The sequence below is a fragment of the Haemorhous mexicanus genome, chromosome Z, assembly GCF_027477595.1.
Source record: "Haemorhous mexicanus isolate bHaeMex1 chromosome Z, bHaeMex1.pri, whole genome shotgun sequence".
Classification (NCBI taxonomy): domain Eukaryota; kingdom Metazoa; phylum Chordata; class Aves; order Passeriformes; family Fringillidae; genus Haemorhous; species Haemorhous mexicanus.
In genome coordinates, this window is record NC_082381.1 from 15,452,811 (window position 1) to 15,523,159 (window position 70,349).

The 70,349-nt window shown below is 50.9% G+C and overlaps 1 protein-coding gene across 1 annotated transcript; it reads right to left on the reverse strand.

Annotated features, from left to right (window-relative positions):
* Positions 1-2,177: 2,177 nt before the first annotated feature.
* On the reverse strand, positions 2,178-30,763 carry LOC132322436 (serine/threonine-protein kinase PAK 3-like). Its single transcript, XM_059836929.1, has 14 exons — positions 30,686-30,763; positions 29,969-30,110; positions 28,148-28,211; positions 27,298-27,346; positions 25,870-25,979; positions 24,986-25,103; positions 24,083-24,141; positions 23,455-23,623; positions 22,989-23,123; positions 20,901-21,041; positions 6,645-6,682; positions 4,087-4,225; positions 3,741-3,934; positions 2,178-2,397 (listed from the first exon to the last, which is right to left on the reverse strand). The coding sequence occupies exons 1-14, from the start codon at positions 30,761-30,763 to the stop codon at positions 2,178-2,180; spliced, it is 1,656 nt and encodes a 551-aa protein (XP_059692912.1).
* Between the last annotated feature and the right edge of the window lie 39,586 nt (positions 30,764-70,349).

Here is a 70,349-nt window from a genome sequence, read left to right on the forward strand (position 1 = left end):
GCCCCCAAGAACAACCCTGGCTTCTGTAGGGAGTCCAAAATGTCTGTCTGACACCAGAGTGAGGAGGAACATGTGCTACAGCTCATGCTGAGGCACACACACTATAATACACTGCTCGATTGCACAAGAAATCCCCAGGACGTACTCAGCAGCTTCAGGAACTGCTTCTCTCTCTCCTGGCTCGAGCGGGGCAAACTGCTCATGCTCTGGTTTTCAGGCTGCGGAGAGGAGGCTGCTTCCGAGGATGCAGCTGCAGCGGCAGCTTTGATGGCAGATCCTGCTTCCATCTGGGACAAGAAATTTGCTTGTGTCAGAGAGGTGCCTGGCAGAGATGCCCCAGACACAGCATTTCAAAGGCAAGCCCTTAGGAACAACACCGGTGTTAGGCTGCAAGCTGAGCTGTCAAGTCTTCCTCCTCAAGGACAACCCAAACAGCAGTCCGAGACTAGAGCTTGTCACAGCCAGCCATAGTAGAGACTGGGAAAGGGAAAGAACAACTGCACATTTCACCCCTTTCTGAGGACTGCACTCACCATGGACAGGGACAAGTGCTTCAGAATCTGTGTGGGTCTCCATGCTCACCTGAACAAACCCCTCAAAACACAAAGCGAGCTCTAAGAGGCCAGCAGAAATACATGCACAGGATTGCTGGCCCAGCGGCCAAAGCACAAGCCCTGCTGCCTAGGGCAGCAGCTGAGATTCAGTGGCCCAGTAAGTGTCCTACTGACCAGCTGCCATGGAGACCTCAGAGCGTGGCAGTCAGACACGTTGCCCCCATCCACCTGCTGCTCTGCAGGGCAAAGGCAACAAGGGCAGAGACCACTCATGGAGTGACTGCAGTGCCTCCTGTTCTTTCACTCACCTGCTTTAGTTCAGCCAGCTTGTACTGCAGCAGGACCTTGCGCATCCTCTCCATGTTTTCTTGGTGGCTCTTCTCCATTGCCTTCATCTTCCTCTGAGCTTCCTGCAGTTCTGCCTGCAGCTTGTCCTTGATATTTGGTCAAAAGAAATTTTACAGGCACATGCCATCACGCTCAGATTCCCTCTTTTCCAGGCTCAAAAGCACTTCTATTCCTCTACTCCCTTCTGCTTCTCTACCCAGATCTAACCTTTCCATGCTAGCTGTTCTTCCTGGTGCTCAATGCTGGAGCCTGCCAGGCTCTGTGCTTCCAGTGCCTGCAAGTAGTCCTTACCCCCCGTTGCCCTCTAGCAATGCTGTTCCTACCCAAAAGTTAGCAGGAGTGTCAGCAGGTGGCAGGAAGGAAATGCCACCTCCCTCCCCTGCTCTGATGGCTCCCTGTTCTCTGGCCCCTCTCTCCTCAGGATTTCTGCCTCTTCTCAGAGGCTCTGTTCTCCAAGTGCCCCTGCCATTTGATCATGAAAGAGCTACAGATGGACTGCGGGACGAGGACAAGGCCAGCACACCTCGATGACCCAGTCACAAGGCAGGCCACCAGCTGAAATACCAGAACCATGGGGCCTGTTGCATCGGCTTCAAGCTCAAAGGGAAGGCCTCTGTCCCCCATGGAAGGACAGAAAGCAAGGAGCCCACTTGCTGGGACTGCAGTTGGAAGCAAGGTCAGCAGCGGTCTGCTGCATGGCACGAGGCTGTGGGGAAGATCCTGCCCCTTCGCTGCCATGCTTTGGGTGGTGACCACCCAGCCTCCTGGGGAACTTGGCTTATGCTCATCCTGAACCTGTGGCTGCATCTACTGTCCCAGCATTGGCCTCTGGATCTTCCCAGGCTGTTGAGTATGTGCCCTTGAAGCCCCCTGCTGCCTGGCTCAGGAAGGTGTAGCCCACACCTGATGCTTGAGGCCATGTCACATACTCAGGCCGCTCTTCTGCTAAGCCAGCCTTACAAACTTGCCTGAAATCTTTAGTTGTGTATTGCTTCTTACCAGGTTTTGCACAAGCTGCCTATTTTCTGCTTCCAGGGCAGATTGCCAGAGTCTCAGAGCCTTCCTGAACTGCTCCTCTGCCCAGCGGAGCTGTTGACCCATGTCTTCACATTGCTGCTGGCTGAGAGATCTTACAGCTAGCAGCTCACGACGAAGGGCCCTCACATCCTCTGCAAACATGACACACAGCCAGAATCAGAGACTACACAAGCAGAGGAATCTACTGACCTTAAGCCCTTTCAGTTTCAGGCAAGGAGGGCCCTGCCCTCAGCTGCTTCACTCCACAGAAGCCCTGCGGACAGAGCTGGCTTGGGAGCAACTGCACAGGGCAGGGCCACCAGCAGAAACAAAGCGCACGAGGCTCTCACCGAGTATCGCCTCCTTGGCCTGCGTGGCTGCGCGCACTTGGGCTTGCACACGGCTCCTGGCGATCTCCAGCTCCGATATGTGCTGCTGAGCCTCCAGCAGGCTGCTTTGCAGGCTCTCCTTCTCTGACCTACAAGTTGTGAACATGAAGAGCAATTGTTCCTGGCACACAGGGGCAGTTTCTCCAGAAAGATGTGCCTTAAGATCCCTACGCTTTAGTATGGAAAATAACATGCATGGAAACTCAGATAGAGCAGGACTATTTTACCACTTTACATAGCAAAGCAAGGTCCTCCAGGTGACTGGGCAGCCTTTCCTCATGACCTAGCCCAGCTGAGTTTGATCTCAGCAGCCAGAGCTCAAATTGCTGTTGCCCGACCTATCACACACGCATACGCCCACCAAGTATCTGCAAAGGAGCAAAAGCCCAGCCTCTGCTCACTGCCCTGAGCTCATCAGCACTCCCAAGTCACTCTGCAGGGGACAGAACAGGGCACTCCTGGCTGACTCGTCCAAGTTTCATGCCATTCTTAGTGTACGTATCGTTTCTTTGTTTGCCAGGCACTCTCTGAGTAAAAGGGACTAAGGGAATTCACCAAACGATACAGTGAATCCTCCAGATTCCAACAGCAGGAGTAGGAAAGCAGAAGTAGGTTTTTATCTGAAGAAGAACTGTCTCAGGGTGATGGACCATTTCCTGCCATTTAAATGACTGGAATTTGATGAACAAGACCACTCACTTCCTTTATTTTTGACTAACTAAACAAGCAGTGCCCAAATATCTTGGCACTCTTTAAAAAGGAAGAAGCAACAGCCAAAGGGACCTTGACTGGTTACAGAGGTGGGTGGACAGTGGGCAGGATTCGGTGCTTAGCAAGAGTCCCCAGACACTGTCAAGAAGTCACAAGACCTTTCCCTTCTGCTGCTGCTGCTGTTTCTAAGCAGATCTAGCTCCTGCACCATACTTCACAAGAGTGAGCTCTGAAGGGTCTCAAGATTTTCAGCATGACTCTCCAGCTTCCCCTGAAGCATCAGCACCATACCTACAACATTCACATGGAAGAGCCTTGAATTTTGAAAATCCCATGTCCAACTACTTGGCAAGGAAAGATTGATGGTCAGATGCACCCAAGGAGAAAGCAAAACAGAGGGAAACTTCTGGTTTCAGCAAACATCTGTACGCTTTCCCTGGTACTCAATTCAATGCCAAGTTGGCTTGCTTTGCACTTGTCACAGGAATGTGCAAGGGGTCCCGAGCATGTGACTACAAAAGAGCTTGGAGAGCTTGAGCTGGCAGAAAAAAAATATTCAGGCCAGAGGTTCCTTTTCTTTTGACCGGTGTCTCTTTGCTTCTCAGTCCGAGAAACATCTTGGGAGCACAGAGCAGGAAGTAAATCCGGACAAGATACCCAGCACCTTTGTAATTCCAGACCTTCAATAATGTCACGCCCAGGATCTCCTCCCTGCCTTTACCTGGCCTCTGCCAGCTGCTCTGAAAGGCCTCGTAGGTCCCGCTCCGTGGCTGCCAGTCGGGCTTCCAGGGCAGCGTTCTCTTGCGCCAGCACCGCCTTCTCTCTGCACACCTGGGACAGTGTGTGCCCTTGGCGAGAGAATTCCTGGAGCAGCTTCTCCAGACCCCTGCGGGCTGGCCGCTGTCGGCGACAAACCTGGAAGGGGGGAGGCACCATTTTCCAAAAGGAATCACAACAACAGCAGCAGAGTCTCGGTCTTAGCTTGCTGCCAGAAGCAGCATTTGGGCGGGTCTTGCTAGGACAAATCCCTCTCCCACAAGTGCTGCCTAGGAACAAGGTGAGCATACCTTTGGCACTGCCAGAGGAAGCTCTTCCTTCAGCAGATCCCTCTGAGGCTGCCATACCTCCTCTGTCTGTGCCGCCACTGCAGACGCCCTCTCTAGGGAGGAGTGGTGCTTTCTCTCAAATGCAGCCAACTCCTTCCAGCTACGACAAGCAGACACACAAACAAGCCTTTAATGGCAACACGGTCTCCTTGCAAAACCAGGACTATATATACCATGTCCCACATAAGGCAGTCTCAGGGGCTTCCCACAGCCCTCTACTTCCACCTCAAGAGAATTCTGCAATTCCCTCCCTAGGCCAGTATCTCTCATTGTTGTTCATGCAGGTGAAAGAGTCACCACTGAGAAATTCAAACAAGCCTCCAGAACCCACAGAACGTTTTCAGAAAGCTCAGGTACTCTCAGCATCAGAGCTTCCTACCTGCTGATTACAGAGCTTCCTGCCTGCTCCTTTCTGATTACAGTGGATACCTGACTTGCAAAAGTTTTCCTTGGTTAAGATGAGCTTGGGAAGTCCAGATGAGTACTCCCATCCTTCTTTCATTCAGTGGTGAAAGAGCCTGCAAGCTATAGCTTGGGGAGGAGGTGGGTAAGATTTTCAAATTCCATTCTCAAAGAATGCTTTAGGTTGGCAGAGACTCCAGGAAGCCTCTAGCCCAGTCTTCAGTTCCAAGCACTTGGGGTCAGCATCTGGACAGGCTGCTCAAGGCTCTATCCACCTGGGGCTTCTGAATTTCCAGAGGTGGAAACTGCAGGATATCTCTGAGGCGCTTCTTTCTGCCTGATTGCCTTTGCAGTTCAATGCTTTGCTGTCCTTAAGCCCAGCCTGAACCTCCCTTGCTTTTACTCTGGTCTAGTTTGGAATGCTTTTTGTCAAGGTTTAAGAAGAGAGTCCCAGGAGGCAGCTATGCTCTAGGTGGCTGGGCAGCCAGACCTGCCCTGGGCTGCCTTCCCCTGTCAGTGCTGAGCAAGTCAAAGGATGAGAAAGCCAAATCTGTTCTTTGACACGGGGCCTCCTAAAGCCCAGCAAGGCCCACCCCTGCTCAGAGAAAGTGAGAAAGCATAACACACACCTGAACTCCTGGATGCCGCGCACTCTATCCATGCTCTCCTGCTGCTGAGCCTTTCCATCCTGGGCCGAGGAGTCCTGAGTGGCAAGAACCTCTCCTAGCGGGACCTGCAAGGAATGGGCAGGGAAAAAGCACAAACAAGCAATAAGGACCTGGGAAGTGTCCTCCTGAGAACTGGCAGAAGCAGCAAGCAGAGATACAGCTGACCTGAAGGCAAAAGCTGTTGTGCGGGGCTGTTCATGTGGTATGTATGTGGTGTTTATGTTCTAACTAAGCCTGCAATTGTTCTTGAAGTGTCTGAGTAGAAGCAGGGAACATTTCTCTGCTCAGCTCTGGTCAAGTGGATTCCCCTCAGGATTTCAGGCCTTAGAGAGCAGCCAACAGGAACTGCATTCCAGCCCTTCACAGACAGACCTTGTCTCTGCCATGCAGAGCTGCTCAGGAGTCTTCTCAACAAACTTGGCTCAGGTCAAAGTGAAGGGTGCAGTCCAAGCAGTGACTGTAGCTACCTAGGTAGGGTGTGAAGGGGGGGCAGGTCCCTGCAGGCAACAGTGGCTCCTCCACACCCCACAAGGCTGTGAACTGCGCCATGGGACTTCTCTCTCTGCTGACAGCAGGGAGCCTGCACAGACTCAGTGCACAGAGGGGCTGACTTTCATACCAGTACCACTAAAGGACATCATGCTACCGCTTATCTGACACCAAGGGAAGTTCACAGTCCTGTGAGAATGCCAGGACAATGATGCCTGCATGTGAAAGTTCAGATGCCAGTCCCCACGGGTGTTCAGTGCCTGGGCTGAAGAGCTAGGTCATGGCAGGACTCCAGCCCACGGCATTTTCAGCCACAAAGGGCAAGTGCTGCCTGCTCTGAAACTTGCAGCCCTGCACTGCACCAGAGCTTTGAACTGAACCAACCAAAGCTGCCACTGATTGGTGCAGGATACCCAGGCCCTGGACTGACAACACCTGGAGGTTTGTTGTCCTTTGCCTCCCCTTTAGCCTCTGGAGAAAGAGAGGGAGCCAGAGCAGGTTCTGCTGCTGCTGTTATGCCCTGCAGGCAGGTAGCAGTGTGAGGGACAGGGAGTAACCTGTCATTTGGTACCTGATTTCTCCTGAGCTCTATCCCCAACTGTCCTGAGCAGAAGTCATGAATTTAGATAAAATTTGGATACTCAGTGATTAAAACTCAATTCAAGTGGGCTAATAAGACTAATGTTTAGACAGGACTGCACATGCTTTTGAAGGAGATATTTCAGCCTGGCTACAATCAGCATGCAGCCTCTTGTCTGCAAAGCTTGACCTTCATTAGTTAAAAGCTCTTCAGTGGAAAAGGAGGAAACTGATGGAATCCTTTTGAGGCTGTTTATGCAGATGTTGGCGTGGACTTTGTTTCGGCCTGCCAGGCTGGCACTCTAGTGCAACAGGCCAAGCCCACAGCTTGCTGCACAAACCTCAGACACCAACAATGTCAAGGGTGCCCGTCCCACTCACCGAACCGTGCACTTGATTCCTTCCACGTCTAAGGCGATCTGCCGGGGGCAAGGGAAAATGAACAGGTACTATTAGAAAACTGTTGGTGCTGAGGAATCTCACAGAACAAGCCCAACCAAGCAGAGAGCATTTTCCTTTCACAACATCCCTCCAGGAGCAACACTTCTTTAGCACAACAAGCAGGACTGCAGGCCAATAACCGAGGCTGTGTCTGCCTTTTGCTTGGCTTTGCCACTAAGGAACTAGAAACTAGGTTGTGCCTATGTAAATTGTTTCTCAGAGGTCAGTGCATACATGGGAGCTCATTGTCCAGCTAAAGCAGCTTTTTTCTCCTCTCTTTCCTGGTCTTGCTTTTGCTTTTTGTAAGTTGCACCCATCATGTCCTATGGGGTTGCTGTACACAATTCCCCACAAAAGCTTCCAGCAAACCCCTCTTAGCACCTGCAGATTTTTTGGGACACAGCACAGGCCCAGCTCCGGGCTTCAGGAGCACACACAAACTGCTCGGCAGTTTGCCCCTCAGCGCAAAGCCAATGGCTCTTGTAGCACACAGAAGGGGTCCTCTTAGACAGGCACATCCTTTAAGGACGGAATGCAGGAAAAGATGCTTTTCCTCAGTTCTGCAGAGGAGCGCACAGTTTTTTGAAGGACGCCTGCAAAGCTCCCCCAGTCTGCATTTTGGAAGTTCCTACACCATGCTGGGCAAGAGACACCCCCTTTTCAGCTGAAGCTGTTGACAGGATCTTTACCAAACATATGGCACCTTTATGCCATTTTTGTTCCCACACGTTGCCCCAAGGAAAAACCTTCTATTTACCAGTCAAACGACGAAAAGCTTTCCGAGAAGCCGCCAATGAAAAGGCGCTGCTGAATGCTCTACGGACTCGCTCCATCGTTTGAGCAGTGCTGCTCGAGTCCGTAGGCCGGGAAACAAAAATGGAAAAAACCCCCTCTTGCACAAGTCTAGAGACGGTGCAAGGAAAAAGGGAAAAAACAGGACACTTGCACGAGGACACGGACTGTGCAAGAAAAGACAGAAACAGAAGGACACCCGCTGTAAACTGAGAACAGCTCAGTCGAGGGGATCCTCCTGCATCGAGCACGCCAAGAGCTGCTCTGGATGCTGAGGCCTTGCGGGCACCAGGAAAACCTCCTGCTGACAAGGCTGTGACGTGGCAGCCCTCTGCTGACATCACAATAGCAGCTGCTCTGGGTTGGTCTGTGAATTCATGCATAGCAACCAAACCTTCTCCACAGCCAACACAAAAGAAAAGCCCAGAAAGTTCTCCTCTGTCACAAAGCAGAACAAAAGCCCCTTGCAGTCCGTAACCCACAGCTGAAAGGATCCAAGAGTAACACAAAACAGGCACCAAGCCCATGCACCCTGTATGCCAAGCTGAACACTGAGAAAGCGCCAGGACGTGAGGAAAGCAAAGGCAACGTGCCCTTTTGGCCAGCAGCGCCTCTGACTAAAACCAAGAACACTTGCTTAAATTCTGTGGATGAAATCGTGCTTTGCTAATATCCCAGAAAGTTCCCTCCATTGGAATGTCTGCCATTCCCAGCGATGTGCTGCATGGCTAACATCATCCGGCAAATTGTAGGGCTCTCTGAAAGAAGAATGACACCTAAGTGGGGAGAAAAAGCCAAGTAACCAACCTGCTGCACACACAGCACACTGCTACTGCTCAATTACCGCACCTCCAAGAAGCCTTTTGGGGGCTGTGCCTCACTTCTGGCAGCTTCCCTGGAGTGTGCATCTGGAAGTCACAGGGATCTGACTCTAATGGACCCACAGAAAGAAGGAAAAGAACGTTAAACCCCAATGTGGGACAACGTCGAAGCTGGTGGGGAGAGGAAACCAGTGCACCAAAATGGGCAAGTCCCACCTAAAAGAGAGTTATGAGGCAGAGACAAAAGAGCTCAGCTGGTGGGCAGAGCTTAGGAAGGCAGGCTCAGGAAAACAGAGTAACCACAAGCCTTTCAAAGTTCAAAAGCTTCCTTCCCCCTACTCTCCTCTGCCCTTAAAACCAGGTTTTTTTCTCTCGTCTAAAAATACTTTCTTGAGCATTCACAGCAAGTGCCTGGAAAACCACCGGTGATCTTCTTTCTCAGTTAAGAACCAAAAAGAATGGAGAAGGATCTGGGCTTTTGCTGTTTGCCTGCTCTTGCAGCCACATTAGTGTTTTGGAAGGGCTCTACACAAGTCCAGGTGTTTCCCAGCCCCAGGACCACCACTTGCATGAGCCCAGCAAGTGTAGTGGAGAGAGCAGCTGGTCAGACTCCACGTGTGACATGTGGGAGGCTGGGTATTCTCCTGATGCAAATTCCCTCTGTGTGTCAAACTGAAAGTCAGGACAATTCTCAAGAAATGTCTGATGGGATGAGGACCTTGGATCTACAGACAGCACATTTGTGCCTTCCTGGTGTCATAATCCCGAAGCTTTATTGTGTCTGGGTGACCCCAATTTCTTCTAGACTAGAAATCACAGAGGAGTTTCAAACTGCTTACAAATCAGTCCAGTGAAGCATGCATATCTTTTTTTGCCCACGACTCACAAAACACTGCTGTTTTCTCAAAGGAAAGCAACGGAAAGTTCTAGCAGACTGTCCCTACCCTAAGAATTTACAATCATTTCTTTTTTCTCTACCTTCTTCATCCTATATCTTAGTAAAAGTCGTTTCTGCCACCACAGTGGAGACAGACTGTGGTGTTACATTTTAGTTCAATGGTATACTCTGTCTCACCCCTCGAAAATGTCCAGCTTTTTGCAAGCCTGTGATCTTCCCCTGAAGTATGATGTATCTGTAATACCCTTGGCCCAAGTCTTATTCCCGTCCCACTTTGAATCTCCCCGTTCAACTCTGTGAGGGAAAGGAGACATGCTCTTGGTCCTTTTTCTCCCTCGGCTCTCTGTGTCTCGCCCCCACTTCTCCCTTTGAAACCATGGTGCCCTCGGAGGTGGGACCCCCAATAAACCCTTCTCTAATTAGCACCCTCAGAAGCCGTGTGAGTCTCCTTGCCTGCCTGCTGCTGCTACCAGCGAACATACAGCTTAGGGTGCCCCAGGGACTGTGCAGGGATCCTCAAAGGAACTGCAACAGCCGGCCAAGCTGCCTGCTCTTGTCTTGCTGCTGAAACCCTGAACTGCACTGCTCTTGGGAGCAACACTTGGGCCTAAATCCCACTGGAATCAGCATTTCTTAGAGGGATTGGCATTTGCTGAGGAAGGGCTTACACTGCTCAACCTCTTGGCAGCTAACCCGGGCCATGTGTTAGAAAGGAGGAAGCTAAGTGAGTCTCTGGAGTTTCCTGGCAGGAAGAAAGCTCTGTGACAGCAAGCAGCATTCTCAGGCTGTTCTCAAGGGAAAATCCCAACAAGCTGAAGACACCTGGGTAAAGGGGTGAATACGATGGTGAGCTACGCTGGCCTGCAACAGCAAGGTCCTGGACATGAAGGTAAAGGGCACAGAGTGTCCTCGTGTCCTGTTTCTGCACCTTTCTGGGAACCAGAGGAATCCTCCTCCGCCTGTGAGGAATTCAGCCTGAGAACTAATAGTTCCTTTCTCCTTTGGCTTTTGTCTTTTTTTTCTTTTAGGACAGCAGCGCTTTGTAACATCGGCTGAGCCTGCCCTCTGCCTGCCTGACTGGACCCCGTCAGCAAAGGGAGTGCAGGAAGCCTGGAGAGGAGGCACCTGTGCTTGAGGAGGCTTTGTGCCCTGCCAGCTCAGCGCAGGACTGGCAATCAAAACACGGAAATGCTGCACTCCATGGGAAGGTTCCCTTGCCGGTCAGCCCGCGCCTAAGCTGTGCTTTGCCCTGGCGCTGTCCATGGCCCTGGCGCTGTGCCTTGCGGCCGCACAGTCCCGTCTGTGGCTTCGCGCGGCTCCGCAGCTGCCCGAGGCTCTCCCCCCTCACAGAGGGGCCCCGCCCCGCCCCGGGCGCCCCCTGGCGGCTGCCCCGCCCCGCCCTTCCCGCGCAGGGGCGCTCCCTTCCCATGGCGCCGCCCAGCGGCAGCCGCCCCTCACTGCAGGCACGGAGGAGGGCTCGGGCCTTGCTGCTCGGCCTGGCCCTTGGCTCCCTTCTTTTCCAAGAGACAAGAAGGCTTGAAAGGAAGCCTTTTCCAGCTGTATCCCTCTGCTTTACTTTGTGGGCGCCGACATTCTACCCTGAAGGTGGCCGTAGTGCGCCTCCACAGTGCTGGCTCCAGAAAAGGCCCCTTCCTTCTCCCACCAGCTGTCATTACTGCCTCAAAAGCACTGTCCAGCTCTGGAAGGAGAAACAGCCCGCAGCACAGTGGTGCCATCCCTGCCCAGCCGGGGCTCTCTGGCAGAGCAGCAGCAGCAGCAGCAGCAGCAGCAGCAGTAGGGCTTGCCTTGGCATCACCTGGGAAGCCGGAAGCCTCTGTAAATCAGCAGGTTCCCAGGCTGCACCAGCTCCTGATGCTGGGTGAATCCTGCTAGCTCGGACCATTTCCAAAAGGTTATAAAGGCAGCAGTGTAGACATACATGCAGATCAACATGCATCCAATAAATGGGTATTACTATGAGGGTTTGTGTGGCATTATTAGGGCTGTCATGCTGATAGTGCCTCCTTGAGAGCTTGTGTGCAATGCCATTGCTGGGCCCGCTTCCTCCCCAAGCTGTCATCCCCAGCGTCATTCTCTGGCTGTGGTTGCATCTGAAAGCACAGTTGCCCAAGTTCCTGAGTTCCAGCTCTCAGGCTGGAGCAGCAACCTGTGCTGTGTCACACGAATGAATGGTCTGTCTCCACTTCGCTCTGCTGGCAGAAAGCACTTTTGCCAAGACATAGGACGTAGAAAGTAGAGGAAAAACTTGGTTGGAAACTCTTGGGGTGGGGGCAGTCGGCTAGAGCTTTCTGTTGCTTTTCTTTGAGGAAACAGCAGTGTTTTGTGAATGGTGGGCAGAAAACGGTATGTGTGGTTCTGGGGACTGATTTGTAAGCCGTGCATGTTTGAAACTCCTCCCTGATCTCTAGCCTAGAGGAAATTGGGGTCACCCAGTGTCAGCGTTAGTCTGGTCGTGACATACACACGTGACCAAGGTCCAAGAAGAAAAAAAGTTTTTATTCTGCGTGTTCTCCAGTTGATATACTCTTAACAAAGTGTGATCTTAAGTCATTAACTGCATCACAATAACTTATTATATCCATTGGTGCAAAGCAATTAGCGTCAATATGATTGGCAAAAGTTTTACAGAAATTTAATAAAGAACGTATGCACATCTACTTAGGCATGTATTCTAGCTTACAAAAATTCACATGGATCTTTTCTAATCGGTTTTCATGCTGACGGCCTTGTCTTCTTCCTTGCTATGGATGCACTCAAAAATCATCAATTGTTATTTCTTCTATTAACTCAGCTTTGCTTGCAGGCCAGCTGTCAAGCCCCTCCATACTTCCTCCTTTTTATATTTGAGCGACAAACACAGCTGACAAGGATTTTTGCAGGGCCCGATGGAAAAATCCAAGCAGAGAAGGGAGTCACAGAGCAATAATTACAATCACCAACAAAATTAACAAACCTATCATCAACAAGGCCTTAAGCCACCCAGTGATGCCCCAGCTCTTGAAAAACTGTTCAGCCATCCCCATCCGTCATCCACCTGTAAGTGATTGACTCTCTCCTTCAAGTTTGCAATGCTTTTGTAGATTGATTCACTGTGATCTGATAAATTCATGCAACACATACCTTCAAAATCCTGGCATCCATGACCATGAGATAACAATAAGAAATCTATAGCTGCTCTGTTGATACATGACGTGAGGTGTAGTTACACCACAAACTTGCATTCCTGTAAATGTCTGGTGTTGCATTTACATCCTGAGACTGCCCCCCTGTTGTCCTGTCTTTCCCTTTGTAACCAAACATTACACAAGCATCCATTTGCTATGATCCCAGCAATTCTAGCTCCTGTGGCTCAATGGAAACCTGAGGCAAGTATACATAGATATTATCCTAGAAATCTACATTGTGTACAGGATTCAGTGCTTTACAGTTAAAAGCTTGTGAGGGACAAGGCCAGCTATCAAGAGGTACAACAACAAGACACGTAGAGAATGGATTCTCAGGACTGGAAGCTGACAGGCACAGCATGTCCTGATGTGTAGCCAGGTTCTGGCTCTACTTGAATGGAACAATCGACGATCAGCCCAAAGGTTTTCTGCACCTCTGCGAAGATGGCAAAAGCTGAGGAAGAAGTCCTGCAAAATCCCATGACTGGTCACCCTTGATTCCAGCCTGTTAAGCCCCTGACATTGACTTTGGACTTTACAGTTTAAACAAGTTTAAGAAGATGTTTTGTGTTGTTCTTTACAAACCAGTTGGAGATAGTTATCATTTTGCTTGTTCAAATTTGCTATGGTCATGGTGTATTGATCAGTTTCGGTACATTTTAACCAGTTCTATATGTTGGCTATGTTTGTTAGTTGTCGGTTTTAACCTTTACATTTTTCATGTTTTTAACTAATCATAAAGGAGGAGGGGAAATGTGGGAGATTGGTGTGTACAAAATATCACGATGTCACGGGCAGGCAGGGACCCTCCGCCTGAACAGTTACTTTGTACGCTGACCCCTGCTATAAAAGCCCCTACCCAATGGTTAATGAAGGCCTTTTACCGTCGACCGTATTGGTGAACGCGAGTAACTGGACCGAGTAGCAAAGGGGTCGCTGCAGTGCCGTTCCTGACCCACGACACCACGCCTCAAGCGGGAGGCAACACTCTGTGCCCTTTACCTTCATGTCCAGGACCTTGCTGTTGCAGGCCAGCGTAGCTAACCATCATATTCACCCCTTTACCCAGGTGTCTTCAGCTTGTTGGGATTTTCCCCTGAGAACAGCCGGAGAATGCTGCTTGCTGTCACAGGGCTTTCTTCCTGCCAGGAAACTCCAGAGATCACTTTGCTTCCTCCTTTCTAACACATGGCCCAGGTGAGCTGCCAAAAGGTTGAGCAGTGTAAGCCCTTCCTCAGGGCCAATCTCTCTAAGAAATGCTGATTCCAGTGGGATTTAGGCCCAAGTGTTGTTCCCAAGAGCAGTGCAGTTCAGGATTTCAGCAGCAAGACAAGAGCAGGCAGCTTGGCAAGCCTCCACCATCTGCCGCACTCAGCTGCCTTGCAAATTCCTCTGCTTCCTATAGCCCCTAGGTGAACTCCTGTTCTTGACCTGCGGCCTTCTCCTGTTACCCGTCAGGCTGGCACCTGAGGCATGTTCTGAGGAGGTCTAGAACGAAATAACAGAGGAAATTCCCGGGAACCTGCACTTTGGATCGTTTCCCCCATTTGGTGCCTGCAACTGTCTGCAGTGGCTGTGGGATTGTGTTTCAGTGAGCTGTGCCGCCCAGAAAAGAAAAGCCTGAGTTAGCTGAGGAAAACCAGGATCAATTTTCTCCATTTCTGCAGGCCAGAAGTGAGAGTGCAGCAAATGACTGAAAAATGCAGTACTGTGCAGCACATATCTAAAATGGGCATGACAGAGATTTAGAACCCACATCCAAGGAGGAATCTGAACTTGCAGGTTTCCCAAAAGCTGAAGGGAGTGAGTTTTCGCAAAGGCACCAGGAGCTCAGTGCTGGACTGAGAACTTTTTCAGGAGAAGGGCTGACTTGGGAGCTGGTGGAAGTGGAGAGAACGGGTAAACGCACCCATGGCTGAGGGCTGCTCCAAGGGCACCCCCTGCCATGCACAGGACATGGGCACTGCCCCGTGCACAGGACGTGTTCCTGCCATATTGACAACACAAACGCTGCTCCAGTGTCATGCAAACACATATGGGTGGTTTGTTAGTTGTCATTTTTCCCTCACTGAAGAATCGTTCTTCTTTCGGTGAATCCTACGATGTGCTGGTTGATGTTAGCCATGTAGGGAATGGGCAGGAATGACAGGCATTGCAATTTAGGGAACTAGTTTTAGTCAGAAGCCTTGGTGGCCAAAGTACAGGGTGTGTGGGCTTGGTGCCTGTTCTGTGTTACTCTTGGATCTTCTGAGCTATTGGTTATGCACTGTAAGAGGGCTTAGCACTGCTTTGAGGAAGTGTGTGCCCTGCCAAAGGAGTCCTTTTTGTCACCTGATGTTGTAAAGTCGTTGGCCAAATGCAGGCATCCATTTTTTTTGCCTCTGCAATTGTAAGGTTTGCAGACATGTGCGGGTGTTTTTTATTTTTGCCTTCTTCCTATACAGTTGGCCAATTACTGCGGGTGTGCCCTTTTCCCCCTTTCCTTGCACAGTCAGGGGACTTGTGCAAGTGGGTTCTTGTTCTATTTTTGTTTCCTGGCCTGCAGACTCAAGCACCACTGGTAAAATGATAAAGTGAAAGCATCGAGCAGTTGGCAGCGCTTATTTGTTGGTGTCATCCTGCAGAGTTGTTAATGGTTCGATGGGTATATAGAAGTTTTTTTGTTGGGGCAGCATATTGAAACAAAAATGGCATGGAGATGCCAAATGTTTGGTAAAGCTCCTGCCAACAGCTTCAGCTAAAAAGTGGATGTCTGCTGCCCAGCATGGTGTGTGTAGGCATCCTTTCTTTGTTCTCTGCAATTGTAGAGTCTGCAAATACATGCAGGTGTGCCTTTTACTCTTGTAGAGTCTGTAGATTTGTGCAGGTATCCCTTTATCCCCCCTATTTTGCTGTACAATCTAAGAACTCATGAAAGTGTTTTTTCATTATCATTTTTTTGCATAGTCTGCAAACTCATGCAAGTGTCCTTATTTTTTCATTTGAGTTTCATCTAAGTCTGGAATTTGTGCAAGGGTCCATTTTTTTCCTCTTTTCACTGCACGCTCTGGGCGTTCTTGCAAGTGGGTGATTTCTCCCTTTTTGTTTCATGATCTGCGGGCTGCTGCAGTATTGCTCAAATGGTGAAGTGAGTCCATAGAGGAGTCGGCAGCGCTTTCCCCGGCCCGAGCTCCGCCGCTCCACAGAGCAGCCGCCCGCCCGAGCCGCAGGTGCCCCCTTCCAATGGGGATGCCCTGCCCGGGGCGCTTGGGGGGCTGGAGTGGGGAGGTCGGGGACCGTTCCCGGCCCTGGCCCGAATGTTGACAGCCGCATCTTGCCCGCAGGGAAAGCGCAGGAGGCCCTGCAAGAGCGATTCCTCTGGGTTCACTGCTGCTGCGCCGCGCCTTCGAATGGCAGCGTCTACTCGGGGACGTGGCGGCGGACGGGGCCCCGGTGGGAGGAGAGGTGTTGCGGTTGGTTCGAGGCTCCCTGCGGAGTCCCCGGGGCGCCCCCTAAGCTGTATGTTCGCTGGTAGCAGCAGGCAGGCAAGGAGATTCCACACGGCTTCTGAGCCTGCTTATGAGATTGGGGGTGCCACCCTCGGGAGCAGCATGGTTTCTGAGAGAGAAGGGGGGAAGGGGAAGGGAGGGGAGAGAGGGAGAGCCTAGGGAGAAAAAGGGCCAAGGCCGTGTCTCGCCTGCCTTGCAGATCTTAACAGGGAGATTCAAAGGGGGAACGGAATAAGACTTGGGCCAATGGGATTACAGATGCATGATACTTCAAGGGAGGATCACAGACTTAGAATAAACCGTACATTTTTGAGGGGTGAGACAGAGTGTAACACTGAACTAAAATGTAACAGCACGGAGGGGCTGGCAGGGGGGCAGAGGAGGTGGAGGGCGGCAGAGCGGGAGGACGGGGCTTGGCAGGGTGAGATCTGCGTTCAGCCCTTCTCTCCCCTCGGCTCGCGGCTGGCCATCAAAAGTGTTCCACGGGATTGCATCCGCTATTAGGGGGAGCTGGTGAGTGACCAGGGCCAGTGGCAGAAACCGGCACGTGACGGGCAGGGTAAACTGAGGTCTGAAAGAGTGGAAGCCGCCAGGATGCCTGGAGGGAGAGCAGGCGTGAGCTGAGTGGAGGGCTCGGAGCATCCTGGGCTGGGTGAGGGGTTCCAGACCCCAGGCACGGCATTAGCGCCACGGACGGCATTGTGGTCTTCTTGCGGCCCGACGGAACCCATGAACCCAGGGAGATGGAGGTGCTGGACAAGGTGTCCACTGGGTTCCAAGGTGTTGTTCAGCTCTCGGATTGGTGTGAGCTCCTTAACAACTTCTTGTTAGTGATGGAGTGCCCTGAGTGGTCGCAGGACCTCTTTGATTTCATTCTGCCTTGGGGGCTCCGTGTCAGAGAAGGTGGTGCAGGGGCTGTTCCTCCAGGTGCTGAGGCCGTGCATCACTGCATCAGCTGTGAGGTCCTGCACTAGGAGACCAAACCGGAGAACATCCTCCGTGATCTGGCCACCGGAGAGGGAAAACTGATGCATTTGCCTGTGGCACCTACCTCCAAGACACCGCCTGCCCACACTTTGCAGGTGAGCCCATCCAGGGCCAGGCTCCTGCTCGGTCCCTGCATCTCATGGCCCCCACCAGGCTATGGTGCCAAGGATTTCCCCGTTTGCTTCCAGTCAGGAGCACACCTGTGACCCACAGAGATCTGCCTGTATGAGACAGAAGGAAAGATCAGAGGAATAATTCCATGTCTCTCACTGCTAAACCAGTGCTTCTCTTCCTCATAAAGACAACATGCAGTTTTTGTGTGGATCAATGGCAGCCTATAGCACCTGCAGAGTGCAGAGGCTTTTTGCCCTGCTACTGTGCTACAGGCAGATTTACCAAAGAAGCAGCATTACCAAACATGGGGATTCACAGAGGGACCACAAGCAATTGACTTTGTGCCACTTAATCTCCAAGGTCACCGCTCTTAGCAGACACAGATAGAAGAGACTCACTCAGTCCCTGTTTGCTCTGTTGACTCAAACCTGGCAAGCACAGCTTTCCCTGATGGAGAATAACAACAAGGGACAGTTCCCTCACAGCCATGCAGCTCAGAGATCTTCAGGGTACCATCAGCACCCGGCTTCATAAGTGACCAGTTCTGCTGGGATGGAAACCAACCACCAAATCCTCGCTGACTTCAGCTGCAGCAGCAGTGCCAGCATCGGATCCCCAGGTCTGGGGCTGGGATGGACAAAGGACACACACGGCGCATTGCCTCTGAATAATGTGGCTTTGGAAACAAGCACCTGACACTGTCCCCTCTTGTTTGTGCTGGGGTCACACCAGCCTGAGGCACCGGGCAGCCCTCAGTGCCACCTGGGACAGCACACGACAGGCCCTGGCCTCCGGGACCAAACACGGAGGGAATTTACTCTCCAGACGGAGCTTGCAGATTGAAAAGGCTGCTGTGAGCAGCCACCTCAAAGGGCAGACAAATGAAGCTCTCCTGCACTTTAGCTGTGCCACACAGCTACACAACCCTGGGCAAATACGGCGGAGCACAGGGGCAACACAAGGCACAGGAAGAGGGACAAAGCCACTCAAGCAGAGAGACTTTTCATGACTTATGGGCCCCAGACAACCCCAAGTGTGGTGTCACCCACCAGTCCTTATCTGATGAAAAAGAGCAGGTGCAGCAGGTGCTTTGCCTTGCTGGCCAGGGTCCTGCCAGGCGCTTTCCTCTCTGCTCTCCTGTACTGCCAGCAGACATGCCCACCTTCTTCGTTGCACTTGCAGAGCCTTGAACCTGTTAGCCATGGCCCCCTTGGGGGGCGGGCAGTCACAGGGGAGATGTGCCAGCTACATGGAGCAGGAACCAAAAGCATCGATGTGCTCTGCTGAAAGCCTGCATCTGCACGGGATGTTTTGGCTGTGGCAAGATCCACTCATACAAGAGAGCAGTCATGATGGTTCTTTTTACTGATCTCAGAGTGCAAAACACAACACACTGGGGATTTCAGTATTAATCAAAACAAATGCACCTTTATTGAATGAACACAGCAAATGCGATAGACAGATTTAGGGAGAGGAAAAAGATAAAGGGGGAGAGAGATACAGAGAGGGGGTATAGCTAGCAAACATAGAAAGACAAAGTCCTCGTAGTCCAGCCAAAGGAGTTCGCCTAGTCACTCTGGGGAGTGTCTCTGTCGAGGCAGTCCCCACACAAAGCAGAGACCACAAGCAGTCTCAGATGACAACTCTTCATTAACCAACATGGCTGACCTTTCATACACGTCCTACCTCTTTAGACTTCTTTTACCCTAACTATTGGCCACAATAAATCAACATAATACTATTCTTGAAAAGTTACAATGACTTCAACTTTCTAAAAATACTTTGTCCAGCTGCAAAGTTCTCTCCTTGTCTTTCTTCCATTCCTCACTTCTCCTGGTCTCCTTGCTTACAGCCTTGGAGAGAGATCCTTGCCAGTTTTTTCTTGCTTCTCAGCTTTCTTCTCCCTCCCTTAGCTAACAGGCCCACTTATAGCCCTTTCCCAAGGGGAGATCTCAAAGGTTCTGATTATCTCAAGGTTCTAATAAAGTCCATTGCTGAAGGGGGGAAGAGATCTTGAAGTAAGTCTATTGAAATCGTTGAGGGGGAAAAAGAGACAATAAAGAAGAGATGTAACAGGTAGTCCATGTTCTGAGCAATAGGCAAGGACCATTGTCTTCTTGCTCCAATGGCCACACTTGCAGGCAAATATGTCCCTTTTTTTTGGTCGGCTCCCCCACACACCTCCCCCATGTTAGGGGTTTCAGTCTCAGTCCTTGGGAGGGGGGAGCTTCTCCGTATAGGGCTCTCATGTCTCAGTCCTTGAGAGAGAGGCTTCTTCCATCTCAGTCGGTCTGCCACGCTGGCTGAAAAGTAGATGCGGGTCTTCTTTGGACCACCAAAGGTGACCCCAGAAAAGTCCAACCAGGCCAAGAGGTGGCAAAATTCCTGGGCTATTGTCACCAAGCAGGTTCAAGCATATGGGGCGCCTCGCCCCCTGGCAGGCCCTGCTAGGAGCAGTCACAGTAGACACAGCTGCGAACAATCTCTTGGCAGGCCAGAGCTCTGCTCAGGGGCCTCAGGATGTTTGGCGTTCATCCACCACCGGCAGGCCAGAATTCCCATCAGGCTCCTCAGGGTCCCGATGCCTGTCCTTGAGACGGTTGAGAGGCAAATGAGAGGAACTTCAGACCGTCTCTCACAGGCTGCCCTGCTCTTCACTGGGTTTTCAATGGAAATGCAATTGCACTTTTTTCCTCATCCCCAAGTCCACGGCTGGGCAAAAACTGGCCAATGGGCAGCATTCCAAAGGCAGTGTATGTCGGAGCTGATAATGGATGGAGATGGTTCCCAATTCCAAACCAAACAAGGATGCCCTTTGGGTGGTGGACTTTCCATCTTTAAGAAAGAATGGCCAGTTCTCAAGGGAGTGTAGAGCCTTATGCCCTGGCTGACAAGGAAGGGAACCTTCCAACAGGCTTGAGCTTGTATAGGATTACTATTGCGAGTCCAGCTCCAAGCTGCCATTGCAAAAAGCAATCCTGAAGTGGTCCTGGTCATTTGTTTCCATTCCTTTGTTTTCATTTGAAAAGTCCTTAGAGTGGGGATTTAGACGGCAAGGGGCCAACGTGGTCTGGAGAAGGAATAAGAAAGAGAAGTACAGTCTTAGTAAACAACACCAGGATTAAACCAGCACAACAGCCAAGCAATTTCTCTGAAGTATTTTGTCTCCAATGACTGGTGACAAGTCAGGAGTCTGAAGGGAATCTAGGAAGCCAACTGTTCTCATCAGTTTGGCCAGACAAGCACACACACCATCACATTGGCTAGGTCACAGCCTTCTGCTACTCACAAAACAATCCCTGCTTTTGACTTTACTGCACAGGAAAGCTCAGGCAAAGCCCAGCCACACCCAGCCTTTGCCTCAAAGGCAAAAGGAACGCCCAAGTGCTCCCTGCCTGCATCCAAGCACCACAATGCTTCTGAAGGGAGTCCAAAATGTCTCTCCCAACACCAAAGAGAGGAGATACATGTGCTACAGCTCATGCTGAGGCACACACACCATACACTACTCAATCAGACAAAGAACAATACACAGGACGTACTCAGCAGCTTCAGGCACCTCCTCAGCCAGCCCACTCCCACAGCTCTAGCCTGGCTCTGCAGGGGGGTTCCTGTGGGACCTCCCTCCTTCTGAGACAAAGCTCTGGCTTCCCCATTCCATTTGGGCCTGAAACACCATCCCTGCCTTCCTCAAACCTGCACTCTGGTAGCCTCTCACCTGACCGGTGCTTTCCCGCCTCCTGGCACCAAGGTCTCTCCAGCACTGTTTCCCAAGGGCCAGCTAAGAGACAATGCCACCCTGACAGACAGTGTCCAGAGAAACAGTGCCCATAAGGAGGGCAGAGGAGTCCAAAACAACACACAAGCTCTCTTTTTACACCTTTTGCCTTTTGACTGGCTCTGCTTCATACCTCTTCCTGTACAGCTTGCATGCTGGCAACTTCCTGCTTCATCTCTAGCAGCCTCTTCTCCTGCTCCTTCTGTACCTCTGCAAGGAAGTTTGCCCCTTGTGCCAGCCGCTGCTGTGCCTCCAAACGCTGCCCTTCCGGCTCCTGGTGAGGGGAGGAAGGCACTTCCACATGAAGTCCCAGCCAAGCTGCCCCAAAAAATCAGTGGAAGCTTCATGCCTCACACCACCCACCTGAAAAGTGCACATCAGTAGTGACTTTGTGCTCTCCAGAAATGCTATCCTAAGCAGAAATTCAGATGGAGGATCAGCAGGTGGGAGAAAAGAAGATGCCTGCTTTCCTGCTCTGATGGCTGCCTGTTTCCTGGCCCCTCTCTCCTCAGGATTTCTACCTGCTCTCAGAGGCTCTGGTCTCCAAGTGCTGAAGTGGCCTTGTCATCACCTTTGCTTCCTGCATTACTTTGCTGCAGGGATGACAGCAATCAGCCGGTCAGAAGAGGCTTAAGAGAGGCTCCGCTGATTGGAGAAATGGATGCTGCCCAAAGGGAAAAAGAAACAAAACAACCCAAATTAAAAGAGACAAAGGAAAAAGGAACCATTCTTTTAAAATCTGAGTTCCTAACAGGGTCAAGCTGAATTCATCTAGCCCCCAGAAATACACAGACATCGGACTGAGAGCACCATCAGCCAATCTGCCTTCATGTCCAGGATGCTGCTATTGCAGGAAACATGGCCCAGAAGTGCACTAGTCCATTCCTCAAGGTGTCATCACTTCCTGGGATTTTGGTCCTGATATCACTGAGGGATTGCTGCTTGCTGTCCAAAGGTTTTGTTCCTTTCAGGAAAGTCTACAGACTTATTCTTTTACTCCTCTTTGATATTTGAGACATGGGCTATGTGGGTGTCCAAGGGAGATGTGGAGCATAAGGCATTCCTCAAGAGACTCCCAAGAGCTCTGAAAAGTATTGATCCCACATGTTGTTCTCAGGATGCTGGACGTGCAGGTTTACAGCAGCAAGCCAGGAGCAAGGACACAAGCAGCAGGGCGCAGATGTGCTCAGCTCTGGCTTGCAGGAAGAGCGGCGTCTGCCTCGGCATGCCCCCCCTCCTGTGCTGGCTGGCATCTTCCTTCACAGCAGGCACAGGCAAGGAAGCGGCCCGGTCACCAGCTCCTTCTTTGCCACAAAACCTGGCAGCAAAGCCACAGCCCTTCTCATCGTCTTGACCTGGCCAGGCAGCACATGGGGCTGGCACAAATCCTGCACAGCCGTCCCCGTTTGGCTGGCAGAAACCTCTAAGAGTGGGCTGGGAGGGAAGAGCTGGGTGCCCTCGGATGCCCCCAGTGAGCCCCCGCAAAGCCCCTGCCTTTTACAGATCAATCTAAAACCACTTGGCAGGGATTGCTTTCATTGTGTTCTTCACAATGAAACTTGAAGAACTTGTGTTCTTCAAGTTCCCTTTCCCTGGCATTGCAATACTTCAGTTCCTTTACTACCATGTAAACCTGAATGCTCCAGCCGAGAGCAAAAGAGGGCCACAGAAATGACCAGAAGGTGGGAGTTCTCCTCTGAGGAACAGCTGTGAGAGTTGGGCTTGTTTAGCCTGGAGAAGAGCAAACCCCAAAGAGACCTCTCAAGAATTGTAGGGGCTTCTAAGAACAATGGGGACATATCTTGTAGCAGGGCCAATTGCAAGAGGACAAGAGGGAACCCTTTTAAGCTAAAAGACGCTCGATTCAGATTGGCTCTAAGGAAGAAACTGTTCATGAGGAGAGTGCTGGAACACTGACACAAACAGCCCAGAGAGCTGGGAGGAGCCCCAAGCCCAGCAACATTCAAGGTCCGCTTGGATGGGACTCTGAGCAACCTGATCTACTTGGAGATGTCCTTGCTGGTTGCTTGGGTGTTGGACTTGATGACCTTCACTGATCCCTTCTAACCTCAAGCACTCTTGGATCCTACTTGGTTCCCATTTGAAAACCAACTGGAGTGGAGGTTACTTCGTGGGGGGCCCATCTCATTCCCTGGAGTTTTGCTGAGGAGCAAACCCTGACAGCAACAGCTGTTTGTCCGGCAGCCCCTTTGCCTTGTACCTGCAGAAGTTCCTTGGCAGAGCCTCGCCTGTCCGCATCCATCTGCAGGCAGCAGCCCAGAAATTCACACAAGCCAGGGGGTAGCCTGAGCTTGTGCAGATTTGGCACCCCTCGCTTGGCTATCAGGTAATTAGCCTGAAGCAAAAGGAAACATGAGACTCTAGGTGATTCTTCCATATCCTTCAGGGCTCACCTAGACCCCATCTTTTCAGCTCTAGTCTGCAGTGGCAAGTTCTTGCCTTTGCAGACGGTTAGAGATGAGCCTTCTCTCCCAAAGGAAGAAAGTCCCAGTGCAGCCCCAGCTATTCCAAGCTGCACCAGGTCTTGCCTTGACAGCTGATGTGAGCCCCAGGAAAATTTTTAGAATTGGGCCCTGGTGGAAGCCACTTCAAGCTGTGGGAATGGGATTTTGTCTAATGGACAGGGACCAGACGGGCACAGCTATCTGAGCCTATTTGCACCTTACCCTGTCACTGGTTTCCCGAATATAAGGAGCCTCTCCTTTGGCCATTTCTATTCCCACGATGCCAAGGGACCAGGTGTCCACTTTGGGGCCGTATGGCTCTCCTCTCACCACCTCGGGTGCCATCCAGCAGGGGGTCCCGACCATCGACTTCCGTTTACTCTGCTCAGGGCTGAGCAGAGCACAGAGGCCAAAATCAGCTGAGGAGAAAAACAAACACTGCTTCAAGTAGGAAACCAAGGAAAAGGGTTCCTCACTCTCAGTCCCAGAATGCAGTGCTGAATGGAACTGGAAACGCAGCTGGGCTCTCTTTCCTCAGGGCTGCGGCCAAGGACATGGGCAATTGTCCATGTAAAAACCCCACCCACCATTTCCACAGTGGCTTATCCTCATTGCACTGAATTTTTACACTGTAACTCCCTCCCTTTGGAAGGAACACACACAAACCCAAAGTTACTCTTGACACCTTGTTGCTCTCTAGACCACTCAGCACCATACAGCTGCACCCTGGCATTGCAGAGTGCTCCCTGCCCTCTCACCAGCACCAACTGCTGGCACCCGGCAGCCACTCCCAAGCAGCCCCACACCACCTCCCTGGAGAGCTGCGCCTGACTGGGAATACCCACCCAACTTGACGGAGCCATCCCGGCCCAGAAGGATGTTGTCACTTTTGATGTCTCTGTGGATCACCTGGTTGGCATGAAGGAAAGCCAGGCCTTGCAGGCACTGCAAGAGAAAAAAGAAACGGGAGGCCAAAAGTTACCCTGATCTGATCACATCACTCGCAAAAGGAGGCTGCTCCTGAAGATTCCCAGATCTCAAAGGAGCAGTGAGTGCTGGCAAGAGGAAGAGCTTGCTGCTGCAACACTAGGAGAGCAGGATCTTTCCAAAGGAGGCACATAAGATTTTGAGGGGGAAACATCAGTCTCTCCTCGAGACTGTCCCCTGCAAAGCCAGTCAGAATGACCACTGCTGTAGTGGATGCGCTCTCCCCTCTAGAGGACGAAGAACGGTTTTCCAAAGGAGAAAAAGTCCCTGCACTGGGTACAAAGGGGATCACTCTTGGGTGGGAGACTGCAGGACAGGGCTTCTATGGCTGCCTTAACAGAAGACTTAGACGTAGCTCATTTGTCAGTGTTCAGCAACAAGCACCATGCCGTCTCTGGAGACCTGTGACAGATGAGTCTCTCTTTGGCTTTGCCACTGGTTTTATACTCACACACCAGCACCTTTGTGCTTACAGGCAAAGCAGGCAATGCAGAAAGGTTCTGGATAAAGGCTTGGAGAGCAACAGGGCAGAACAGAAAATTAAAATGAAAAAGAGACAGGGAGTTCAACAATGGTAGATAAGAGTAAAGAACAGACTACCGTAAGGGCAAGGACACCTAAAGGCAGTTCAGTGCAGATGCTCCTTCTTCTCTGAAGCATAAGAGCAACCCAGAAAGAAAACTCTGAACGTGGAATCTCTGCCTTAGCCACGCTTTCCAAGGACGAGCCCGTGCAAGCCATCCCAAGCACAAGCGGGATGCCTTACCTCCCGACACACTGTTGCTATGTGTCCTACAGCCATCCTTCTCATGCAGACCACATCAGCTAAGGAGCCTCCATCCATATATTCCAACACCAGCAGGACAGCCTCATTGACAAGGTAGCTGCAAGATGAAAGCAACAGCATGGAGATGAATGTGCACAGCTAAATTGCCGTATGGAAGAAAGACTACAGCTGAGCTTTGTTTCCAGGTCACTGCTAAATGAAGACAGAATCAAATGAATTCACACTCCAGCCAGGCTACCCAGTGCCTGCCAACTGTGCCGCCTCAATGAGCAAGGCAAATCCACGGAAAAGGAGACGGCTTAGGTGGCAAGCAGGGGGAAAAGGCAGTTTTGTGAGGGCAAAGATAAATCTGGAAGTGGACACATCCCAGCAGCTGCTTCCTCATCTTCATACACAAATTGCACCATGTACTCCAGCAGCAAGGAGACACAGATTTCACACCTTTTACTCAGGGCAGGTGGGTGTGCAGCACTGCCATCACCCTTGGGAAAACCTTGCAGGAAGAACAGTCAGAAACAGGAAAAACTATTGGCAACCTTGCAAGTGACTCCCATGCTAGTCTTTTGGCATGCAAGGCAATGGAAAATAGTGGGAACAGCGCAAGGGAAATAATTTCGCGGATGCTTTCTCAGCACTTCTCCTCTGACACTTGGAAAAAATCACGTCCCAAAAGAGCAAAACAACATGCAGCCAGTGAACATACAGGCTGCTGCCTTAGTAAGAGAGCCAGGTTTCTGAGATCAATCTTCAAGCTGTTTATGCCAGGAACCATTCCTGGCAACAAAATGCAATCTCCTCCCATGTCTAATACAGGAGTGGATTGATGTTCATTGAAAGATCCATTTTCTGCCAGAACTACTTACCTTTCAAAGTAGGTGACAATATTGGGGTTCTTATTTTTTCGCATGACCAGGATTTCCTTTAACACTTCCTCACAGCCCTGGTGCTGGAGATTAAGTTGCTTTACGGCCACCTACGATGACATTAAAGGCTCTTAGGGACAGACATCACCAGAGCCTCTTTCTCTGTGCACTCACAGGCCTGGATGCCTTGTCACCTTGGTCAAAAAGGGACTCTAGACCACCAACCACAAAGCGCTAACAGCACTCTCTGCACCCCCAGACTTCTCAAATAGACTTTGTTTAGCACTACTACTATCATTTGCACACGTCTTGCAAGCCAAAAGTAATTTTGGTCCTGTGAAGACAAATTGAAACCACTGAAAATGCGGTAGCATTTCTAGGGGCTTTGAGCAGCGTTTCAGCGACAGCTGCCATTCCTATTGTGTGCCAAATAAACACGCACAAACATGATGGGGAAAATGCTGTCCAAAACAGAACTCCAAAGCAACTCAAAGTAAAGATACAATCTTAGCACATCCTAACTTCTGCAGTTTGGGTTTTATAACTCTGAAGGTCAATCTTGACCATGGCTTAGACTTGAAATTATTTCATGTGTTTAGCAATGAATAACCCTCTTTATGGTACACGATGGATGCATCCCAGCTTTTAAGTACAGGGCTTTGGGCTTTCGGACACCTCGTGGACCTCCCTCCAAGGGAAGTACCTGGTCTCAGCACCACTGGTGGAGAAGGAACTACCTTATCTAATTCCTTACTAGTCAGGAAGATGGAATGTATTTCCTGAGAGCCAAAAACCAGAATTCTGAACTCTGAACTTTTAGCCTCAAAGAGCAGCGTGATTCTTTAAAACACCTCCATGTCCTTTCAGTACAAACAGCATTTCCATAGTGAAATGTCACCAACACAGGATCAACACAAAGTTGTATTACTTAAGGCTCTTCATCAACTTCTCATTTATCTGTTCGTGTTTGTGTTTGTGTGGCTGTCTGTGTATGTGAACTAGGTTCCCTAGGAGTAAAAGGCAAAACTGTGCTCGACACAAGATCTCTCCTTCTTTAGGTCTTGCATTATATTTTCAAATGGAACCACGTGATGGAAAACAATGGGAAATACTATCTGTCTCTGAACCTGGCCTTAAGAGGAATTGGGCCAGAATGACAGCTCTTGCCATCAGCTAATCTATGCATATTTATCCAGTAAGTCCAAGCTAGGGTGTCCTTTTACGGAAATACACCACTGCCATCTTCACATCCATTCAGGTAAGTAGAAAGGACAAAGTCTCTCCAAAATGCATTCTGCAGCCAGCCTCTATACAGGATGCTCCTGCGGGACAGCCTTTGCAGCAAAGACAGGCGGCCCAAAACTCTGGCCACAAATCACATGCCAAGGGAAAGCACTCAAGAGCTGCAAAATCTGCACGGGCACTTACCGCTTGTCCTGTGGCAGCGTTGAAGGCCTTATAAACAGTGCCAAAACCCCTAGAAACAGAGCAGTGGCAAGAACAGAGAAGTTGTTCAGTGCTGAGAAGCAAAAGGCAGCCCAGGCAGGAGCTCTCTGCTGCCTGCAGTGCCTCTAAAACACCGGGGTTTGTCTGCTCTTCAGCCAATGGCCCAGCAGCCCAGTAGCCCTCTGCCCTGCAGAGTGTCCAAGAGAAAAGCTGGGTCCAACAGGAAGAAAAAGGGCTGCTACAAATCTCAAATGTACACACTAGATGATGCATGCGGGGCTCTTCTTTGCCTTTTCCTTCCTGTGTCTGTGCCTGTGGTGTGCCTTTCCAGGCAATGAGACACACAGTCCTGCTGGGCCTTCTCACCGCTCTCTTTTGATCCTACCTGCCAAACTCAGGCAATGCCACACAGCCTTTCTTATTTTCCTGGCCACCGAATATGGTTTCCAGCACAATACAGCTAAGAAATTCTACTGAGAGCTGTTATCTGACAGCTCTCAGGTGGGAAGCTGCTCTCTCAGGGTTTTTTCATTCATGAGTCTGGCCATATGGCTTTGAATCATACAAAACCATGTATCCTTGGAAAACAGGCAAACTGGTGTTACATCTTGGAGGGACAGGAGGGCTTCCAGGTCCTGCTCCTTCAGGCAGCCAAGACATTGTCAGCATTCAGTTATCTTTGATGATGCCTTGTACTGCCACAGCACAGAGACAGGGACAATCTGGAGCCAAGGTCTGAAGATGCTTGCAGCTTGCCTAACTTTACATGTGATGTTGCACCACCAAAATTCCTGGCCTGTGGTTCTGCAGAAGTCAGCGTGGCTGCACTCACCCACTGCCAATACGTTTCCACCTGGCGTACTTCTTCTCCGGATCTCCCACACTCACCACATGCCCTGAAAGAAACAAAATGCAAGAAGCAAACTTCAAAACATAGATCCTGACTTCCAGGAGATCTGAAACCCAGCTCCACTCTCTGGGGCTTTGAGCAATTTATGGTTGCTTGGCTAACAATACCATCAACGAGAACAGCAGCAACAGCAGCCTCAGCAAGACAGGCAGCTCTGGCCTGTACAGAGTCTGATTCTCCCATACTCCTTTGAAGGGCTGCCTTGAGGGGAATGTCCCAACTTTCCCAGCTTTCTCCTTTCCCTGTTTCCTCATTGGTTGTGTGGCCCCTGGTGGATGGCCCTTTCCTCCCTGAGAGCCAATGCCCTTTGCCCTGCCCTTTGGTACTGCCACTGCACCAGGCCTTACTTAAACATTGTGCAGAGGACATGGCTCATCTTTTGTCTCTAGTTCCCCTTTGGCGTGCTCAAATAAACCTTGCTGGAGCTGACCTTCTAAAAGGCCTCTTGGCCTTGGTGCACTGAGCTTGCAGTGGTGAGTGTGGTGTGTGTGGACTTGACTGCCTTCCTGAATGCTTACCCAAGTGGCTTTTCCACAGGAAATGCCTTTTGGGAAATAGGTAGCAGCAACCACCATCTAAACCCCCTCGCTGCTACAGTTGACCCCACTCAAGACAGAACATGATTGTCTTTGAATTCAGACCCACAGAGGAGTCGATCCATCCACCTTTTGTCCCAACAGCTGATGGCAGACACTGAGTCAACTGGGCCCTGGTTCTGAATAACCTGACCCCATATTCTCTGACAGCACTGCACTGGCAGCTCTTCCTAGTTGTAAGAAGCAATTCAGTTCTACTGAAGAGTCATTAAGGCCTTGGTGTGATTTCCTGGAGTGCAGGAATCTGTGCAGGGATTGAGGCCAATGCTCAGTATTCCAAGAATATTTACCAGGTGGGCACAAGCAGTGACAAAGTGCCTGGTACTGGAGGAACATGCAGCAGAGAGGCTGCAGGCTTCCTTCTGAGAATTGCCTCAGAGCACTTTTATCTGACCATGCCACACAGATGTGTGTCTCTGATGTATCTTCCTAAGCACAGAACTAAAATATTAAACAGGGATTGTAACAAATGTGTCCTGGTTTTCCTTTTTTGGGGCTTTTTGAAAACAACTCTTCCTCTCTGATAAATTGGGATTGTTCTAAGAATGTAACTTTTTAACTTGTAGGGTGTACTGAAAAAGATCTCTTCCTCTCTTCTTTGTGCTATTGCCTGATGTTCTCTTCAAAGAGTTCAGGCTAACCAAAATGTCAAATTCTTATCAAACCACAGTGTAGAAAGAATAGTAGAAGTATTGACAGTCATGAAAACAACACCATTATTAAACCAGCCACACAGCCAATCAATTTCTTCAAAGTATTTTGTCTCCAGTGACTGGTGACAAGTCAGGAGTCTAAAGGGAATCTAGGAAGCCAAATGTTCTGATCCGTTTGGCCAGACTAGCACACACACCTTCCCTGAGTCATTGGCTAGGTCACAGCCTACTGCTGTTCTGGACACAATCCCTGCTTTTGTCTTTACTGCACAGGGAAGCTCAGGCAAAGTCCTCCCACCCTCAGCTTTTTCCTCAAAGGCAAGAGAAACGCCCCAAGTGCTCCCTGGCTGCCCCCAAGAACAACACTGGCTTCTGTAAGGAGTCCAAAATGTCTGTCTGACACCAGAGTGAGGAGGAACATGTGCTACAGCTCATGCTGAGGCACACACACTATAATACACTGCTCGATTGCACAAGAAATCCCCAGGACGTACTCAGCAGCTTCAGGAACTGCTTCTCTCTCTCCTGGCTCCAGCGGGGCGAACTGCTCATGCTCCGGTTTTCAGGCTGCGGAGAGGAGGCTGCTTCCGAGGATGCAGCTGCAGCGGCAGCTTTGATGGCAGATCCTGCTTCCATCTGGGACAAGAAATTTGCTTGTGTCAGAGAGGTGCCTGGCAGAGATGCCCCAGACACAGCATTTCAAAGGCAAGCCCTTAGGAACAACACCGGTGTTAGGCTGCAAGCTGAGCTGTCAAGTCTTCCTCCTCAAGGACAACCCAAACAGCAGTCCGAGACTAGAGCTTGTCCCAGCCAGCCATAGTAGAGACTGGGAAAGGGAAAGAACAACTGCACATTTCACCCCTTTCTGAGGACTGCATTCACCATGGACAGGGACAAGTGCTTCAGAATCTGTGTGGGTCTCCATGCTCACCTGAACAAACCCCTCAAAACACAAAGCGAGCTCTAAGAGGCCAGCAGAAATACATGCACAGGATTGCTGGCCCAGCGGCCAAAGCACAAGCCCTGCTGCCTAGGGCAGCAGCTGAGATTCAGTGGCCCAGTAAGTGTCCTACTGACCAGCTGCCATGGAGACCTCAGAGCGTGGCAGTCAGACACGTTGCCCCCATCCACCTGCTGCTCTGCAGGGCAAAGGCAACAAGGGCAGAGACCACTCATGGAGTGACTGCAGTGCCTGCTGTTCTTTCACTCACCTGCTTTAGTTCAGCCAGCTTGTACTGCAGCAGGACCTTGCGCATCCTCTCCATGTTTTCTTGGTGGCTCTTCTCCATTGCCTTCATCTTCCTCTGAGCTTCCTGCAGTTCTGCCTGCAGCTTGTCCTTGATATTTGGTCAAAAGAAATTTTACAGGCACATGCCATCACGCTCAGATTCCCTCTTTTCCAGGCACAAAAGCACTTCTATTCCTCTACTCCCTTCTGCTTCTCTACCCAGATCTAACCTTTCCATGCTAGCTGTTCTTCCTGGTGCTCAATGCTGGACCCTGCCAGGCTCTGTGCTTCCAGTGCCTGCAAGTAGTCCTTACCCCCCGTTGCCCTCTAGCAATGCTGTTCCTACCCAAAAGTTAGCAGGAGTGTCAGCAGGTGGCAGGAAGGAAATGCCACCTCCCTCCCCTGCTCTGATGGCTCCCTGTTCTCTGGCCCCTCTCTCCTCAGGATTTCTGCCTCTTCTCAGAGGCTCTGTTCTCCAAGTGCCCCTGCCATTTGATCATGGAAGAGCTACAGATGGACTGCGGGACGAGGACAAGGCCAGCACACCTCGATGACCCAGTCACAAGGCAGGCCACCAGCTGAAATACCAGAACCATGGGGCCTGTTGCATCGGCTTCAAGCTCAAAGGGAAGGCCTCTGTCCCCCATGGAAGGACAGAAAGCAAGGAGCCCACTTGCTGGGACTGCTGTTAGAAGCAAGGTCAGCAGCAGTCTGCTGCATGGCACGAGGCTGTGGGGAAGATCCTGCCCCTTCGCTGCCATGCTTTGGGTGGTGAGCACCCAGCCTCCTGGGGAACTTGGCTTATGCCCATCCTGAACCTGTGGCTGCATATACTGTCCCAGCATTGGCCTCTGGATCTTCCCAGGCTGTTGAGTATGTGCCCTTGAAGCCCCCTGCTGCCTGGCTCAGGAAGGTGTAGCCCACACCTGATGCTTGAGGCCATGTCACATACTCAGGCCGCTCTTCTGCTAAGCCAGCCTTACAAACTTGCCTGAAATCTTTAGTTGTGTATTGCTTCTTACCAGGTTTTGCACAAGCTGCCTTTTTTCTGCTTCCTGAGCAGATTGCCAGAGTCTCAGAGCCTTCCTGCACTGCTCCTCTGCCCAGCGGAGCTGTTGAGCCATGTCTTCACATTGCTGCTGGCTGAGAGATCTTACAGCTAGCAGCTCACAACGAAGGCCCCTCACATCCTCTGCAAACATGACACACAGCCAGAATCAGAGACTACACAAGCAGAGGAATCTACTGACCTTAAGCCCTTTCAGTTTCAGGCAAGGAGGGCCCTGCCCTCAGCTGCTTCACTCCACAGAAGCCCTGCGGACAGAGCTGGCTTGGGAGCAACTGCACAGGGCAGGGCCACCAGCAGAAACAAAGCGCACGAGGCTCTCACCGAGTATCGCCTCCTTGGCCTGCGTGGCTGCGCGCACTTGGGCTTGCACACGGCTCCTGGCGATCTCCAGCTCCGATATGTGCTGCTGAGCCTCCAGCAGGCTGCTCTGCAGGCTCTCCTTCTCTGACCTACAAGTTGTGAACATGAAGAGCAATTGTTCCTGGCACACAGGGGCAGTTTCTCCAGAAAGATGTGCCTTAAGATCCCTACGCTTTAGTATGGAAAATGGCATGCATGGGAACTCAGATAGAGCAGGACTATTTTACCACTTTACATAGCAAAGCAAGGTCCTCCAGGTGACTGGGCAGCCTTTCCTCATGACCTAGCCCAGCTGAGTTTGATCTCAGCAGCCAGAGCTCAAATTGCTGTTGCCCGGCCTATCACACACGCGTACGCCCACCAGGTATCTGCAAAGGAGCAAAAGCCCAGCCTCTGCTCACTGCCCTGAGCTCATCAGCACTCCCAAGTCACTCTGCAGGGGACAGAACAGGGCACTCCTGGCTGACTCGTCCATGTTTCATGCCATTCTTAGTGTACGTATCGTTTCTTTGTTTGCCAGGCACTCTCTGAGTAAAAGGGACTAAGGGAATTCACCAAACGATACAGTGAATCCTCCAGATTCCAACAGCAGGAGTAGGAAAGCAGAAGTAGGTTTTTATCTGAAGAAGAACTGTCTCAGGGTGATGGACCATTTCCTGCCATTTAAATGACTGGAATTTGATGAACAAGACCACTCACTTCCTTTATTTTTGACTAACTAAACAAGCAGTGCCCAAATATCTTGGCACTCTTTAAAAAGGAAGAAGCAACAGCCAAAGGGACCTTGACTGGTTACAGAGGTGGGTGGACAGTGGGCAGGATTCAGTGCTTAGCAAGAGTCCCCAGACACTGTCAAGAAGTCACAAGACCTTTCCCTTCTGCTGCTGCTGCTGTTTCTAAGCAGATCTAGGTCCTGCACCATACTTCACAAGAGTGAGCTCTGAAGGGTCTCAAGATTTTCAGCATGACTCTCCAGCTTCCCCTGAAGCATCAGCACCATACCTACAACATTCACATGGAAGAGCCTTGAATTTTGAAAATCCCATGTCCAACTACTTGGCAAGGAAAGATTGATGGTCAGATGCACCCAAGGAGAAAGCAAAACAGAGGGAAACTTCTGGTTTCAGCAAACATCTGTACGCTTTCCCTGGTACTCAATTCAATGCCAAGTTGGCTTGCTTTGCACTTGTCACAGGAATGTGCAAGGGGTCCCGAGCATGTGACTACAAAAGAGATTTGAGAGCTTGAGCTGGCAGAAAAAAAATATTCAGGCCAGAGGATCCTTTTCTTTTGACCGGTGTCTCTTTGCTTCTCAGTCCGAGAAACATCTTGGGAGCACAGAGCAGGAAGTAAATCCGGACAAGATACCCAGCACCTTTGTAATTCCAGACCTTCAATAATGTCACGCCCAGGATCTCCTCCCTGCCTTTACCTGGCCTCTGCCAGCTGCTCTGAAAGGCCTCGTAGGTCCCGCTCCGTGGCTGCCAGTCGGGCTTCCAGGGCAGCGTTCTCTTGCGCCAGCACCGCCTTCTCTCTGCACACCTGGGACAGCGTGTGCCCTTGGCGAGAGAATTCCTGGAGCAGCTTCTCCAGACCCCTGCGGGCTGGCCGCTGTCGGCGGCAAACCTGGAAGGGGGGAGGCACCATTTTCCAAAAGGAATCACAACAACAGCAGCAGAGTCTTGGTCTTAGCTTGCTGCCAGAAGCAGCATTTGGGGGGGGTCTTGCTAGGACAAATCCCTCTCCCACAAGTGCTGCCTAGGAACAAGGTGAGCATACCTTTGGCACTGCCAGAGGAAGCTCTTCCTTCAGCAGATCCCTCTGAGGCTGCCATACCTCCTCTGTCTGTGCCGCCACTGCAGACGCCCTCTCTAGGGAGGAGTGGTGCTTTCTCTCAAATGCAGCCAACTCCTTCCATCTACGACAAGCAGACACACAAACAAGCCTTTAATGGCAACACGGTCTCCTTGCAAAACCAGGACTATATATACCATGTCCCACATAAGGCAGTCTCAGGGGCTTCCCACAGCCCTCTACTTCCACCTCAAGAGAATTCTGCAATTCCCTCCCTAGGCCAGTATCTCTCTTTGTTGTTCATGCAGGTGAAAGAGTCACCACTGAGAAATTCAAACAAGCCTCCAGAACCCACAGAACGTTTTCAGAAAGCTCAGGTACTCTCAGCATCAGAGCTTCCTACCTGCCGATTACAGAGCTTCCTGCCTGCTCCTTTCTGATTACAGTGGATACCTGACTTGCAAAAGTTTTCCTTGGTTAAGATGAGCTTGGGAAGTCCAGATGAGTACTCCCATCCTTCTTTCATTCAGTGGTGAAAGAGCCTGCAAGCTATAGCTTGGGGAGGAGGTGGGTAAGATTTTCAAATTCCATTATCAAAGAATGGTTTAGGTTGGCAGAGACTCCAGGAAGCCTCTAGCCCAGTCTTCAGTTCCAAGCACTTGGGGTCAGCATCTGAACAGGCTGCTCAAGGCTCTATCCACCTGGGGCTTCTGAATTTCTAGAGGTGGAAACTGCAGGAAATTCTCTGAGGCGCTTCTTTCTGCCTGATTGCCTTTGCAGTTCAATGCTTTGCTGTCCTTAAGCCCAGCCTGAACCTCCCTTGCTTTTACTCTGGTCTAGTTTGGAATGCTTTTTGTCAAGGTTGAAGAAGAGAGTCCCAGGAGGCAGCTATGCTCTAGGTGGGTAGGCAGCCAGACCTGCCCTGGGCTGCCTTCCCCTGTCAGTGCTGAGCAAGTCAAAGGATGAGAAAGCCAAATCTGTTCTTTGACACGGGGCCTCCTAAAGCCCAGCAAGGCCCACCCCTGCTCAGAGAAAGTGAGAAAGCGTAACACACACCTGAACTCCTGGATGCCGCGCACTCTATCCATGCTCTCCTGCTGCTGAGCCTTTCCATCCTGGGCCAAGGAGTCCTGAGTGGCAAGAACCTCTCCTAGCGGGACCTGCAAGGAATGGGCAGGGAAAAAGCACAAACAAGCAATAAGGACCTGGGAAGTGTCCTCCTGAGAACTGGCAGAAGCAGCAAGCAGAGATACAGCTGACCTGAAGGCAAAAGCTGGTGTGCGGGGCTGTTCATGTGGTATGTATGTGGTGTTTATGTTCTAACTAAGCCTGCAATTGTTCTTGAAGTGTCTGAGTAGAAGCAGGGAACATTTCTCTGCTCAGCCCTGGTCAAGTGGATTCCCCTCAGGATTTCAGGCCTTAGAGAGCAGCCAACAGGAAATGCATTCCAGCCCTTCACAGACAGACCTTGTCTCTGCCATGCAGAGCTGCTCAGGAGTCTTCTCAACAAACTTGGCTCAGGTCAAAGTGAAGGGTGCAGTCCAAGCAGTGACTGTAGCTACCTAGGTAGGGCGTGGAGGGGGGCAGGTCCCTGCAGGCAACAGTGGCTCCTCCACACCCCACAAGGCTGTGAACTGCGCCATGGGACTTTGCTCTCTGCTGACAGCAGGGAGCCTGCACAGACTCAGTGCACAGAGGGGCTGACTTTCATACCAGTACCACTAAAGGACACCATGCTACCGCTTATCTGACACCAAGGGAAGTTCACAGTCCTGTGAGAATGCCAGGACAATGATGCCTGCATGTGAAAGTTCAGATGCCAGTCCCCACGGGTGTGCAGTGCCTGGGCTGAAGAGCTAGGTCATGGCAGGACTCCAGCCCACAGCATTTTCAGCCACAAAGGGCAAGTGCTGCCTGCTCTGAAACTTGCAGCCCTGCACTGCACCAGAGCTTTGAACTGAACCAACCAAAGCTGCCACTGATTGGTGCAGGATACTCAGGCCCTGGACTGACAACACCTGGAGGTTTGTTGTCCTTTGCCTCCCCTTTAGCCTCTGGAGAAAGAGAGGGAGCCAGAACAGGTTCTGCTGCTGCTGTTATGCCCTGCAGGCAGGTAGCAGTGTGAGGGACAGGGAGTAACCTGTCATTGGGTACCTGATTTCTCCTGAGCTCTATCCCCAACTGTCCTGAGCAGAAGTCATGAATTTAGATAAAATTTGGATACTCAGTGATTAAAACTCAATTCAAGTGGGCTAATAAGACTAATGTTTAGACAGGACTGCACATGCTTTTGAAGGAGATATTTCAGCCTGGCTACAATCAGCATGCAGCCTCCTGTCTGCAAAGCTTGACCTTCATTAGTTAAAAGCTCTTCAGTGGAAAAGGAGGAAACTGATGGAATCCTTTTGAGGCTGTTTATGCAGATGTTGGCGTGGACTTTGTTTCGGCCTGCCAGGCTGGCACTCTAGTGCAACAGGCCAAGCCCACAGCTTGCTGCACAATCCTCAGACACCAACAATGTCAAGGGTGCCCGTCCCACTCACCGAACCGTGCGCTTGATTCCTTCCACGTCTAAGGCGATCTGCCGGGGGCAAGGGAAAATGAACAGGTACTATTAGAAAACTGTTGGTGCTGAGGAATCTCACAGAACAAGCCCAACCAAGCAGAGAGCATTTTCCTTTCACAACATCCCTCCAGGAGCAACACTTCTTTAGCACAACAAGCAGGACTGCAGGCCAATAACCGAGGCTGTGTCTGCCTTTTGCTTGGCTTTGCCACTAAGGAACTAGAAACTAGGTTGTGCCTATGCAAATTGTTTCTCAGAGGTCAGTGCATACATGGGAGCTCATTGTCCAGCTAAAGCAGCTTTTTTCTCCTCTCTTTCCTGGTCTTGCTTTTGCTTTTTGTAAGTTGCACGCATCATGTCCTATGGGGTTGCTGTACACAATTCCCCACAAAAGCTTCCAGCAAACCCCTCTTAGCACCTGCAGATTTTTTGGGACACAGCACAGGCCCAGCTCCGGGCTTCAGGAGCACACACAAACTGCTCGGCAGTTTGCCCCTCAGCGCAAAGCCAATGGCTCTTGTAGCACACAGAAGGGGTCCTCTTAGACAGGCACATCCTTTAAGGACGGAATGCAGGAAAAGATGCTTTTCCTCAGTTCTGCAGAGGAGCGCACAGTTTTTTGAAGGACGCCTGCAAAGCTCCCCCAGTCTGCATTTTGGAAGTTCCTACACCATGCTGGGCAAGAGACACCCCCTTTTCAGCTGAAGCTGTTGACAGGATCTTTACCAAACACATGGCACCTTTATGCCATTTTTGTTCCCACACGTTGCCCCAAGGAAAAACCTTCTATTTACCAGTCAAACGACGAAAAGCTTTCCGAGAAGCCGCCAATGAAAAGGCGCTGCTGAATGCTCTACGGACTCGCTCCATCCTTTGAGCAGTGCTGCTCGAGTCCGTAGGCCGGGAAACAAAAATGGAAAAAACCCCCTCTTGCACAAGTCTAGAGACGGTGCAAGGAAAAAGGGAAAAAACAGGACACTTGCACGAGGACACGGACTGTGCAAGAAAAGACAGAAACAGAAGGACACCCGCTGTAAACTGAGAACAGCTCAGTCGAGGGGATCCTCCTGCATCGAGCACGCCAAGAGCTGCTCTGGATGCTGAGGCCTTGCGGGCACCAGGAAAACCTCCTGCTGACAAGGCTGTGACGTGGCAGCCCTCTGCTGACATCACAATAGCAGCTGCTCTGGGTTGGTCTGTGAATTCATGCATAGCAACCAAACCTTCTCCACAGCCAACACAAAAGAAAAGCCCAGAAAGTTCTCCTCTGTCACAAAGCAGAACAAAAGCCCCTTGCAGTCCGTAACCCACAGCTGAAAGGATCCAAGAGTAACACAAAACAGGCACCAAGCCCATGCACCCTGTATGCCAAGCTGAACACTGAGAAAGGGCCAGGACGTGAGGAAAGCAAAGGCAACGGGCCCTTTTGGCCAGCAGCGCCTCTGACTAAAACCAAGAACACTTGCTTAAATTCTGTGGATGAAATCGTGCTTTGCTAATATCCCAGAAAGTTCCCTCCATTGGAATGCCAGCCATTCCCAGCGATGTGCTGCATGGCTAACATCATCCGGCAAATTGTAGGGCTCCCTGGAGGAAGAATGACACCTAAGTGGGGAGAAAAAGCCAAGTAACCAACCTGCTGCACACACAGCACACTGCTACTGCTCAATTACCGCACCTCCAAGAAGCCTTTTGGGGGCTGTGCCTCACTTCTGGCAGCTTCCCTGGAGTGTGCATCTGGAAGTCACAGGGATCTGACTCTAATGGACCCACAGAAAGAAGGAAAAGAACGTTAAACCCCAATGTGGGACAACATCGAAGCTGGTGGGGAGAGGAAACCAGTGCACCAAAATGGGCAAGTCCCACCTAAAAGAGAGTTATGAGGCAGAGACAAAAGAGCTCAGCTGGTGGGCAGAGCTTAGGAAGGCAGGCTCAGGAAAACAGAGTAACCACAAGCCTTTCAAAGTTCAAAAGCTTCCTTCCCCCTACTCTCCTCTGCCCTTAAAACCAGGTTTTTTTCTCTCGTCTAAAAATACTTTCTTGAGCATTCACAGCAAGTGCCTGGAAAACCACCGGTGATCTTCTTTCTCAGTTAAGAACTAAAAAGAATGGAGAAGGATCTGGGCTTTTGCTGTTTGCCTGCTCTTGCAGCCACATTAGCGTTTTGGAAGGGCTCTACACAAGTCCAGGTGTTTCCCAGCCCCAGGACCACCCATTGCATGAGCCCAGCAAGTGTAGTGGAGAGAGCAGCTGGTCAGACTCCACGTGTGACATGTGGGAGGCTGGGTATTCTCCTGATGCAAATTCCCTCTGTGTGTCAAACTGAAAGTCAGGACAATTCTCAAGAAATGTCTGATTGGATGAGGACCTTGGATCTACAGACAGCACATTTGTGCCTTCCTGGTGTCATAATCCCGAAGCTTTATTGTGTCTGGGTGACCCCAATTTCTTCTAGACTAGAAATCAGAGAGGAGTTTCAAACAGTCACTGCTTACAAATCAGTCCAGTGAAGCATGCATATCTTTTTTTGCCCACGACTCACAAAACACTGCTGTTTTCTCAAAGGAAAGCAACGGAAAGTTCTAGCAGACTGTCCCTACCCTAAGAATTTACAACCATTTCTTTTTTCTCTACTTTCTTCATCCTATATCTTAGTAAAAGTCGTTTCTGCCACCACAGTGGAGACAGACTGTGGTGTTACATTTTAGTTCAATGGTATGCTCTGTCTCACCCCTCGAAAATGCCCAGCTTTTTGCAAGCCTGTGATCCTCCCCTGAAGTATGATGTATCTGTAATGCCCTTGGCCCAAGTCTTATTCCCCTCCCACTTTGAATCTCCCCGTTCAACTCTGTGAGGGAAAGGAGACATGCTCTTGGTCCTTTTTCTCCCTCGGCTCTCTGTGTCTCGCCCCCACTTCTCCCTTTGAAACCATGGTGCCCTCGGAGGTGGGACCCCCAACAAACCCTTCTCTAATTAGCACCCTCAGAAGCCGTGTGAGTCTCCTTGCCTGCCTGCTGCTGCTACCAGCGAACATACAGCTTAGGGTGCCCCAGGGACTGTGCAGGGATCCTCAAAGGAACTGCAACAGCCGGCCATGCTGCCTGCTCTTGTCTTGCTGCTGAAATCCAGAACTGCACTGCTCTTGGGAACAACACTTGGGCCTAAATCCCACTGGAATCAGCATTTCTTAGAGGGATTGGCATTTGCTGAGGAAGGGCTTCCACTGCTCAACCTCTTGGCAGCTAACCCGGGCCATGTGTTAGAAAGGAGGAAGCTAAGTGAGTCTCTGGAGTTTCCTGGCAGGAACAAAGCTCTGTGACAGCAAGCAGCATTCTCAGGCTGTTCTCAAGGGAAAATCCCAACAAGCTGAGGACACCTGGGTAAAGGGGTGAATACGATGGTGAGCTACGCTGGCCTGCAACAGCAAGGTCCTGGACATGAAGGTAAAGGGCACAGAGCGTCCTCGTGTCCTGTTTCTGCACCTTTCTGGGAACCAGAGGAATCCTCCTCCACCTGTGAGGAATTCAGCCTGAGAACTAATAGTTCCTTTCTCCTTTGGCTTTTGTCTTTTTTTTCTTTTAGGACAGCAGCGCTTTGTAACACCAGCTGAGCCTGCCCTCTGCCTGCCTGACTAAACCCCGTCAGCAAAGGGAGTGCAGGAAGCCTGGAGAGGAGGCACCTGTGCTTGAGGAGGCTTTGTGCCCTGCCAGCTCAGCGCAGGACTGGCAATCAAAAGACGGAAATGCTGCACTCCATGGGAAGGTTCCCTTGCCGGTCAGCCCGCGCCTAAGCTGTGCTTTGCCCTGGCGCTGTCCATGGCCCTGGCGCTGTGCCTTGCGGCCGCACAGTCCCGTCTGTGGCTTCGCGCGGCTTCGCAGCTGCCCGAGGCTCTCCCCCCTCACAGAGGGGCCCCGCCCCGCCCCGGGCGCCCCCTGGCGGCTGCCCCGCCCTGCCCTTCCCGCGCAGGGGCGCTCCCTTCCCATGGCGCCGCCCAGCGGCAGCCGCCCCTCACTGCAGGCACGGAGGAGGGCTCGGGCCCTGCTGCTCGGCCTGGCCCTTGGCTCCCTTCTTTTCCAAGAGACAAGAAGGCTTGAAAGGAAGCCTTTTCCAGCTGTGTCCCTCTGCTTTACTTTGTGGGCGCCGACATTCTACCCTGAAGCAGGCCGTAGTGCGCCTCCACAGTGCTGGCTCCAGAAAAGGCCCCTTCCTTCTCCCACCAGCTGTCATTACTGCCTCAAAAGCACTGTCCAGCTCTGGAAGGAGAAACAGCCCGCAGCACAGTGGTGCCATCCCTGCCCAGCCGGGGCTCTCTGGCAGAGCAGCAGCAGCAGCAGCAGCAGCAGCAGCAGCAGCAGCAGCAGCAGCAGCAGCAGCAGCAGCAGCAGTAGGGCTTGCCTTGGCATCACCTGGGAAGCCGGAAGCCTCTGTAAATCAGCAGGTTCCCAGGCTGCACCAGCTCCTGATGCTGGGTGAATCCTGCTAGCTCTGACCATTTCCAAAAGGTTATAAAGGCAGCAGTGTAGGCATACATGCAGATCAACCAGCATCCAATAAATGGGTATTACTATGAGGGTTTGTGTGGCATTATTAGGGCTGTCATGCTGATAGTGCCTCCTTGAGAGCTTGTGTGCAATGCCATTGCTGGGCCAGCTTCCTCCCCAAGCTGTCATCCCCAGCGTCATTCTCTGGCTGTGGTTGCATCTGAAAGCACAGTTGCCCAAGTTTCTGAGTTCCAGCTCTCAGGCTGGAGCAGCAACCTGTGCTGTGTCACACGAATGAATGGTCCGTCTCCACTTCACTCTGCTGGCAGAAAGCACTTTTGCCAAGACACAGGACGTAGAAAGTAGAGGAAAAACTTGGTTGGAAACTCTTGGGGTGGGGGCAGTCTGCTAGAGCTTTCTGTTGCTTTTCTTTGAGGAAACAGCAGTGTTTTGTGAGTGGTGGGCAGAAAACGGTATGTGTGGTTCTGGGGACTGATTTGTAAGCCGTGCATGTTTGAAACTCCTCCCTGATCTCTAGCCTAGAGGAAATTGGGGTCACCCAGTGTCAGCGTTAGTCTGGTCGTGACATACACACGTGACCAAGGTCCAAGAAGAAAAAAAGTTTTTATTCTGCGTGTTCTCCAGTTGATATACTCTTAACAAAGTGTGATCTTAAGTCATTAACTGCATCCCAATAACTTATTATATCCATTGGTGCAAAGCAATTAGCGTCAATATGATTGGCAAAAGTTTTACAGAAATTTAATAAGGAACGTATGCACATCTACTTAGGCATGTATTCTAGCTTACAAAAATTCACATGGATCTTTTCTAATCGGTTTTCATGCTGACAGCCTTGTCTTCTTCCTTGCCATGGATGCACTCAAAAATCATCAATTGTTATTTCTTCTATTAACTCAGCTTTGCTTGCAGGCCAGCTGTCAAGCCCCTCCATACTTCCTCCTTTTTATATTTGAGTGACAAACACAGCTGACAAGGATTTTTGCAGGGCCCGATGGAAAAATCCAAGCAGAGAAGGGAGTCACAGATCAATAATTACAATCACCAACCAATTAACAATCCTGTCTTCAACAAGGCCTTAAGCCACCCAGTGATGCCCCAGCTCTTGAAAAACTGTTCAGCCATCCCCATCCGTCATCCACCTGTAAGTGATTGACTCTCTCCTTCAAGTTTGCAATGCTTTTGTAGATTGATTCACTGTGATCTGATAAATTCATGCAACACATACCTTCAAAATCCTGGCATCCATGACCATGAGATAACAATAAGAAATCTATAGCTGCTCTGTTGATACATGACGTGAGGTGTAGTTACACCACAAGCTTGCATTCCTGTAAAGGTCTGGTGTTGCATTTACATCCTGAGACTGCCCCCCTGTTGTCCTGTCTTTCCCTTTGTAACCGAACATTACACAAGCATCCATTTGCTATGATCCCAGCAATTCTAGCTCCTGTGGCTCAAGGGAAACCTGAGGCAAGTATACATAGATATTATCCTAGAAATCTACATTGTGTACAGGATTCAGTGCTTTACAGTTAAAAGCTTGTGAGGACAAGGCCAGATATCAAGAGGTACACCAACAAGACACGTAGAGAATAGATTCTCAGGACTGGAAGCTGACAGGCACAGCATGTCCTGATGTGTAGCCAGGTTCTGGCTCTACTTGAATGGAACAATCGACAATCAGCCCAAAGGTTTTCTGCACCTCTGCGAAGATGGCAAAAGCTGAGGAAGAAGTCCTGCAAAATCCCATGACTGGTCACCCTTGATTCCAGCCTGTTAAGCCCCTGACATTGACTTTGGACTTTACAGTTTTAACAAGTTTAAGAAGATGTTTTGTGTTGTTCTTTACAAACCAGTTGGAGATAGTTATCATTTTGCTTGTTCAAATTTGCTATGGTCATGGTGTATTGATCAGTTTCGGTACATTTTAACCAGTTATATATGTTGGCTATGTTTGTTAGTTGTCGGTTTTAACCTTTACATTTTTCATGTTTTTAACTAATCATAAAGGAGGAGGGGAAATGTGGGAGATTGGTGTGTACAAAATATCACGATGTCACGGGCAGGCAGGGACCCTCCGCCTGAACCGTTACTTTGTACGCTGACCCCTGCTATAAAAGCCCCTACCCAATGGTTAATGAAGGCCTTTTACCGTCGACCGTATTGGTGAACGCGAGTAACTGGACCAAGTAGCAAAGGGGTCGCTGCAGTGCCGTTCCTGACCCACGACACCACGCCTCAAGCGGGAGGCAACACTCTGTGCCCTTTACCTTCATATCCAGGACCTTGCTGTTGCAGGCCAGCGTAGCTCACCATCGTATTCACCCCTTTACCCAGGTGCCTTCAGCTTGTTGGGATTTTCCCCTGAGAACAGCCTGAGAATGCTGCTTGCTGTCACAGAGCTTTGTTCCTGCCAGGAAACTCCAGAGACTCACTTAGCTTCCTCCTTTCTAACACATGGCCCGGGTTAGCTACCAAGAGGTTGAGCAGTGTAAGCCCTTCCTCAGGGCCAATCTCTCTAAGAAATGCTGATTCCAGTGGGATTTAGGCCCAAGTGTTGTTCCCAAGAGCAGTGCAGTTCAGGATTTCAGCAAGACAAGAGCAGGCAGCTTGGCAAGCCTCCACCATCTGCCACACTCAGCTGCCTTGCAAATTCCTCTGCTTCCTATAGCCCCTAGGTGAACTCCTGTTCTTGACCTGCGGCCTTCTCCTGTTACCCGTCAGGCTGGCACCTGAGGCATGTTCTGAGGAGGTCTAGAACGAAATAACAGAGGAAATTCCCGGGAACCTGCACTTTGGATTGTTTCCTCCTTTTGGTGCCTGCAACTGTCTGCAGTGGCTGTGGGATTGTGTTTCAGTGAGCTGTGCCGCCCAGAAAAGAAAAGCCTGAGTTAGCTGAGGAAAACCAGGATCAATTTTCTCCATTTCTGCAGGCCAGAAGTGAGAGTGCAGCAAATGACTGAAAAATGCAGTACTGTGCAGCACATATCCAAAATGGGCATGACAGAGATTTAGAACCCACATCCAAGGAGGAATCTGAACTTGCAGGTTTCCCAAAAGCTGAAGGGAGTGAGTTTTCGCAAAGGCACCAGGAGCTCAGTGCTGGACTGAGAACTTTTTCAGGAGAAGGGCTGACTTGGGAGCTGGTGGAAGTGGAGAGAACGGGTAAACGCACCCATGGCTGCACCCACACCGTGAGGGCTGCTCCAAGGGCACCCCCTGCCATGCACAGGACATGGGCACTGCCCCGTGCACAGGACGTGTCCCTGCCATATTGACAACACAAACGCTGCTCCAGTGTCATGCAAACACATATGGGTGCTTTGTTAGTTGTCATTTTTTCCTCACTGAAAAATCGTTCTTCTTTCGGTGAATCCTACGATGTGCTGGTTGATGTTAGCCATGTAGGGAATGGGCAGGAATGACAGGCATTGCAATTTAGGGAACTAGTTTTAGTCAGAAGCCTTGGTGGCCAAAGTACAGGGTGTGTGGGCTTGGTGCCTGTTCTCTGTTACTCTTGGATCTTCTGAGCTGTTGGTTATGCACTGTAAGAGGGCTTAGCACTGCTTTGAGGAAGTGTGTGCCCTGCCAAAGGAGTCCTTTTTGTCACCTGATGTTGTAAAGTCGTTGGCCAAATGCAGGCATCCCTTTTTTTTGCCTCTGCAATTGTAAGGTTTGCAGACATGTGCGGGTGTTTTTTATTTTTGCCTTCTTCCTATACAGTTGGCCAATTACTGCGGGTGTGCCCTTTTCCCCCTTTCCTTGCACAGTCAGGGGACTTGTGCAAGTGGGTTCTTGTTCTATTTTTGTTTCCTGGCCTGCAGACTCAAGCACCACTGGTAAAATGATAAAGTGAAAGCATCGAGCAGTTGGCCGCGCTTATTTGTTGGTGTCATCCTGCAGAGTTGTTAATGGTTCGATGGGTATATAGAAGTTTTTTTGTTGGGGCAGCATATTGAAAGAAAAATGGCATGGAGATGCCAAATGTTTGGTAAAGCTCCTGCCAACAGCTTCAGCTAAAAAGTGGATGTCTCCTGCCCAGCATGGTGTGTCTAGGCATCCTTTCTTTGTTCTCTGCAATTGTAGAGTCTGCAAACACATGCAGGTGTGCCTTTTACTCTTGTAGAGTCTGTAGATTTGTGCAGGTATCCCTTTATCCCCCCTATTTTGCTGTACAATCTAAGAACTCATGAAAGTGTTTTTTCATTATCATTTTTTTGCATAGTCTGCAAACTCATGCAAGCATCCTTATTTTTTCATTTGAGTTTCATCTAAGTCTGGAATTTGTGCAAGGGTCCATTTTTTTCCTCTTTTCACTGCACGCTCTGGGCGTTCTTGCAAGTGGGTGATTTCTCCCTTTTTGTTTCATGATCTGCGGGCTGCTGCAGTATTGCTCAAATGATGAAGTGAGTCCACAGAGGAGTCGGCAGCGCTTTCCCCGGCCCGAGCTCCGCCGCTCCACAGAGCAGCCGCCCGCCCGAGCCGCAGGTGCCCCCTTCCAATGGGGATGCCCTGCCCGGGGCGCTTGGGGGGCTGGAGTGGGGAGGTCGGGGACCGTTCCCGGCCCTGGCCCGAATGTTGACAGCCGCATCTTGCCCGCAGGGAAAGCGCAGGAGGCCCTGCAAGAGCGATTCCTCTGGGTTCACTGCTGCTGCGCCGCGCCTTCGAATGGCAGCGTCTACTCGGGGACGTGGCGGCGGACGGGGCCCCGGTGGGAGGAGGGGTGTTGCGGTTGGTTCGAGGCTCCCTGCGGAGTCCCCGGGGCACCCCCTAAGCTGTATGTTCGCTGGTAGCAGCAGGCAGGCAAGGAGATTCCACACGGCTTCTGAGCCTGCTTATGAGATGAGCGTTTATTGGGGGTGCCACCCCCGGGAGCAGCATGGTTTCTGAGAGAGAAGAGGGGAAGGGGAAGGGAGGGGAGAGAGGGAGAGCCTAGGGAGAAAAAGGGCCAAGGCCGTGTCTCGCCTGCCTCGCAGATCTTAACAGGGAGATTCAAAGGGGGAACGGAATAAGACTTGGGCCAATGGGATTACAGATGCATGATACTTCAAGGGAGGATCACAGACTTAGAATAAACTGTACATTTTCGAGGGGTGAGACAGAGTGTAACACTGAACTAAACTGTAACAGCACGGAGGGGCTGGCAGGGGGGCAGAGGAGGTGGAGGGCGGCAGAGGGGGAGGACGGGGCTTGGCAGGGTGAGATCTGTGTTCAGCCCTTCTCTCCCCTTGGCTCGCGGCTGGCCATCAAAAGTGTTCCACGGGATTGCATCCGCTATTAGGGGGAGCTGGTGAGTGACCAGGGCCAGTGGCAGAAACCGGCACGTGACGGGCAGGGTAAACTGAGGCCTGACAGAGTGGAAGCCGCCAGGATGCCTGGAGGGAGAGCAGGCGTGAGCAGAGTGGAGGGCTCGGAGCATCCTGGGCTGGGTGAGGGGTTCCAGACCCCTGGCACGGCATTAGCGCCACGGACGGCATTGTGGTCTTCTTGCGGCCCGACGGAACCCATGAACCCAGGGAGATGGAGGTGCTGGACAAGGTGTCCACTGGGTTCCATGGTGTTGTTCAGCTCTCGGATTGGTGTGAGCTCCTTAACAACTTCTTGTTAGTGATGGAGTGCCCTGAGTGGTCGCAGGACCTCTTTGATTTCATTCTGCCTTGGGGGCTCCGTGTCAGAGAAGGTGGTGCAGGGGCTGTTCCTCCAGGTGCTGAGGCCGTGCATCGCTGCATCAGCTGTGGGGTCCTGCACTAGGAGATCAAACCGGAGAACATCCTCCGTGACCTGGCCACCGGAGAGGGAAAACTGATGGATTTGCCTGTGGCACCTACCTCCAAGACACAGCCTGCCCACACTTTGCAGGTGAGCCCATCCAGGGCCAGGCTCCTGCTCGGTCCCTGCATCTCATGGCCCCCACCAGGCTATGGTGCCAAGGATTTCCCCGTTTGCTTCCAGTCAGGAGCACACCTGTGACCCACAGAGATCTGCCTATATGAGACAGAAGGAAAGATAAGAGGAATAATTCCATGTCTCTCACTGCTAAACCAGTTCTTCTCTTCCTCATAAAGACAACATGCAGTTTTTGTGTGGATCAATGGCAGCTAATAGCACCTGCAGAGTGCAGAGGCTTTTTGCCCTGCTACTGTGCTACAGGCAGATTTACCAAAGAAGCAGCATTACCAAACATGGGGATTCACAGAGGGACCACAAGCAATTGACTTTGTGCCACTTAATCTCAAAGGTCACCGCTCTTAGCAGACACAGATAGAAGAGACTCACTCAGTCCCTGTTTGCTCTCTTGACTCAAACCTGGCAAGCACAGCTTTCCCTGATGAAGAATAACAACAAGGGACAGTTCCCTCACAGCCATGCAGCTCAGAGATCTTCAGGGTACCATCAGCACCCGGCTTCATAAGTGACCAGTTCTGCTGGGATGGAAACCAACCACCAAATCCTCGCTGACTTCAGCTGCAGCAGCAGTGCCAGCATTGGATCCCCAGGTCTGGGGCTGGGATGGACAAAGGACACACACGGCGCATTGCCTCTGAATAATGTGACTTTGGAAACAAGCACCTGCCACTGTCTCCTCTTGTTTGTGCTGGGGTCACACCAGCCTGAGGCACCGGGCAGCCCTCAGTGCCACCTGGGACAGCACACGACAGGCCCTGGCCTCCGGGACCAAACATGGAGGGAATTTACTCTCCAGACGGAGCTTGCAGATTGAAAAGGCTGCTGTGAGCAGCCACCTCAAAGGGCAGACAAATGAAGCTCTCCTGCACTTTAGCTGTGCCACACAGCTACACAACCCTGGGCAAATACGGCGGAGCACAGGGGCAACACAAGGCACAGGAAGAGGGACAAAGCCACTCAAGCAGAGAGACTTTTCATGACTTATGGGCCCCAGACAACCCCAAGCGTGGTGTCACCCACCAGTCCTTATCTGATGAAAAAGAGCAGGTGCAGCAGGTGCTTTGCCTTGCTGGCCAGGGTCCTGCCAGGCGCTTTCCTCTCTGCTCTCCTGTACTGCCAGCAGACATGCCCACCTTCTTCGTTGCACTTGCAGAGCCTTGAACCTATTAGCCATGGCCCCCTGGGGGGGGGCAGTCACAGGGGAGATGTGCCAGCTACATGGAGCAGGAACCAAAAGCATCGATGTGCTCTGCTGAAAGCCTGCATCTGCACGGGATGTTTTGGCTGTGGCAAGATCCACTCATACAAGAGAGCAGTCATGATGGTTCTTTTTACTGATCTCAGAGTGCAAAACACAACACACTGGGGATTTCAGTATTAATCAAAACAAATGCACCTTTATTGAATGAACACAGCAAATGCGATAGACAGATTTAGGGAGAGGAAAAAGATAAAGGGGGAGAGAGATACAGAGAGGAGGTATAGCTAGCAAACATAGAAAGACAAAGTCCTCGTAGTCCAGCCAAAGGAGTTCGCCTAGTCACTCTGGGGAGTGTCTCTGTCGAGGCAGTCCCCACACAAAGCAGAGACCACAAGCAGTCTCAGATGACAACTCTTCATTAACCAACATGGCTGACCTTTCATACACGTCCTACCTCTTTAGACTTCTTTTACCCTAACTATTGGCCACAATAAATCAACATAATACTATTCTTGAAAAGTTACAATGACTTCAACTTTCTAAAAATACTTTGTCCAGCTGCAAAGTTCTCTCCTTGTCTTTCTTCCATCCCTCACTTCTCCTGGTCTCCTTGCTTACAGCCTTGGAGAGAGCTCCTTGCCAGTTTTTTCTTGCTTCTCAGCTTTCTTCTCCCTCCCTTAGCTAACAGGCCCACTTATAGCCCTTTCCCAAGGGGAGATCTCAAAGGTTCTGGTTATCTCAAGGTTCTAATAAAGTCCATTGCTGAAGGGGGGAAGAGATCTTGAAGTAAGTCTATTGAAATCGTTGAGGGGGAAAAAGAGACAATAAAGAAGAGATGTAACAGGTAGTCCATGTTCTGAGCAGTAGGCAAGGACCATTGTCTTCTTGCTCCAATGGCCACACTTGCAGGCAAATATGTCCCTTTTTGTTGGTCGCCTCCCCAACACACCTCCCCCGTGTTAGGGGTTTCAGTCTCAGTCTTTGGGAGGGGGGAGCTTCTCCGTCTAGGGCTCTCATGTCTCAGTCCTTGAGAGAGAGGCTTCTTCCATCTCAGTCGGTCTGCCACGCTGGCTGAAAAGTAGATGCGGGTCTTCTTTGGACCACCAAAGGTGACCCCAGAAAAGTCCAACCAGGCCAAGAGGTGGCAAAATTCCTGGGCTATTGTCACCAAGCAGGTTCAAGCATATGGGGCGCCTCGCCCCCTGGCAGGCCCTGCTAGGAGCAGTCACAGTAGACACAGCTGCGAACAATCACTTGGCAGGCCAGAGCTCTGCTCAGGGGCCTCAGGATGTTTGGCGTTCATCCACCACCGGCAGGCCAGAATTCCCATCAGGCTCCTCAGGGTCCCGATGCCTGTCCTTGAGACGGTTGAGAGGCAAATGAGAGGAACTTCAGACCGTCTCTCACAGGCTGCCCTGCTCTTCACTAGGTTTTCAATGGAAATGCAATTGCACTTTTTTCCTCATCCCCAAGTCCACGGCTGGACAAAAACTGGCCAATGGGCAGCATTCCAAAGGCAGTGTATGTCGGAGCTGATAATGGATGGAGATCGTTCCCAATTCCAAACCAAACCAGGATGCCCTTTGGGTGGTGGACTTTCCATCTTTAAGAAAGGATGGCCAGTTCTCAAGGGAGTGTAGAGCCTTATGCCCTGGCTGACAAGGAAGGGAACCTTCCAACAGGCTTGAGCTTGTATAGGATTACTATTGTGAGTCCAGCTCCAAGCTGCCATTGCAAAAAGCAATCCTGAAGTGGTCCTGGTCATTTGTTTCCATTCCTTTGTTTTCATTTGAAAAGTCCTTAGAGTGGGGATTTAGACGGCAAGGGGCCAACGTGGTCTGGAGAAGGAATAAGAGAAGTACAGTCTTAGTAAACAACACCAGGATTAAACCAGCACAACAGCCAAGCAATTTCTCTGAAGTATTTTGTCTCCAATGACTGGTGACAAGTCAGGAGTCTGAAGGGAATCTAGGAAGCCAACTGTTCTCATCAGTTTGGCCAGACAAGCACACACACCATCACATTGGCTAGGTCACAGCCTTCTGCTACTCACCAAACAATCCCTGCTTTTGACTTTACTGCACAGGAAAGCTCAGGCAAAGCCCAGCCACACCCAGCCTTTGCCTCAAAGGCAAAAGGAACGCCCAAGTGCTCCCTGCCTGCATCCAAGCACCACAATGTTTCTGAAGGGACTCCAAAATGTCTCTCCCAACACCAAAGAGCGGAGATACATGTGCTACAGCTCATGCTGAGGCACACACACCATACACTACTCAATCAGACAAAGAACAATACACAGGACGTACTCAGCAGCTTCAGGCACCTCCTCAGCCAGCCCGCTCCCACAGCTCTAGCCTGGCTCTGCAGGGGGGTTCCTGTGGGACCTCCCTCCTTCTGAGACAAAGCTCTGGCTTCCCCATTCCATTTGGGCCTGAAACACCATCCCTGCCTTCCTCAAACCTGCACTCTGGTAGCCTCTCACCTGACCGGTGCTTTCCCGCCTCCTGGCACCAAGGTCTCTCCAGCACTGTTTCCCAAGGGCCAGCTAAGAGACAATGCCACCCTGACAGACAGTGTCCAGAGAAACAGTGCCCATAAGGAGGGCAGAGGAGTCCAAAACAACACACAAGCTCTCTTTTTACACCTTTTGCCTTTTGACTGGCTCTGCTTCATACCTCTTCTTGTACAGCTTGCATGCTGGCAACTTCCTGCTTCATCTCAAGCAGCCTCTTCTCCTGCTCCTTCTGTACCTCTGCAAGGAAGTTTGCCCCTTGTGCCAGCCGCTGCTGTGCCTCCAAACGCTGCCCTTCCGGCTCCCGGTGAGGGGAGGAAGGCACTTCCACATGAAGTCCCAGCCAAGCTGCCCCAAAAAATCAGTGGAAGCTTCATGCCTCACACCACCCACCTGAAAAGTGCACATCAGTAGTGACTTTGTGCTCTCCAGAAATGCTATCCTAAGCAGAAATTCAGATGGAGGATCAGCAGGTGGGAGAAAAGAAGATGCCTGCTTTCCTGCTCTGATGGCTGCCTGTTTCCTGGCCCCTCTCTCCTCAGGATTTCTACCTGCTCTCAGAGGCTCTGGTCTCCAAGTGCTGAAGTGGCCTTGTCATCACCTTTGCTTCCTGCATTACTTTGCTGCAGGGATGACAGCAATCAGCCTGTCAGAAGAGGCTTAAGAGAGGCTCCGCTGATTGGAGAAATGGATGCTGCCCAAAGGGAAAAAGAAACAAAACAACCCGAATTAAAAGAGACAAAGGAAAAAGGAACCATTCTTTTAAAATCTGAGTTCCTAACAGGGTCAAGCTGAATTCATCTAGCCCCCAGAAATACACAGACATCGGACTGAGAGCACCATCAGCCAATCTGCCTTCATGTCCAGGATGCTGCTATTGCAGGAAACATGGCCCAGAAGTGCACTAGTCCATTCCTCAAGGTGTCATCACTTCCTGGGATTTTGGTCCTGATATCACTGAGGGATTGCTGCTTGCTGTCCAAAGGTTTTGTTCCTTTCAGGAAAGTCTACAGACTTATTCTTTTACTCCTCTTTGATATTTGAGACATGGGCTATGTGGGTGTCCAAGGGAGATGTGGAGCATAAGGCATTCCTCAAGAGACTCCCAAGAGCTCTGAAAAGTATTGATCCCACATGTTGTTCTCAGGATGCTGGACATGCAGGTTTACAGCAGCAAGCCAGGAGCAAGGACACAAGCAGCAGGGCGCAGATGTGCTCAGCTCTGGCTTGCAGGAAGAGCGGTGTCTGCCTCGGCATGCCCCCGCTCCTGTGCTGGCTGGCATCTTCCTTCACAGCAGGCACAGGCAAGGAAGCGGCCCGGTCACCAGCTCCTTGTTTGCCACAAAACCTGGCAGCAAAGCCACAGCCGTTCTCATTGTCTTGACCTGGCCAGGCAGCACATGGGGCTGGCACAAATCCTGCATGGCTGTCCCCGTTTGGCTGGCAGAAACCTCTAAGAGCGGGCTGGGAGGGACAAGCTGGGTGCCCTCGGATGCCCCCAGTGAGCCCCCGCAAAGCCCCTGCCTTTTACAGATCAATCTAAAACCACTTGGCAGGGATTGCTTTCATTGTGTTCTTCAAGTTCCCTTTCCCTGGCATTGCAATACTTCAGTTCCTTTACTACCATGTAAACCTGAATGCTCCAGCCGAGAGCCAAAGAGGGCCACAGAAATGACCAGAAGGTGGGAGTTCTCCTCTGAGGAACAGCTGTGAGAGTTGGGCTTGTTTAGCCTGGAGAAGAGCAAACCCCAAAGAGACCTCTCAATAATTGTAGGGGCTTCTAAGAACAATGGGGACATATCTTGTAGCAGGGCCAATTGCAAGAGGACAAGAGGGAACCCTTTTAAGCTAAAAGACGCTCGATTCAGATTGGCTCTAAGGAAGAAACTGTTCATGAGGAGAGTGCTGGAACACTGACACAAACAGCCCAGAGAGCTGGGAGGAGCCCCAAGCCCAGCAACATTCAAGGTCCGCTTGGATGGGACTCTGAGCAACCTGATCTACTTGGAGATGTCCTTGCTGGTTGCTTGGGTGTTGGACTTGATGACCTTCACTGATCCCTTCTAACCTCAAGCACTCTTGGATCCTACTTGGTTCCCATTTGAAAACCAACTGGAGTGGAGGTTACTTCGTGGGGGGCCCATCTCATTCCCTGGAGTTTTGCTGAGGAGCAAACCCTGACAGCAACAGCTGTTTGTCCGGCAGCCCCTTTGCCTTGTACCTGCAGAAGTTCCTTGGCAGAGCCTCGCCTGTCCGCATCCATCTGCAGGCAGCAGCCCAGAAATTCACACAAGCCAGGGGGTAGCCTGAGCTTGTGCAGATTTGGCACCCCTCGCTTGGCTATCAGGTAATTAGCCTGAAGCAAAAGGAAACATGAGACTCTACGTGATTCTTCCATATCCTTCAGGGCTCACCTAGACCCCATCTTTTCAGCTCTAGTCTGCAGTGGCAAGTTCTTGCCTTTGCAGACGGTTAGAGATGAGCCTTCTCTCCCAAAGGAAGAAAGTCCCAGTGCAGCCCCAGCTATTCCAAGCTGCACCAGGTCTTGCCTTGACAGCTGATGTGAGCCCCAGGAAAATTTTTAGAATTGGGCCCTGGTGGAAGCCACTTCAAGCTGTGGGAATGGGATTTTGTCTAATGGACAGGGACCAGACGGGCACAGCTATCTGAGCCTATTTGCACCTTACCCTGTCACTGGTTTCCCGAATATAAGGAGCCTCTCCTTTGGCCATTTCTATTCCCACGATGCCAAGGGACCAGGTGTCCACTTTGGGGCCGTATGGCTCTCCTCTCACCACCTCGGGTGCCATCCAGCAGGGGGTCCCGACCATCGACTTCCGTTTACTCTGCTCAGGGCTGAGCAGAGCACAGAGGCCAAAATCAGCTGAGGAGAAAAACAAACACTGCTTCAAGTAGGAAACCAAGGAAAAGGGTTCCTCACTCTCAGTCCCAGAATGCAGTGCTGAATGGAACTGGCAACGCAGCTGGGCTCTCTTTCCTCAGGGCTGCGGCCAAGGACATGGGCAATTGTCCGTGTAAAAACCCCACCCACCATTTCCACAGTGGCTTATCCTCATTGCACTGAATTTTTACACTGTAACTCCCTCCCTTTGGAAGGAACACACACAAACCCAAAGTTACTCTTGACACCTTGTGGCTCTCTAGACCACTCAGCACCATACAGCTGCACCCTGGCATTGCAGAGTGCTCCCTGCCCTCTCACCAGCACCAACTGCTGGCACCCGGCAGCCACTCCCAAGCAGCCCCACACCACCTCCCTGGAGAGCTGCGCCTGACTGGGAATACCCACCCAACTTGACGGAGCCATCCCGGCCCAGAAGGATGTTGTCACTTTTGATGTCTCTGTGGATCACCTGGTTGGCATGAAGGAAAGCCAGGCCTTGCAGGCACTGCAAGAGAAAAAAGAAACGGGAGGCCAAAAGTTACCCTGATCTGATCACATCACTCGCAAAAGGAGGCTGCTCCTGAAGATTCCCAGATCTCAAAGGAGCAGTGAGTGCTGGCAAGAGGAAGAGCTTGCTGCTGCAACACTAGGAGAGCAGGATCTTTCCAAAGGAGGCACATAAGATTTTGAGGGGGAAACATCAGTCTCTCCTCGAGACTGTCCCCTGCAAAGCCAGTCAGAATGACCACTGCTGTAGTGGATGCGCTCTCCCCTCTAGAGGACGAAGAACAGTTTTCCAAAGGAGAAAAAGTCCCTGCACTGGGTACAATGGGGATCACTCTTGGGTGGGAGACTGCAGGACAGGGCTTCTATGGCTGCCTTAACAGAAGACTTAGACGTAGCTCATTTGTCAGTGTTCAGCAACAAGCACCATGCCGTCTCTGGAGACCTGTGACAGATGAGTCTCTCTTTGGCTTTGCCACTGGTTTTATACTCACACACCAGCACCTTTGTGCTTACAGGCAAAGCAGGCAATGCAGAAAGGTTCTGGATAAAGGCTTGGAGAGCAACAGGGCAGAACAGAAAATTAAAATGAAAAAGAGACAGGGAGTTCAACAATGGTAGATAAGAGTAAAGAACAGACTACCGTAAGGGCAAGGACACCTAAAGGCAGTTCAGTGCAGATGCTCCTTCTTCTCTGAAGCATAAGAGCAACCCAGAAAGAAAACTCTGAACATGGAATCTCTGCCTTAGCCACGCTTTCCAAGGACGAGCCCGTCCAAGCCATCCCAAGCACAAGCGGGATCCCTTACCTCCCGACACACTGTTGCTATGTGTCCTACAGCCATCCTTCTCATGCAGACCACATCAGCTAAGGAGCCTCCATCCATATATTCCAACACCAGCAGGACAGCCTGATTGACAAGGTAGCTGCAAGATGAAAGCAACAGCATGGAGATGAATGTGCACAGCTAAATTGCCGTATGGAAGAAAGACTACAGCTGAGTTTTGTTTCCAGGTCACTGCTAAATGAAGACAGAATCAAATGAATTCACACTCCAGCCAGGCTACCCAGTGCCTGCCAACTGTGCCGCCTCAATGAGCAAGGCAAATCCACGGAAAAGGAGACGGCTTAGGTGGCAAGCAGGGGGAAAAGGCAGTTTTGTGAGGGCAAAGATAAATCTGGAAGTGGACACATCCCAGCAGCTGCTTCCTCATCTTCATACACAAATTGCACCATGAACTCCAGCAGCAAGGAGACACAGATTTCACACCTTTTACTCAGGGCAGGTGGGTGTCCAGCACTGCCATCACCCTTTGGAAAACCTTGCAGGAAGAACAGTCAGAAACAGGAAAAACTATTGGCAACCTTGCAAGTGACTCCCATGCTAGTCTTTTGGCATGCAAGGCAATGGAAAATAGTGGGAACAGCGCAAGGGAAATAATTTCGCGGATGCTTTCTCAGCACTTCTCCTCTGACACTTGGAAAAAATCACGTCCCAAAAGAGCAAAACAACATGCAGCCAGTGAACATACAGGCTGCTGCCTTAGTAAGAGAGCCAGGTTTCTGAGATCAATCTTCAAGCTGTTTATGCCAGGAACCATTCCTGGCAACAAAATGCAATCTCCTCCCATGTCTAATACAGGAGTGGATTGATGTTCATTGAAAGATCCATTTTCTGCCAGAACTACTTACCTTTCAAAGTAGGTGACAATATTGGGGTTCTTATTTTTTCGCATGACCAGGATTTCCTTTAACACTTCCTCACAGCCCTGGTGCTGGAGATTAAGTTGCTTTACGGCCACCTACGATGACATTAAAGGCTCTTAGGGACAGACATCACCAGAGCCTCTTTCTCTGTGCACTCACAGGCCTGGATGCCTTGTCACCTTGGTCAAAAAGTGACCACCAACAACAAAGCGCTAACAGCACTCTCTGCACCCCCAGACTTCTCAAATAGACTTTGTTTAGCACTACTACTATCATTTGCACACGTCTTGCAAGCCAAAAGTAATTTTGGTCCTGTGAAGACAAATTGAAACCACTGAAAATGCGGTAGCATTTCTAGGGGCTTTGAGCAGCGTTTCAGTGACAGCTGCCATTCCTATTGTGTGCCAAATAAACACGCACAAACATGATGGGGAAAATGCTGTCCAAAACAGAACTCCAAAGCGGCTCAAAGTAAAGATACAATCTTAGCACATCCTAACTTCTGCAGTTTGGGTTTTATAACTCTGAAGGTCAATCTTGACCATGGCTTAGACTTGAAATTATTTCATGTGTTTAGGAATGAATAACCCTCTTTATGGTACACGATGGATGCATCCCAGCTTTTAAGTACAGGGCTTAGGGCTTTCGGACACCTCGTGGACCTTCCTCCAAGGGAAGTACCTGATCTCAGCACCACTGGTGGAGAAGGAACTACCTTATCTAATTCCTTACTAGTCAGGAAGATGGAATGTATTTCCTGAGAGCCAAAAACCAGAATTCTGAACTCTGAACTTTTAGCCTCAAAGAGCAGCGTGATTCTTTAAAACACCTCCATGTCCTTTCAGTACAAACAGCATTTCCATAGTGAAATGTCACCAACACAGGATCAACACAAGGTTGTATTACTTAAGGCTCTTCATCAACTTCTCATTTATCTGTTCGTGTTTGTGTTTGTGTGGGTGTCTGTGTATGTGAACTAGGTTCCCTAGGAGTAAAAGGCAAAACTGTGCTCGACACAAGATCTCTCCTTCTTTAGGTCTTGCATTATATTTTCAAATGGAACCACGTGATGGAAAACAATGGGAAATACTATCTGTCTCTGAACCTGGCCTTAAGAGGAATTGGGCCAGAATGACAGCTCTTGCCATCAGCTAATCTATGCATATTTATCCAGTAAGTCCAAGCTAGGGTGTCCTTTTACGGAAATACACCACTGCCATCTTCACATCCATTCAGGTAAGCAGAAAGGACAAAGTCTCTCCAAAATGCATTCTGCAGCCAGCCTCTATACAGGATGCTCCTGCGGGACAGCCTTTGCAGCAAAGACAGGCGGCCCAAAACTCTGGCCACAAATCACATGCCAAGGGAAAGCACTCAAGAGCTGCAAAATCTGCATGGGCACTTACCGCTTGTCCTGTGGCAGCGTTGAAGGCCTTATAAACAGTGCCAAAACCCCTAGAAACAGAGCAGTGGCAAGAACAGAGAAGTTGTTCAGTGCTGAGAAGCAAAAGGCAGCCCAGGCAGGAGCTCTCTGCTGCCTGCAGTGCCTCTAAAACACCGGGGTTGGTCTGCTCTTCAGCCAATGGCCCAGCAGCCCAGTAGCCCTCTGCCCTGCAGAGTGTCCAAGAGAAAAGCTGGGTCCAACAGGAAGAAAAAGGGCTGCTACAAATCTCAAATGTACACACTAGATGATGCATGCGGGGCTCTTCTTTGCCTTTTCCTTCCTGTGTCTGTGCCTGTGGTGTGCCTTTCCAGGCAATGAGACACACAGTCCTGCTGGGCCTTCTCACCGCTCTCTTTTGATCCTACCTGCCAAACTCAGGCAATGCCACACAGCCTTTCTTATTTTCCTGGCCACCGAATATGGTTTCCAGCACAATACAGCTAAGAAATTCTACTGAGAGCTGTTATCTGACAGCTCTCAGGTGGGAAGCTGCTCTCTCAGGTTTTTTTCATTCATGAGTCTGGCCATATGGCTTTGAATCATACAAAACCATGTATCCTTGGAAAACAGGCAAACTGGTGTTACATCTTGGAGGGACAGGAGGGCTTCCAGGTCCTGCTCCTTCAGGCAGCCAAGACATTGTCAGCATTCAGTTATCTTTGATGATGCCTTGTACTGCCACAGCACAGAGACAGGGACAATCTGGAGCTAAGGTCTGAAGATGCTTGCAGCTTGCCTAACTTTACATGTGATGTTGCACCACCAAAATTCCTGGCCTGTGGTTCTGCAGAAGTCAGCGTGGCTGCACTCACCCACTGCCAATACGTTTCCACCTGGCGTACTTCTTCTCCGGATCTCCCACACTCACCACATGCCCTGAAAGAAACAAAATGCAAGAAGCAAACTTCAAAACAGAGATCCTGACTTCCAGGAGATCTGAAACCCAGCTCCACTCTCTGGGGCTTTGAGCAATTTATGGTCGCTTGGCTAACAATACCATCAACGAGAACAGCAGCAACAGCAGCCTCAGCAAGACAGGCAGCTCTGGCCTGTACAGAGTCTGATTCTCCCATACTCCTTTGAAGGGCTGCCTTGAGGGGAATGTCCCAACTTTCCCAGCTTCCTCCTCTCCCTGTTTCCTCATTGGTTGTGTGGCCCCTGGTGGATGGCCCTTTCCTCCCTGAGAGCCAATTCCCTTTGTTCTGCCCTTTGGTACCGCCACTGCAACAGGCCTTACTTAAACATTGTGCAGAGGACATGGCTCATCTTTTGTCTCTAGATCCCCTTTGGCGTGCTCAAATAAACCTTGCTGGAGCTGACCTTCTAAAAGGCCTCTTGGCCTTGGTGCACTGAGCTTGCAGTGGTGAGTGTGGTGTGTGTGGACTTGACTGCCTTCCTGAATGCTTACCCAAGTGGCTTTTCCACAGGAAATGCCTTTTGGGAAATAGGTAGCAGCAACCACCATCTAAACCCCCTCGCTGCTACAGCTGACCCCACTCAAGACAGAACATGATTGTCTTTGAATTCAGACCCACAGAGGAGTCGATCAATCCACCTTTTGTCCCAACAGCTGATGGCAGACACTGAGTCAACTGGGCCCTGTTCTGAATAACCTGACCCCGTATTCTCTGACAGCACTGCACTGGCAGCTCTTCCTAGTTGTAAGAAGCAATTCAGTTCTACTGAAGAGTCATTAAGGCCTTGGTGTGATTTCCTTGAGTGCAGGAATCTGTGCAGGGATTGAGGCCAATGCTCAGTATTCCAAGAATATTTACCAGCTGGGCACAAGTAGTGAAAAAGTGCCTGGTACTGGAGGAACATGCAGCAGAGAGGCTGCAGGCTTCCTTCTGAGAATTGCCTCAGAGCACTTTTATCTGACCATGCCACACAGATGTGTGTCTCTGATGCATCTTCCTAAGCACAGAACTAAAATATTAAACAGGGATTGTAACAAATGTGTCCTGGTTTTCCTTTTTTGGGGCTTTTTGAAAACAACTCTTCCTCTCTGATAAATTGGGATTGTTCTAAGAATGTAACTTTTTAACTTGTAGGGTGTACTGAAAAAGAGCTCTTCCTCTCTTCTTTGTGCTATTGCCTGATGTTCTCTTCAAAGAGTTCAGGCTAACCAAAATGTCAAATTCTTATCAAACCACAGTGTAGAAAGAATAGTAGAAGTATTGACAGTCATGAAAACAACACCATTATTAAACCAGCCACACAGCCAATCAATTTCTTCAAAGTATTTTGTCTCCAGTGACTGGTGACAAGTCAGGAGTCTAAAGGGAATCTAGGAAGCCAAATGTTCTGATCAGTTTGGCCAGACTAGCACACACACCTTCCCTGAGTCCTTGGCTAGGTCACAGCCTACTGCTGTTCTGAACACAATCCCTGCTTTTGTCTTTACTGCACAGGGAAGCTCAGGCAAAGTCCTCCCACTCTCAGCTTTTTCCTCAAAGGCAAGAGAAAGGCCCCAGGTGCTCCCTGGCTGCCCCCAAGAACAACGCTGGCTTCTGTAGGGAGTCCAAAATGTCTGTCTGACACCAGAGTGAGGAGGAACATGTGCTACAGCTCATGCTGAGGCACACACACTATAATACACTGCTCGATTGCACAAGAAATCCCCAGGACGTACTCAGCAGCTTCAGGAACTGCTTCTCTCTCTCCTGGCTCCAGCGGGGCGAACTGCTCATGCTCCGGTTTTCAGGCTGCGGAGAGGAGGCTGCTTCCGAGGATGCAGCTGCAGCGGCAGCTTTGATGGCAGATCCTGCTTCCATCTGGGACAAGAAATTTGCTTGTGCCTGGCAGAGATGCCCCAGACACAGCATTTCAAAGGCAAGCCCTTAGGAACAACACCGGTGTTAGGCTGCAAGCTGAGCTGTCAAGTCTTCCTCCTCAAGGACAACCGAAACAGCAGTCCGAGACTAGAGCTTGTCCCAGCCAGCCATAGTAGAGACTGGGAAAGGGAAAGAACAACTGCACATTTCACCCCTTTCTGAGGACTGCATTCACCATGGACAGGGACAAGTGCTTCAGAATCTGTGTGGGTCTCCATGCTCACCTGAACAAACCCCTCAAAACACAAAGCGAGCTCTAAGAGGCCAGCAGAAATACATTCACAGGATTGCTGGCCCAGCGGCCAAAGCACAAGCCCTGCTGCCTAGGGCAGCAGCTGAGATTCAGTGGCCCAGTAAGTGTCCTACTGACCAGCTGCCATGGAGACCTCAGAGCGTGGCAGTCAGACACGTTGCCCCCATCCACCTGCTGCTCTGCAGGGCAAAGGCAACAAGGGCAGAGACCACTCATGGAGTGACTGCAGTGCCTGCTGTTCTTTCACTCACCTGCTTTAGTTCAGCCAGCTTGTACTGCAGCAGGACCTTGCGCATCCTCTCCATGTTTTCTTGGTGGCTCTTCTCCATTGCCTTCATCTTCCTCTGAGCTTCCTGCAGTTCTGCCTGCAGCTTGTCCTTGATATTTGGTCAAAAGAAATTTTACAGGCACATGCCATCACGCTCAGATTCCCTCTTTTCCAGGCTCAAAAGCACTTCTATTCCTCTACTCCCTTCTGCTTCTCTACCCAGATCTAACCTTTCCATGCTAGCTGTTCTTCCTGGTGCTCAATGCTGGAGCCTGCCAGGCTCTGTGCTTCCAGTGCCTGCAAGTAGTCCTTACCCCCCGTTGCCCTCTAGCAATGCTGTTCCTACCCAAAAGTTAGCAGGAGTGTCAGCAGGTGGCAGGAAGGAAATGCCACCTCCCTCCCCTGCTCTGATGGCTCCCTGTTCTCTGGCCCCTCTCTCCTCAGGATTTCTGCCTCTTCTCAGAGGCTCTGTTCTCCAAGTGCCCCTGCCATTTGATCATGGAAGAGCTACAGATGGACTGCGGGACGAGGACAAGGCCAGCACACCTCGATGACCCAGTCACAAGGCAGGCCACCAGCTGAAATACCAGAACCATGGGGCCTGTTGCATCGGCTTCAAGCTCAAAGGGAAGGCCTCTGTCCCCCATGGAAGGATAGAAAGCAAGGAGCCCACTTGCTGGGACTGCTGTTAGAAGCAAGGTCAGCAGCAGTCTGCTGCATGGCACGAGGCTGTGGGGAAGATCCTGCCCCTTCGCTGCCATGCTTTGGGTGGTGACCACCCAGCCTCCTGGGGAACTTGGCTTATGCCCATCCTGAACCTGTGGCTGCATATACTGTCCCAGCATTGGCCTCTGGATCTTCCCAGGCTGTTGAGTATGTGCCCTTGAAGCCCCCTGCTGCCTGGCTCAGGAAGGTGTAGCCCACACCTGATGCTTGAGGCCATGTCACATACTCAGGCCGCTCTTCTGCTAAGCCAGCCTTACAAACTTGCCTGAAATCTTTAGTTGTGTATTGCTTCTTACCAGGTTTTGCACAAGCTGCCTTTTTTCTGCTTCCTGAGCAAATTGCCAGAGTCTCAGAGCCTTCCTGCACTGCTCCTCTGCCCAGCGGAGCTGTTGAGCCATGTCTTCACATTGCTGCTGGCTGAGAGATCTTACAGCTAGCAGCTCACGATGAAGGCCCCTCACATCCTCTGCAAACATGACACACAGCCAGAATCAGAGACTACACAAGCAGAGGAATCTACTGACCTTAAGCCCTTTCAGTTTCAGGCAAGGAGGGCCCTGCCCTCAGCTGCTTCACTCCACAGAAGCCCTGCGGACAGAGCTGGCTTGGGAGCAACTGCACAGGGCAGGGCCACCAGCAGAAACAAAGCGCACGAGGCTCTCACCGAGTATCGCCTCCTTGGCCTGCGTGGCTGCGCGCACTTGGGCTTGCGCACGGCTCCTGGCGATCTCCAGCTCCGATATGTGCTGCTGAGCCTCCAGCAGGCTGCTCTGCAGGCTCTCCTTCTCTGACCTACAAGTTGTGAACATGAAGAGCAATTGTTCCTGGCACACAGGGGCAGTTTCTCCAGAAAGATGTGCCTTAAGATCCCTACGCTTTAGTATGGAAAGGGCATGCGTGGAAACTCAGATAGAGCAGGACTATTTTACCACTTTACATAGCAAAGCAAGGTCCTCCAGGTGACTGGGCAGCCTTTCCTCATGACCTAGCCCAGCTGAGTTTGATCTCAGCAGCCAGAGCTCAAATTGCTGTTGCCCAACCTATCACACACGCGTACGCCCACCAAGTATCTGCAAAGGAGCAAAAGCCCAGCCTCTGCTCACTGCCCTGAGCTCATCAGCACTCCCAAGTCACTCTGCAGGGGACAGAATAGGGCACTCCTGGCTGACTCGTCCATGTTTCATGCCATTCTTAGTGTACGTATCGTTTCTTTGTTCGCCAGGCACTCTCTGAGTAAAAGGGACTAAGGGAATTCACCAAACGATACAGTGAATCCTCCAGATTCCAACAGCAGGAGTAGGAAAGCAGAAGTAGGTTTTTAGCTGAAGAAGAACTGTCTCAGGGTGATCGACCATTTCCTGCCATTTAAATGACTGGAATTTGATGAACAAGACCACTCACTTCCTTTATTTTTGACTAACTAAACAAGCAGTGCCCAAATATCTTGGCACTCTTTAAAAAGGAAGAAGCAACAGCCAAAGGGACCTTGACTGGTTACAGAGGTGGGTGGACAGTGGGCAGGATTCAGTGCTTAGCAAGAGTCCCCAGACACTGTCAAGAAGTCACAAGACCTTTCCCTTCTGCTGCTGCTGCTGTTTCTAAGCAGATCTAGCTCCTGCACCATACTTCACACGAGTAAGCTCTGAAGGGTCTCAAGATTTTCAGCATGACTCTCCAGCTTCCCCTGAAGCATCAGCACCATACCTACAACATTCACATGGAAGAGCCTTGAATTTTGAAAATCCCATGTCCAACTACTTGGCAAGGAAAGATTGATGGTCAGATGCACCCAAGGAGAAAGCAAAACAGAGGGAAACTTCTGGTTTCAGCAAACATCTGTACGCTTTCCCTGGTACTCAATTCAATGCCAAGTTGGCTTGCTTTGCACTTGTCACAGGAATGTGAAAGGGGTCCCGAGCATGTGACTTCAAAAGAGCTTGGAGAGCTTGAGCTGGCAGAAAAAAAATATTCAGGCCAGAGGATCAAGATACCCAGCACCTTTGTAATTCCAGACCTTCAATAATGTCACGCCCAGGATCTCCTCCCTGCCTTTACCTGGCCTCTGCCAGCTGCTCTGAAAGGCCTCGTAGGTCCCGCTCCGTGGCTGCCAGTCGGGCTTCCAGGGCAGCGTTCTCTTGCGCCAGCACCGCCTTCTCTCTGCACACCTGGGACAGTGTGTGCCCTTGGCGAGAGAATTCCTGGAGCAGCTTCTCCAGACCCCTGCGGGCTGGCCGCTGTCGGCGGCAAACCTGGAACGGGGGAGGCACCATTTTCCAAAAGGAATCACAACAACAGCAGCAGAGTCTCGGTCTTAGCTTGCTGCCAGAAGCAGCATTTGGGGGGGGTCTTGCTAGGACAAATCCCTCTCCCACAAGTGCTGCCTAGGAACAAGGTGAGCATACCTTTGGCACTGCCAGAGGAAGCTCTTCCTTCAGCAGATCCCTCTGAGGCTGCCATACCTCCTCTGTCTGTGCCGCCACTGCAGACGCCCTCTCTAGGGAGGAGTGGTGCTTTCTCTCAAATGCAGCCAACTCCTTCCATCTACGACAAGCAGACACACAAACAAGCCTTTAATGGCAACACGGTCTCCTTGCAAAACCAGGACTATATATACCATGTCCCACAGAAGGCAGTCTCAGGGGCTTCCCACAGCCCTCTACTTCCACCTCAAGAGAATTCTGCAATTCCCTCCCTAGGCCAGTATCTCTCATTGTTGTTCATGCAGGTGAAAGAGTCACCACTGAGAAATTCAAACAAGCCTCCAGAACCCACAGAACGTTTTCAGAAAGCTCAGGTACTCTCAGCATCAGAGCTTCCGACCTGCTGATTACAGAGCTTCCTGCCTGCTCCTTTCTGATTACAGTGGATACCTGACTTGCAAAAGTTTTCCTTGGTTAAGATGAGCTTGGGAAGTCCAGATGAGTACTCCCATCCTTCTTGCATTCAGTGGTGAAAGAGCCTGCAAGCTATAGCTTGGGGAGGAGGTGGGTAAGATTTTCAAATTCCATTATCAAAGAATGGTTTAGGTTGGCAGAGACTCCAGGAAGCCTCTAGCCCAGTCTTCAGTTCCAAGCACTTGGGGTCAGCATCTGGACAGGCTGCTCAAGGCTCTATCCACCTGGGGCTTCTGAATTTCCAGAGGTGGAAACAGCAGCAAATTCTCTGAGGCGCTTCTTTCTGCCTGATTGCCTTTGCAGTTCAATGCTTTGCTGTCCTTAAGCCCAGCCTGAACCTCCCTTGCTTTTACTCTGGTCTAGTTTGGAATGCTTTTTGTCAAGGTTGAAGAAGAGAGTCCCAGGAGGCAGCTATGCTCTAGGTGGGTGGGCAGCCAGACCTGCCCTGGGCTGCCTTCCCCTGTCAGTGCTGAGCAAGTCAAAGGATGAGAAAGCCAAATCTGTTCTTTGACACGGGGCCTCCTAAAGCCCAGCAAGGCCCACCCCTGCTCAGAGAAAGTGAGAAAGCATAACACACACCTGAACTCCTGGATGCCGCGCACTCTATCCATGCTCTCCTGCTGCTGAGCCTTTCCATCCTGGGTCAAGGAGTCCTGAGTGGCAAGAAGCTCTCCTAGCGGGACCTGCAAGGAATGGGCAGGGAAAAAGCACAAACAAGCAATAAGGACCTGGGAAGTGTCCTCCTGAGAACTGGCAGAAGCAGCAAGCAGAGATACAGCTGACCTGAAGGCAAAAGCTGTTGTGCGGGGCTGTTCATGTGGTATGTATGTGGTGTTTATGTTCTAACTAAGCCTGCAATTGTTCTTGAAGTGTCTGAGTAGAAGCAGGGAACATTTCTCTGCTCAGCTCTGGTCAAGTGGATTCCCCTCAGGATTTCAGGCCTTAGAGAGCAGCCAACAGGAACTGCATTCCAGCCCTTCACAGACAGACCTTGTCTCTGCCATGCAGAGCTGCTCAGTAGTCTTCTCAACAAACGTGGCTCAGGTCAAAGTGAAGGGTGCATTCCAAGCAGTGACTGTAGCTACCTAGGTAGGGCGTGGAGGGGGGCAGGTCCCTGCAGGCAACAGTGGCTCCTCCACACCCCACAAGGCTGTGAACTGCGCCATGGGACTTCTCTCTCTGCTGACAGCAGGGAGCCTGCACAGACTCAGTGCACAGAGGGGCTGACTTTCATACCAGTACCACTAAAGGACATCATGCTACCGCTTATCTGACACCAAGGGAAGTTCACAGTCCTGTGAGAATGCCAGGACAATGATGCCTGCATGTGAAAGTTCAGATGCCAGTCCCCACGGGTGTTCAGTGCCTGGGCTGAAGAGCTAGGTCATGGCAGAACTCCAGCCCACGGCATTTTCAGCCACAAAGGGCAAGTGCTGCCTGCTCTGAAACTTGCAGCCCTGCACTGCACCAGAGCTTTGAACTGAACCAACCAAAGCTGCCACTGATTGGTGCAGGATACTCAGGCCCTGGACTGACAACACCTGGAGGTTTGTTGTCCTTTGCCTCCCCTTTAGCCTCTGGAGAAAGAGAGGGAGCCAGAGCAGGTTCTGCTGCTGCTGTTATGCCCTGCAGGCAGGTAGCAGTGTGAGGGACAGGGAGTAACCTGTCATTTGGTACCTGATTTCTCCTGAGCTCTATCCCCAGCTGTCCTGAGCAGAAGTCATGAATTTAGATAAAATTTGGATACTCAGTGATTAAAACTCAATCCAAGTGGCCTAATAAGACTAATGTTTAGACAGGACTGCACATGCTTTTGAAGGAGATATTTCAGCCTGGCTACAATCAGCATGCAGCCTCTTGTCTGCAAAGCTTGACCTTCATTAGTTAAAAGCTCTTCAGTGGAAAAGGAGGAAACTGATGGAATCCTTTTGAGGCTGTTTATGCAGATGTTGGCGTGGACTTTGTGTCGGCCTGCCAGGCTGGCACTCTAGTGCAACAGGCCAAGCCCACAGCTTGCTGCACAATCCTCAGACACCAACAATGTCAAGGGTGCCCGTCCCACTCACCGAACCGTGCGCTTGATTCCTTCCACGTCTAAGGCGATCTGCCGGGGGCAAGGGAAAATGAACAGGTACTATTAGAAAACTGTTGGTGCTGAGGAATCTCACAGAACAAGCCCAACCAAGCAGAGAGCATTTTCCTTTCACAACATCCCTCCAGGAGCAACACTTCTTTAGCACAACAAGCAGGACTGAAGGCCAATAACCGAGGCTGTGTCTGCCTTTTGCTGGGCTTTGCTACTAAGGAACTAGAAACTAGGTTGTGCCTATGCAAATTGTTTCTCAGAGGTCAGTGCATACATGGGAGCTCATTGTCCAGCTAAAGCAGCTTTCTTCTCCTCTCTTTCCTGGTCTTGCTTTTGCTTTTTGTAAGTTGCACGCATCATGTCCTATGGGGTTGCTGTACACAATTCCCCACAAAAGCTTCCAGCAAACCCCTCTTAGCACCTGCAGATTTTTTGGGACACAGCACAGGCCCAGCTCCGGGCTTCAGGAGCACACACAAACTGCTCGGCAGTTTGCCCCTCAGCGCAAAGCCAATGGCTCTTGTAGCACACAGAAGAGGTCCTGTTAGACAGGCACATCCTTTAAGGACGGAATGCAGGAAAAGATGCTTTTCCTCAGTTCTGCAGAGGAGCGCACAGTTTTTTGAAGGACGCCTGCAAAGCTCCCCCAGTCTGCATTTTGGAAGTTCCTACACCATGCTGGGCAAGAGACACCCCCTTTTCAGCTGAAGCTGTTGACAGGATCTTTACCAAACATATGGCACCTTTATGCCATTTTTGTTCCCACACGTTGCCCCAAGGAAAAACCTTCTATTTACCAGTCAAACGACGAAAAGCTCTCCGAGAAGCCGCCAATGAAAAGGCGCTGCTGAATGCTCTACGGACTCACTCCATCGTTTGAGCAGTGCTGCTCGAGTCCGTAGGCCGGGAAACAAAAATGGAAAAAACCCCCTCTTGCACAAGTCTAGAGACGGTGCAAGGAAAAAGGGAAAAAACAGGACACTTGCACGAGGACACGCACTGTGCAAGAAAAGACAGAAACAGAAGGACACCCGCTGTAAACTGAGAACAGCTCAGTCGCGGGGATCCTCCTGCATCGAGCACGCCAAGAGCTGCTCTGGATGCTGAGGCCTTGCGGGCACCAGGAAAACCTCCTGCTGACAAGGCTGTGACGTGGCAGCCCTCTGCTGACATCACAATAGCAGCTGCTCTGGGTTGGTCTGTGAATTCATGCATAGCAACCAAACCTTCTCCACAGCCAACACAAAAGAAAAGCCCAGAAAGTTCTCCTCTGTCACAAAGCAGAACAAAAGCCCCTTGCAGTCCGTAACCCACAGCTGAAAGGATCCAAGAGTAACACAAAACAGGCACCAAGCCCATGCACCCTGTATGCCAAGCTGAACACTGAGAAAGGGCCAGTACGTGAGGAAAGCAAAGGCAACGTGCCCTTTTGGCCAGCAGCGCCTCTGACTAAAACCAAGAACACTTGCTTAAATTCTGTGGATGAAATCGTGCTTTGCTAATATCCCAGAGAGTTCCCTCCATTGGAATGTCTGCCATTCCCAGCAATGTGCTGCATGGCTAACATCATCCGGCAAATTGTAGGCCTCCCTGGAGGAAGAATGACACCTAAGTGGGGAGAAAAAGCCAAGTAACCAACCTGCTGCACACACAGCACACTGCTACTGCTCAATTACCGGACCTCCAAGAAGCCTTCTGGGGGCTGTGCCTCACTTCTGGCAGCTTCCCTGGAGTGTGCATCTGGAAGTCACAGGGATCTGACTCTAATGGACCCACAGAAAGAAGGAAAAGAACGTTAAATCCCAGTGTGGGACAACGTAGAAGCTGGTGGGGAGAGGAAACCAGTGCACCAAAATGGGCAAGTCCCACCTAAAAGAGAGTTATGAGGCAGAGACAAAAGAGCTCAGCTGGTGGGCAGAGCTTAGGAAGGCAGGCTCAGGAAAACAGAGTAACCACAAGCCTTTCAAAGTTCAAAAGCTTCCTTCCCCCTACTCTCCTCTGCCCTTAAAACCAGGTTTTTTTCTCTCGTCTAAAAATACTTTCTTGAGCATTCACAGCAAGTGCCTGGAAAACCACCGGTGATCTTCTTTCTCAGTTAAGAACTAAAAAGAATGGAGAAGGATCTGGGCTTTTGCTGTTTGCCTGCTCTTGCAGCCACATTAGCGTTTTGGAAGGGCTCTACACAAGTCCAGGTGTTTCCCAGCCCCAGGACCACCACTTGCATGAGCCCAGCAAGTGTAGTGGAGAGAGCAGCTGGTCAGACTCCACGTGTGACATGTGGGAGGCTGGGTATTCTCCTGATGCAAATTCCCTCTGTCTGTCAAACTGAAAGTCAGGGCAATTCTCAAGAAATGTCTGATGGGATGAGGACCTTGGATCTACAGACAGCACATTTGTGCCTTCCTGGTGTCATAATCCCGAAGCTTTATTGTGTCTGGGTGACCCCAATTTCTTCTAGACTAGAAATCAGAGAGGAGTTTCAAACAGTCACTGCTTACAAATCAGTCCAGTGAAGCATGCATATCTTTTTTTGCCCACGACTCACAAAACACTGCTGTTTTCTCAAAGGAAAGCAACGGAAAGTTCTAGCAGACTGTCCCTACCCTAAGAATTTACAATCATTTCTTTTTTCTCTACTTTCTTCATCCTATATCTTAGTAAAAGTCGTTTCTGCCACCACAGTGGAGACAGACTGTGGTGTTACATTTTAGTTCAATGGTATGCTCTGTCTCACCCCTCGAAAATGTCCAGCTTTTTGCAAGCCTGTGATCCTCCCCTGAAGTATGATGTATCTGTAATGCCCTTGGCCCAAGTCTTATTCCCCTCCCACTTTGAATCTCCCCGTTCAACTCTGTGAGGGAAAGGAGACATGCTCTTGGTCCTTTTTCTCCCTCGGCTCTCTGTGTCTCGCCCCCACTTCTCCCTTTGAAACCTTGGTGCCCTCGGAGGTGGGACCCCCAATAAACCCTTCTCTAATTAGCACCCTCAGAAGCCGTGTGAGTCTCCTTGCCTGTCTGCTGCTGCTACCAGCGAACATACAGCTTAGGGTGCCCCAGGGACTGTGCAGGGATCCTCAAAGGAACTGCAACAGCCGGCCAAGCTGCCTGCTCTTGTCTTGCTGCTGAAACCCTGAACTGCACTGCTCTTGGGAGCAACACTTGGGCCTAAATCCCACTGGAATCAGCATTTCTTAGAGGGATTGGCATTTGCTGAGGAAGGGCTTACACTGCTCAACCTCTTGGCAGCTAACCCGGGCCATGTGTTAGAAAGGAGGAACAAAGCTCTGTGACAGCAAGCAGCATTCTCCGGCTGTTCTCAAGGGAAAATCCCAACAAGCTGAAGACACCTGGGTAAAGGGGTGAATACGATGGTGAGCTACGCTGGCCTGCAACAGCAAGGTCCTGGACATGAAGGTAAAGGGCACAGAGTGTCCTCGTGTCCTGTTTCTGCACCTTTCTGGGAACCAGAGGAATCCTCCTCCGCCTGTGAGGAATTCAGCCTGAGAACTAATAGTTCCTTTCTCCTTTGGCTTTTGTCTTTTTTTTCTTTTAGGACAGCAGCGCTTTGCAACATCAGCTGAGCCTGCCCTCTGCCTGCCTGACTGGACCCCGTCAGCAAAGGGAGTGCAGGAAGCCTGGAGAGGAGGCACCTGTGCTTGAGGAGGCTTTGTGCCCTGCCAGCTCAGCGCAGGACTGGCAATCAAAGCACGGAAATGCTGCACTCCATGGGAAGGTTCCCTTGCCGGTCAGCTCGCGCCTAAGCTGTGCTTTGCCCTGGCGCTGTCCATGGCCCTGGCGCTGTGCCTTGCGGCCGCACAGTCCCGTCTGTGGCTTCGCGCGGCTCCGCAGCTGCCCGAGGCTCTCCCCCCTCACAGAGGGGCCCCGCCCCGCCCCGGGCGCCCCCTGGCGGCTGCCCCGCCCCGCCCTTCCCGCGCAGGGGCGCTCCCTTCCCATGGCGCCGCCCAGCGGCAGCCGCCCCTCACTGCAGGCACGGAGGAGGGCTCGGGCCCTGCTGCTCGGCCTGGCCCTTGGCTCCCTTCTTTTCCAAGAGACAAGAAGGCTTGAAAGGAAGCCTTTTCCAGCTGTGTCCCTCTGCTTTACTTTGTGGGCGC

Excerpts from the sequence above, each read along its gene's own strand:
- LOC132322436 (XM_059836929.1), bottom strand. The coding sequence starts at position 30,763 with ATGGAGAAGAGCCACCAAGAAAACATGGAGAGGATGCGCAAGGTCCTG. Across the intron at positions 6,683-20,900 it reads TGCAAGCTGTACAGGAAGAG|ATCGCCTTAGACGTGGAAGG; the intron begins GTATGAAGCAGA and ends TGCCCCCGGCAG. Across the intron at positions 4,226-6,644 it reads GGAATCAAGTGCACGGTTCG|CTGGAAGGAGTTGGCTGCAT; the intron begins GTGAGTGGGACG and ends TGCTTGTCGTAG.